The sequence below is a fragment of the Notolepis coatsorum genome, assembly GCF_963971535.1.
Source record: "Notolepis coatsorum genome assembly, chromosome: 18".
In the NCBI taxonomy this organism is placed as follows: domain Eukaryota; kingdom Metazoa; phylum Chordata; class Actinopteri; order Aulopiformes; family Paralepididae; genus Notolepis; species Notolepis coatsorum.
In genome coordinates this window covers 17107018-17179106 of record NC_140182.1, presented here as the reverse complement: position 1 = coordinate 17179106, position 72089 = coordinate 17107018, and the positions used below count along the sequence as shown (strand labels likewise).

The 72089-nt window shown below is 43.2% G+C and overlaps 2 protein-coding genes across 2 annotated transcripts in view; one reads left to right on the top strand and one right to left on the bottom strand.

The window, feature by feature from the left end:
* Positions 1-15406, top strand: part of tph2 (tryptophan hydroxylase 2 (tryptophan 5-monooxygenase)) — a gene marked incomplete at its 3' end in the record, with an annotated part of 19536 nt that extends 4130 nt beyond the window's left edge. The window contains exons 4-11 of the mRNA XM_084334535.1: positions 5604-5704; positions 7526-7593; positions 8071-8267; positions 13319-13454; positions 13882-14008; positions 14125-14220; positions 14898-15031; positions 15232-15406. Of these exons, the coding sequence (XP_084190661.1) occupies positions 5604-5704; positions 7526-7593; positions 8071-8267; positions 13319-13454; positions 13882-14008; positions 14125-14220; positions 14898-15031; positions 15232-15406 (1034 nt within the window). The remainder of the gene's footprint in view (positions 1-5603; positions 5705-7525; positions 7594-8070; positions 8268-13318; positions 13455-13881; positions 14009-14124; positions 14221-14897; positions 15032-15231) is intronic.
* An 11737-nt stretch (positions 15407-27143) lies between these two features.
* Positions 27144-56174, bottom strand: LOC311245194 (uncharacterized protein). Its single transcript, XM_084335004.1, has 6 exons — positions 56074-56174; positions 48633-49231; positions 44661-44762; positions 31197-31255; positions 29525-29821; positions 27144-27547 (listed from the first exon to the last, which is right to left on the bottom strand). Exons 2-6 carry the CDS (start codon positions 49207-49209, stop codon positions 27515-27517), a joined length of 1068 nt encoding a protein of 355 aa, XP_084191130.1. The 5' UTR covers positions 49210-49231; positions 56074-56174; the 3' UTR covers positions 27144-27514.
* Between the last annotated feature and the right edge of the window lie 15915 nt (positions 56175-72089).

Below are 72089 nucleotides of genomic sequence, written 5' to 3'. Positions count from 1 at the left end.
CTTACTTGCTTGCCTGGGTAAATAAAGGTTAAATAAATGTAAAAAAAAAAAAGAAAAAAAAAATATCTTTTCTTTTTTTCTTTTTTTCTTTTTTTAAACCGATACCGATATTTTCCGATATTACATTTTAATGCCAATATCGGCCGATAATATCGGACATCCCTAATATATATATATGTGTGCATGTGTCTGTATCCTGTATGTGTATATACACTATATATATATATATATATATATATATATATATATATATATATATATATATATATATATATATATATATATATATATATATATATATATATATATATATATCCACACACACATATATTGGCCACATCCAATAACATTTTGGAAAAACACGTAAAAACAGGAAGTGAAGCGTTACTCGTGAACCCTTCGTCTGATTTGACACATGTATTTCCACCATGATGGGGAAGAGGTATTCATGAAAAATCAAACGATAGAGACATGTAATGTGTCACAGTGACAGATATTGGTTTGCCGATGCCTCATACCAACTTCCACACCAGTTGGACAAATGGTGGCGCTACAATCAAAGGTAAAAATGTACAACTTTTAAAAGCCATGATTTGTACATCCGACTGACAAAACACTTTGTACATACATCCAGCTACAAGGTATAAATTGGCCTCATGGTATAAATAAATAAATACATAATTAAGTAATGAAATCAATAAAAATAAGAAACTAATTAAAGCCAGCCCAATAGACTAGGGCAGTTGTGTTCCCTCTCCATTTACATTTACATTTAGATTTAATCATTTAGCTGACGCTTTTATCCAAAGCGACTTACAAGTTCTGTACGACAGGTCATCAGGAAGGGCACAACTCTATCAGCTGAGTAACAGTGTTCATCAAAGTGTTGAGTGCTACAGTGTAGGTTAGTTTATTCTCTCTCCAGCAATCGATGTAAAATCGATGAGCATTGTTCTCAGAGAATCTCCCCACTAGCCTACTGTGTGGCCTCCTGCCACTAGTATGAAGCAGGAGAAAGGAAGTTCTCAATGAGGCCAATTAAAAGGGGGTTGACATGTTATTTTGACAGTTGAATAAATCTGTCATTGATTCTGAGGGAATAGATTTTAATCATCCCTTTGTTTTTGTTTATTTATAGATTCAAGGCAGCCAGGCTGTGAAGGCAACAAGAGCATGTGCACTGTCACTGCATCCTAGAGCCACACAGTTCAGTTATGATAAAACACAAAGAGTTCTGCTGCTGCTCAGTTCAGTTATGATAAAACACAAAGAGTTCTGCTGCTGCTCAGTTCAGTTATGATAAAACACAAAGAGTTCTGCTGCTGCTCAGTTCAGTTATGATAAAACACAAAGAGTTCTGCTGCTGCTCAGTTCAGTTATGATAAAACACAAAGAGTTGATTCTGCTGCTCAGTTCAGTTATGATAAAACTAGGGCTGGGACTTTATCGCATTCATTTCGATTAATTAACTACAGAAAGAATTTAAAGTAAAAACAAATTGATGCATTTAATCACATGATGATTTTTCTTTATTGTGTAAGAATGTTACCTTTCAAAGGAGACCAGACTCATGCATGTGCTATAAGTATAAAGTATAATAAATCGCAAATAACTTTTTTTCTTAGTCTGGTTTGTTCATAAAAAAAATTTAATAAGAGACATTTTGATCAATCAAGAGTTTTTTTTCCAATGGTCAACTGTTCTGGAATGTACTTGAAAGTACTGCGTTTTACTTTTACCTCGAAAGTGCTTCAGTTTACAAAAGGTCCTTTTTTGCGCTATATATATATATTATTCCTAAAATTGCTGCACTTTGTTAAAAATTGCATTGATCTGTTGGTCTGTGTAGTAGCTAATACAGGATGTTGCTGCTTAAACGTATGTATAATGTATATTCAATTGATTCACTTGTATACCAAAATTCATTTGAATTGAAAAATGTTGAAAAAAACAGTTCTGCTGCCCAGTTCAGTTTTGATAAAACAGCAGCAGCTATATTAACGACCATCCGATGGATTTCTGTACCTTTCAGGCTATGAATAATACAGTAAATGTTTGCAAAACTACAAATAGGCTACTGTGCCTATGAGGACAACAATGTTTAATGCAGACCAGGTAATTGCATTAATGCAGGTCATTACAGGCTTTTAAGTTTAAGTAAACGACTAATGATGATAATGAGAGCTCTCCGTCCTCTGTCCGTCTTCACTTTCGGCGGGTGTATTGCTGACGACCCAGGGCAGTGCAGTCTCCAATGTGGTGCCATTTGGCCAGATGGTGGCGCTATAACAACAAGCTATGTTTTGGTCTGTAACTTAACTCTTCCACTACCACACTACAGAAAGTTAACCTTTCACTACCACACTAGTGTGGTAGGGTTAACCATTTGTCATGTGGCAGTGAAAACCTTCTGTATTGTCGCAGTGAAAGGGTTAACCATTTGGTAATGTGGTAGTGGAAGGGTTAAGGAAAAAGGGTTGTTTTGCCTAGGCCTGGGGGATGGGAACAGTACAGTACATGTACATGTCAAAATACTTCCCAAAGGTCAGTGAATACCACGATCACAACACCAGAGGGAGCTCCACAAATCATGTAAAACCCAGATTCGGCTCAAACAAGGGACTAAACACATTTCGCAATTATGCCACATCAATGTGGAACGCCCTACCCAAAGCTGTAAAGGAATGTGAATCACTACCCACTTTCAAAACCACTCTCAAGGGACACCTACGGGAGACTGTAATTCGAAACTGGCCCATGTAAATGTCCTAACCCAACCCCCTCCAATGTACAGTAATTGACCTAGTATGGTTTTGTCAATATTCCAATGTACAATTGTGCTTGTTTGTACAGTGTGTGTCCCCCCCCCCCCAATGTACAGTTTTGCTTGTTTATACAGTGTTTCCCCCCCCCCCCCCCCCCCAACCACCTCTAATGTAAATTACCCAGTATGGTTGTCAATATCCCAATGTACCCAACCCCCCCCCACACAACCCCACCCAACCTCCTCCAATGTACAGTTTCTACGTCAAATGTATATACTCCCTTTTTTTTTTACTCTTTTTGTATCACAAACAGTACTGTATTTGCAAATCTGGTATGTCATAAATGTATAGATGTAGCAGTACTGTCTATCTGTATGTCATGTATGTCATATATGTCCTGATGAATTGAAAATGGGGGACCCTGATGTAAACAAGACGAAAGTCTTTCTCTGGTCTGCATCCCCTTAACAATTGTGTGTATTGAGCTGTACTGTATTGTACCCATTCTGCAATCTGTTAATAAAGTTTTCAATCAATCAATCAAATCAAAGAGCTGTGTAAAGGAAGACATCTCCAGGGGGGGGGGGGGGGGGGTGCAGTGTCAAATGTGGTGCTATATAAACAAAAGTTTTGGCATGTAACTTTTAAACTGTAACTCTCATATTATACAAACATTTGAGTACTTAGGCATCTTGTCCTTAGGCACATCTTAATATTTACATATTGAAATGGTACTAGGCATAGTGGGGGGGGTTAGTATACTGTAATGTGTCCGTGTGATCTAGAGATAGACTTCCACAGGATGTGAATTTGTCATGAATCTTACCGTAGAAAGACGAGGGAGGGTTTTACAAGAAACTACTTTTTTATATAGAACTTTAGAACTACATGCGGTGTTGTGTAACATGTTAGATGGAGAGGACACGTAAACAGTAAGAGAAGTGTTAATCGTGACTCGCTTTGTCTGATTTGACACATGTATTTCCACCATGATGGGGAAGAGGTATTCATAACATTCACAAAAATCAAATGATAGAGACATGAAATGTGTCACAGTGACAGATATTGCTTTGCCGATGCCTCATAATAATAACTTTATTTGTATAGCACCTTTCATACAGGGGATTGCAGTTCAAAGTGCTTTACATCAGTAAGAAATAAGACATAAAATTAGTGTAAAACAAGCAGCAAGAGCAACGCATAAAGTGGGATAAAATAATGCAGATATATTAATCAAATCATATCAGAACCTCACGTTCCAATAGCGGCTTCTTGAATTTCTGTAATCTGTTACAAAACATGATAACGGTTATAGTATGCACCCAGCGGATAGTGGGGAGTAGAGATAAAAGTAAAAATAAGTCAAATAATATCAAGGGTAAAATTAGCAAACATATAAAATCACAGTTTTTCACATTAGGATCTAACATCCCAACAGGCCACCTTGTTTATGGTTTGATTGAGTTTTAGTAGAATAGAAAAGACATGAATGATGAAATGAGCACATGAAGTGCAGACAATCAGTTTTTTACAGTGCAATAAAATAGTTCTGGATTACAAAGTCCAGAACTCGTCTTTGCCTTCTGTTTGGTATTCACAGTTTAAAACCTGACAGTCTTCCCTCTTGATACCCACTTTGACCCTTCGAACCTCCCACTCAGGGCAAACCTCCCTCTCAGGGCGCAGTTCCCTCTCTCAGGGCGCAGTTCTATGCCTGGGTCTTACACCGTTTTTAAAGCCTGACAGTTTCGAACCTGTAATAAAAGCAATAGACAGAGTAAAATAGATAAAAATAATAATAAATAATAAAGACACCAAGACTTAGACTTGGTCTGTAAAGCCTTTCACATTTCCTGCTCACGGTCCCAAAACGTCCCGCCTATCTGTGGGAAAACAGTAATTGACTAGTACGGCTGTCCATCCTCGGATAAAATAAAAGTGAATAAAAACATAAAAACATGGGGAATAAAACAGAGAAATAGTGCAATGTCAATCACAGAGAAATTGTGCAGTATAATAGTGTAAAGTCAGTCAAATGCTTTGGTAAAGAGATTTTAGGTTTAAGCTGCCTTTTAAAAATGTCTAACGTATTGGCTTCCCTAATATTGTTGGGTAACGTGTTCCACAGTTTTGGGGCGTAGTTTACAAAGGCTGCATCACCAATCTTCTTATGACTCTTTCTGGTGACCTCTAATCGACCTGCATCTGATGATCGCCGTGTTCTGGCGGGGTTTTTTTTTCTCCTTTTTTTTCTCCTTATTTTCTATTTTTCTCCCATCCCAATTTCGTGTTTCCAATTCTCCCCTCCCCTGTCTTGAACGTTGCTCGCATATGCCCCCCACTGGTCGGTTGTAGGGAGGATAGAAGCCTTGCATCACGTGTCCCCTCCGGTACACGAGGAGGCAGCCTGTCACATCTTTTCACCTGCAGCGCGGTCTGAACGTGTGGGAGGCTCACACTACCCCCGCCATTTTCCTGTCTCTGCTCTGCAGGCGTCCCCCAACCGACCTGTAGGAGTCGCTGTCCACAACGTCCAGATTACCACCCATCGACTTCCACCCTCTAACTCTACCAATGAGTTAGTATGACGGCTGGCCCAAGCCGGAGGCAATGCTGACACCCGGATTCGAGACCGGAGTCTCTTGTGACGAGCGCAATCTCCGCTGCGCCACCCAGCCGCCCGTGTTCTGGCGGGTTTGTATTTTATTAGAGAGTCAGCAATGTAGCTGGGTCCTTGTCCATTTAGAGCTTTGTATGTGTGAGGAGAAGCACCTTAAAATCATACCAACTTTCACACCAGTATAACTTCCTGCGGTGTTGTGTAACATGTTACTGTAGATGGAGAGGATGTGCCTTGGTTCCCCCAGAAGATCGCAGAGCTGGACCAGTGCTCTCACAGAGTTCTGATGTACGGGTCAGAGCTGGACGCTGACCATCCCGTAAGTTACTGGAATCTTACAATTGTATTTCCTTGAAACAAAGTGGAATCTGCTAATGCGGTGAGAAAATGTCGCTTCTGCTTAGTGTAGAACATTTCACGTTAGCTTACAGTTCTGCTTGTTTTAAGGATTTCAAACAGAGGGAGTGGTCTTTCACCACGTTGTCATTTGTTTCAAGATAAGATAAGATATTTCTTTATTGATCCCCTTGGGGAAATTCAGGCATCATAGCAGCATGGGGGAGGGGAGGTACAGGTAGTAGAAGACATGATACAGGTCATAAAATTATAGTACAGTAGAAAAGTAAAAATAGGCAGTGTAAACAATTAACTCTGAATATACGCATATGAGCAAGTAGGCAGTGTGATAGGTGGTAGGTGCAGATGAGGATCTGTATACCCTATCAGTTATATTATACGTTACAATAAATATGGTTACAATAAACACTAGAATCTAAATATATACTATGAGTGAGTAAAGTATACAGTATACACAGGTGCAGTATACATAAGGTACCCTAACCGCCTAACCGACGTGATATACATACTACATACATACATACATACATACATACATACATACATACATACATACATACATACATACATACATACATACATACATACATACATGCATACATACATACGTATACATACATACATACATACGTATACATACATACATATACATCATGGGAATAAGGCACATTGTCTCATCTCATCAGACTTGTTCCATGTGTCATGCTGGCTTACGATTTACTAACAAAGTACTTGATGGAGCAACTGTACACACAGTTTTTATTTTGTTTACATCGCAGTCCGACCGTGAGACGTCTTCCCTCACTTCTGTGGCGTATATCTGACTATATTCAATATTAAAATTGTCAAGGTTATCAATAATATCCAATAATGAAAGGTAGAAGACATCTTTCAAAGGTTTATTCCAAAGTGAATCAAGCTAAAGTTACAGACAGGAGTACGTTGCCAGGTGGTTCATTGCAATGGGCAGACATCCTACATTCTGCCAGGAACATAAAGACTGAGCTTCCTATATGTCGTCACTAAGCCAATGAAAATGCTTCCTCAGAAAATAGCAGCAGAATACAGGGTCTATACTGTACATGGTTATAGTTAAAATAGCAGGGATCTAGGATTACAGTTCTGTCTCCTGACAACAGACTCTCTGGTGCCGTTGTGTGGAATTGCCTGTATGAGCACACATGGAATCTGTCAGCTTTAACACAGTAGAAAACACATTTATATGGTCCATTTGCATGTTCTTGGTATCTGATTCTAGGGACATCTATGGATCTCAGGTAATGTATTCCCAGTGTCAGAAATACTGTGTCTGTTACTAGGCTTGAGTAAATTGTAATGAACCAAATGAGAATATCAATTCAATTTTTTTTAATCTTTGACTGTGAATAACACTATGCTAAAATTGACCAGACCTGAAAAATCTAAGCAAATTAATAGATGGAAGATGATTAAACAGAAGGTTTTGTAGATACAGTACTGAATTCTGCCATCCGGACAGAATGCAATTTGAAATATGATTATAGAATATAGAATATCAGGCATAAAATGGTTATGCGATTAAAATGCGATTCATTAATTACAAATCCTGTAATTAATTAGGTACATTTTTTTAATCGCCTGACAGCACTATTTACAATAGATAGTGATACAATTATAGACGGATAGATATGGTAAGATACAGTAGATATGGTAGATTTATAGATAGGTACTTTATGGATATTCTTGCATTAGCAAAAACCTGCCAGGGTCTGAACACTTCTCCCCCTCCCCCTCCTCCCACCAGGGCTTTAAAGACAACGTGTACCGCCAGAGGAGGAAGTACTTTGTGGAAGTGGCCATGAGTTACAAATTGTAAGCATAGCTCTCTCTCTCTGCCTCTCTCTATTATTTTCCTCATTGAATAAATTGTGTCTGATTTCAGTCTTCATTTAAACGTCATCCCACACATTAATGTCTATGACTTTTTGCAGCTGTATATTGTTATTTTCTAAGTTGGTCTCTCTCCCTCTCTCTCTGCTGTATATTGTTATTTGCTCAGTTGGTCTCTCTCTCTCTCTCCCTGCTGTATATTATTTGCTCAGTTGGTCTCTCTCTCTCTCCCTACTGTATATTATTTGCTCAGTTGGTCTCTCTCTCTCTCTCTCTCTCTCTCTCTCTCTCTCTCTCTCTCTCTCTCTCCCTCCCTGCTGTATATTATTTGCTCAGTTGGTCTCTCTCCCTCTCTCTCTCTGCTGTATATTGTTATTTGTTGGTCTCTCTCTCTCTCTCTCTAAACATCTGAGCCGATGCTGAAACGATAGAGTTCTCCTCTATCTCCTCCCTCCCCAGCGGGCAGCCGATCCCCCACATCTCCTACACCCCGGAGGAGGTCAAGACCTGGGGCGTGGTCTTCAGGGAGCTGACCAAGCTCTACCCGACTCACGCCTGCCGAGAGTACCTCAAGAACCTGCCCCTGCTCACCAAGCACTGCGGCTACCGGGAAGACAACATCCCGCAGCTGGAGGACGTGTCCTTGTTCCTGAGAGGTAGTATTTTGTATTTGTATTTATTGGTTTAAAATACAGAGACAGTGCATATTAACACATTGGCGGCCACTGGGATGCGTCTAATATCACTCTAGACCAGGGGTGGCCAACCAGTCAGAGACTAAGAGCCACAAAAATGACTGTGGTACCACAAAGAGCCACACCATATACCAGCGTTTCTCAACCTTTTTTTTCAGTCACGGCACCCTTCATGTGTTTATAGGTCTCACCCTCTGGCCTCTGAAGTTGCTAATGTCTTTTTTATTTGGGCCTCACAGGGTTAAAAGTACCCTGTGAGACCCACGGTTGCAAAATTACAAAATCACTTTTAGCCATTTAAAAAAAGAAAGTTTATTTTAAAAATGTTAAAGGGGAACTATTTTACTATTTCTTTCACTATTTGGGCACTTTTACACAATTCCTGTGAGTCTATGGAACACCTAGGTTTTTTTCAAAAAAAAATGCATTGTTTTGTATTTCTAATCAAGTACTCAAAAACCGCATTTTTCCTCAAGATCTTAAGCCGTTTTGAGGCTGGGCTCCAACCACTGTGTGGCCTGGTGCCAACTGCCACATCAACTGCCACATTATTATGCAGCTGAGAAATCTCTGACATCACAGATATGCACATTTTCAGATGACTCAGTTCAGTGAGGGTGAATATTGTGAGAGGAGAATTGGAAGAATGCGCCAATATGAGAATTAGAGACATAGATCCTATTAATATAAGTCCACATAGCTAAGAAACAATGGTAAACACTGAAAAAGGCCATTTATAAGATAGTTCCCCTTTAAGCACATGTATCATTGTTCAGCCTCACAATGCTATTTGATAGTAAATGTGTTTATATGTCCCACCCTCTGGCCTCTGAAGTTGCTAATGTCTTTTTAATTTGGGCCTCACAGGGTTAACCTCTTAAGCCCGAGATATACAGTAAAAGTGTATATTTTCAGCATTACGTTTGTTTACCAATTATTTCAACTGTTATTAGTGAAATATAAGATTATAGAAATCTCAGGGCATTGAGTCGGAAACCGGCGCATATTGACAGGAGGAAGTGGCACATCCAAAAGTGAGTGTAGTCTTTTGAAGGAAAAGACTCAGGGCTTTCAAATTTCGAAAAACTACCCTACCCAGCTCACACCAGCCCCTGTCAATCATCTGACTTCTGGATTAACTTTTTTATTTCTCTTATTTTTTGGGATTATCTCCCACAAACCTGAACGTTATTGCCATAAAACAGAACGCTGTTAGTTTCTCTACCTTTCTGTGAACGTCTTGCAAAAAACGGTGTTGCAATATGATGAAAAATGGTGGAGAAATTTACATTATAAAAAAGATGGCAGAATTCAGTACTGTATCTACAAAACCTTCTGTTTAATCATCTTCCCTTTATTCATTTGCTTAGATTTTTCAGGTCTGGCCAATTTTAGCATGGTGTTATTCACAGTCAAAGATAATTTTTTTTTTTAAATAGAATTGATATTCTCCTTTGGTTCATTACAATTTACTCAAGCCTAGTAAAAGACACACTATTTCTGACACTGATCCATATATGTCCCTAGATTCAGATACCAAGAACATGCAAATGGACCATTTAAAAAAAAATTGTAAATGTTTATTCTACGTCCTTATGGAATGAGTGACATAAAAAAAAAAGTAAAAAAATAAAAAATAATTAAAGAAAATTAAATTTTTACTTTTTTATTTAAATTTTTTTATGGATGGAAGAGCCGCACATTGACGGGCAAAGAGCCGCATGCGGCTCACGAGCCGCGGGTTGGCCACCCCTGCTCTAGACGACCAGCATATGTAAACAGACTTGGGGCTGTTTGTTGAGCTAAATCTATACTTTATAGTATTGCTATCTGTCCATTCTCATTGTCAATTGAGACCATAAACCGTCCCTTCAAAATGGCTTAAAGAAAAAAAAAATTCATCAATACATTTTATAGCGCCGTGAATATAAGCGTTATACAGGATTTGGTCTAGTATATTTCCTGGAAGGCGAGATAAAGGGCTAATAGCTACTAACGTTATATCCAATGGCATTTCCGTTATACATAAGCTACAGTTAAAACTCAAACTGCATATGATCGGCACGATCCTCAAGCATGTATGCATGAAAGGGGGGGGGGGGGGGGGGGCGGGGGACGTCGTTTCTTATTATTGATTACCAATAACCGTGTTCGTCTAAGTAGCCACATACGCTGATCGCCTGGTTGAGTATCATAACAAGGCCCGATCGGGCTGTAATTTACGGGAAAAAGATCTTACCATGAGCCACGGATATATAATATATAATATATATATTTATATTTAATATTTATATATATATATATAAAACAACTTGCCACAGATATATCTGTCCTTCGGTCCTTTAAGCATGGAATCGAAACACGGATATATCCGTTCTTGGGCGGGATTGTGTTAAGGAACATTTTACTGTAAATATGCCAGTTTAGCCAGGTTGGCTAATTTTTAACTGTAGTCTCTGGGGCAGGTGGCATGAGCACTACAATAATTAAGACATAGTACAATAATTAAAACAGAGTAGGAATCAGTATAGGTTACAATACACTAAAATACATACAAATAAATACATTCAAATACATTACAATACATCACAACCCCTCAGTTAAAATGGTCGCACACATGACCATCTCTCAACCATGATTTTAAGTTAGTTTTAAATTAAATGTAACTTTGATACTCCCTGAGCCGTATTGGCAGACTGTTCCAGGTGTGGGCTGCTCTCACGGAAAAGGCTGCCTGACTAAAAGCAGACCTCCTGTTTGGGACGACACAGTCCCCTCTGACTACAGACCTGATATATCTGTCAGCAGATGCTTTCTGTTTTATGAAAGTACAGGGGGGGGGGGGGGGGGATTTGCCAAGCCATGTAAGATCTTATAGGTAAGGCAGGCATCTTTGAATTTGACGAGATTGTCCCAGCTCAGTAGGTTCTGGTTTGTTATGCTATGACAATGGTGGTGGCTGTTTGTTTTCCTGTCTAGAACTTTCACAGCCTGATGGTAAACTACCTGTACAGATCGTAGTGTTGTACAGGAGGCTGGTGTCCAGCTAGTCAGACAGTATGTTAAGTGTGACATAATAATGGCATTAAAATACAGTGCTGCTGCTTTTGTTGACAGAGTTTCTGAGGTGACGGAAGTTTGATAAGTGAAACTTTGCGTTGTTTACTACCGATTTGATTTGTTTTTTAAATGTAAGATTGGAGTCCAGTAACAGGGTTCCCCAGACATTGCAAAATTCAAGGACTTCCAAGTACTTTTCCAAGCACTATTTTTCACTTTTAAATGGCATTTAAAAGGATCCAATTAATTTTTTTTTTTTTTTTATAAATCTGATCCAATATTTATGGCTTTCCCACAATTAATTACACTTTAGATAAAAATAAAAAAATTTAAATCTTGATTCAGAACAATTTGATGGATGAACAAAACGTTCAATGCGAATGGTTGATTTAAATTCCAAGGACTTTTTAAGCACCTTGTTAACAAATGGGCTGTTTTCAAGAAATTCTAGGTGTTGACCTTTTTTATTTTATTTTTTAAGCACTTTAAGCACTTCAGGACCTTGTGCGAACCCTGTAGTAAAGCATGGAACCTGGTCCCTTGTATTCTGGATGTCAACGTGTCCTTGTTCCTGAGAGGTAGTAAAGCATGGAACCCGGTCCCTTGTATTCTGGATGTCGACAGACCTCAATAGTCTTAAAGTCTTCAGTGGGACAGGAGTCGTTGTCTAGGAGGCTAACATCCATGTGAAAGATAATCCAAATTGACCTATCTCAAGTTCCGCCCTCCCTTAGTTTGACGTGAGGAAAGCAACGCTTGTGATAGCAGGGTAAAAAAATACGTTCTTTGTCTGAGGAAAGCAACAGTTGTGATTGGCAGTTGGCAAAATGTGCTTTTCTTGGCAGTCACTACTTATCACCAACCAGAGTTGTAAGTCAGTACTTTTACTAAGTACTGTACCAAAAAACAATGCTGATTTTTTTTGCACATCTTTCACACATCCAAAAACTCTAAACAGTTTTGCACATGTAACGGGTGTAAAACTCACTCCCCAGAGGCATACAAACTGAGCGCTTAGAAGGGAATTCCTTTCTTGGCGCAGCGGTTTGTGATGTCGCCCGCAGTGCGGACGCCTGGGGTTCGACTCCCACTCAAGGCATGGTCGAATTCGTGGCAGGGGCGAGTTGCCTCTGTTACACACACATACATTTTTAGACAAGTTATTGAGAGTTAATGAGTTTGAATATGGCCACCAGTGATGTCATCAGGGACGCTGAATCCTTGTGTTAATTACAGCACCATGAAATGATATGGTAGCAGTCCCTATAAGACTACGTATTGCTATGTTTTCATCTATATCATTTCATTGATTGATTTATTGAAAACTGTATTAACAGATTGCAGAATGGGTACAATGTACAGCTCAATACAACAACTGCTAAGAGGAAGACTTTCGTCTTGTTTACATAGGGGTCCTCCATTTTCAATTCATCAAAACATTTAGAGACATACAAATATAAAGTACTATGTAAGAAAGAGAGAACATCATAAAAATGTTAAACAAAAGGGGATACACTTAAATTAGAGGGGGGGGGGGGGGGGGCTGGGTTGGGGAGTGGGAGGATTTGACATTTACCAGGGCCAGTTTCGAATTGCAGCCACCCGTAGGTGCTCTTTGAGAGTGGGTTTGAAGGAGGGTAGGGATTCACATTCCTTTACGGCTGTTGGTAGGGCGTTCCACATTATTGTGGCATATTTCGCTGTATTAAACTACACAACACAAGGATTCGGTGTCCCTGATGACATCACTGGCGGCCATATTCAAACTCATGAATTACTCAAACAAGTGTAAGAAATAATCAGTGGCAGCATAACTGGATCACGACCCACTTTGACATAACCTTAAATAAAGGATAATTCTAGTTATTTTTGGATGTGGGCCTTATTTTTCCTGTTATTTTCCATCGTGCTGATCTGGTAAAGATTTTCCCCAATGTTGATGTTTGTTTCAGAGAGGTCTGGTTTCACTGTGCGACCAGTAGCAGGCTACCTGTCACCTAGGGACTTCCTGGCCGGTCTGGCCTACCGAGTGTTTAACTGCACCCAGTATGTCCGCCACAGCGTAGACCCGCTCTACACGCCAGAACCGTGAGTCTCCTCAGTGGTGGAAAGTAACAAAGTATTTTTTACTCAAGTACTGTATTTAAAGGAACACGGCAACATTCTGGGAAATTAGATTATCGTCTTCTCCAGAGAGAGACAAGAAGATAGATACCAGTTTCCTCTCTGTGCGTTCAGTAGAAAGCTATCTGGCTGCACGTTAGCCTAGCTTAGCACAATGAATGGAAGCGGACAGTGCCGGTTAGCCTTCGGGAGAGGTGTTAGTTGGACAATGCCTAGGCTAACCGGCATTAGTGGATAAATGACTAATAGAAATAATTGATAAAAAAGAAAATAAATATATATATATATTATATAATTTATCATTGGGAAGAAAATTTATAATAAAAAAAAATAAAAATTAATATATATATATATATATATTTGTGATGATGTCTTTTTCTTTTGGCCACAGGGACACATGTCATGAGCTGTTGGGCCACGTGCCTCTTCTAGCCGATCCCAAGTTTGCTCAGTTTTCCCAGGAGATTGGACTGGCATCTCTGGGGGCATCTGACGAGGACGTGCAGAAGCTGGCGACGGTTAGTCAGAAGAAGAAGCATAATTTCCGTGCACGATTTGAAACACGGCTGGAATGGAAATGGAACAGAGATGTGTGGAATCAGCTGGACTGTGTGTCTCTGTTTCTCTCCCACAGTGTTACTTCTTCACTATAGAGTTCGGGCTGTGCAAACAGGACGGTCAGCTCAGAGCCTATGGGGCCGGCTTGCTTTCATCTATTGGAGAGCTGAGGGTAAAGCAGTCAACACACTTAACCCTTTCACTGCCACACTACCAAAGGGTTAACCCTTTTCACGGCGACAATACAGAAGGTTAACCCTTTTCACTGCCACACGACAAATGGTTAACCCTTTCACTACCACACTACAGAAGGGGTTAAGGTTAACCTTCAGTAGTGTGGTAGTGAAAGGGTTAATTGCACATGTGATTACACACACACACACATTTTACAATATTTGTGAGGACATTGTATTGACTCAAATTAATTCATTCTCTAGCCCCTACTACCATGCACTCCTCCTACTATATTAATATGTCTTCTTATGTCTATGCACTCAATACTGCAGCACCCACGTTTCAGCACTGTTTGATGATCATTGTTACTCAGCTGATAAGAGTTGTACCCTTCCTGCTGACTTGTCGTACAGAACTTGTAAGTCGCTTTGGATAAAAGCGTCAGCTAAATGACAAAATGTAAAATGTAAATGTAGCCCCTAATCTTAACCATTTGGTAGAGTGGGAGTGAAAGGGTTAAACCAATAATCATTGTTTTTTTGTGTGAGGTGAGGATCAGCCTAAATGTCCTCACATTAAAGGTGGTTTGTCATGGTTCAGATCTCACAAGTATAGTTAAACACACACACAGGCAAACATACTAACCTCCACTGTATCTCTCTGTTGCCATGGCAGCATGCCTTGTCTGATAAAGCGTGTGTGAAGATGTTTGACCCGAGGACCACCTGCCACCAGGAGTGTCTCATCACCACCTTCCAAGACGTTTACTTTGTCTCTGAAAGCTTCGAAGAGGCCAAGGAGAAGATGCGGTAACGTAAACACGTATTGTGTGACATGATCACACTCTTGTGTATAATCTTCTCCACAGTCCTATTTGTGTTCATCTATTGACCTTGATCAAAATGAGGGGGGGGGGATTATAATAATAAAAAGCTGACCGGACATCTGACATTGACCTGGACATTTCTGCTTGAATCCTTCTTTTATTTGATATTTTCTGCCCTAACAGGGAGTTTGCGAAGTCCATCAAGAGGCCTTTCTCAGTGTACTACAACCCTTACACCCAGAGCGTTGACCTGCTCAAGGACACCAGGGGTATTGAGAACGTGGTCCAGGACCTCCGCAGTGACCTCAACACCGTCTGCGATGCCCTCAGCAAAATGAACACATATCTGGGCATCTGAAGTCACCCGTGTTCAGCAGATCATGGCTTCCAGTCCAAGGATGCTTAGATGTCTTTACCGCACAACGCTTTCGCAGCAGATCTGAGAAAAGTGATTATTGCAGCTGTGTTTATTCGCTTAGCTATCTAATCTAACAGTACATGCAAAGAGAGAAAATGACAACCTGTACAGAACACAGATTGAATGAATAATATAATTGAAAAAGGGTAAATAAAAAATGTACGAAAATATATATTTTTTATTTGAAAAGGCTATATTGCATTGGTATTATATAGATTGGTGTGGGAAAAACTGTGAGAAGTCCAGCTAATTTGTGTTTTTTTTTTATCCATTTAAAGGCCTCACACAATCAAAATAGATCTTTTATCACATGATATGTCTTGCACTGATTGTCACTTGTAAGCCAGTATCTGTCCCAACAATAACCCTGTTTTGTAGATATTCTTAATGGTATTTTAGAGTTTGTCATTTCCTGGAAAACAGTAAAAAGAAATGTTGATGAGTCATCCTGCACACGGGGGCATGTACTAATTTTGCGTGCAATGAAATGCTTTCTAGAATGACCTTTGAACAATTGACCGTTGAAAATGTTCAACGTTAGCTTGCTAGTGTGGGATATTTGTGGATATCCTGATGAAGAATGTCTCAGTCAACCGAGGCTTGGATAATAACAAGGTTTATTAACCAAACAGTTAGAATACATAGAGAGAATGGCTGAGGCTCTCGCCCCAGGTGATCAGCTGAAATTACCCAGGTAAGACGCCGGGATTGTGGTCGGGAAGAGCCCTTTATAGTTCAACAAAGGGGGTGTGTGGTCCCATTTGATAGGTCAGATGGGGGGGAGGGGGTACAGGTTTGGGGACACAGGGGAGGGGGGTGATTATTCCACAGAGAGGGGGGGGGGGGCACAGGTAAAGTGAACACAGGGGAGGGGGATATATTTACATGAGGATATATTATACCACAATACTCACTTTTCTTTCTTATAATGTGGGTGAGATTAATGTATAATATACCAGGATTGTTTGGAACAGGTAAAAGTGGGGATAATAGTTTAAAAATAGAATTATTTACATACATGATTAATAGAATTATTTACATACATGATTCATGACATGATCGACTGGACTGCGGTCTGTGTTATTTTGATATCAGAGATGTGGGACTAGATATCACCCTTTTCTTTTATTAATCGCTCAAAATACCTATATCAATGAGTGGTCCTCATCTCTGATATCAAACAACAATTAACATAATCATTAGAAGCTATCGCTGTGCAAATATCTTGGCATACCTTCAGTCGTTTATGTCGTGACTCTGGGGAGGCTAATGTGATCGTTGTGCATACAGGCATCGTAATAAACCAATTAAATACATGCACTGTCTGTGTGGTCAGATTGCACAGGGTGAAAAAACAAAATTGTGTGCATAATTAGGCTAATGTGTACAAAAACATTTTAACAACCGTTAACCTGGTGGTTAATAAAACTAACATGATTGATTATGGGAAACTGTTCAAAAATATATATATATATTTTTGCACGTTTTATGATGATTCTTGATGAAATTACTTAGGATCCAGTTGTATTTACCCTGAGTTTGAGTGTCACGTTCATCTGTGATTGCCTCAGTTTTGTTGGTCTTTACTTAGAATCAGGCAATTTTCTCCATTTCTTCTCTATAAATGAGGAGATAAAACGTCTTATGCATCGCTTCTGTATGTAATTCTAGTGCATCACCATATAGGTGCAAAACAACGTTACATGTCCTCTTCTATGAGAGAATAAAACAACTGATTCTTTCTTGTCTGACAATACAATTTTGTAACCTAAGTAATTCAAATGTGATGTAATGTGATCATGTGGTCACTTCTTCCTTCAGCAATACATTTTAGCTCATTATTACTAACCATTGTTAATGCTTTCTCATTGATTTCTTTTCATCACATCTCTAGTTCATCGTTTTGCAGATACATACAATTGTGTGAAAAGTTTCCTTCTTGTGAAGGTATTAATCTGAATGATGTTGCGTCGTTGTTGACAAGGTGTTCTCTGTCGGTCGTGTGGCAGGGCCAAACAGTAACACATAAAAATTAAATAAATATATACAATAGACATTACCTTAGTGGCTAATGTGTCAAAATAAAATTGAAAACCGTTAACCTAGTGGTTAATATAAAAGGTGATTATGATAATCGTTATGCATTGTTCTGTGGTGCATACTATCAATGTTGAACACAAACTTGGTGTCTTGGAACAATCCAACTGGTTCTGCCCTGTTTAACAATACCATTTTGTAATGTGACTCTGTGATCATTTCTCATTGTCATTATAAAATTGGTTAATGCAATCTTACTGATTGTATTTCATCATATTCCTAGTCAATAATTTTCCAGATACATATGAACTCTGTGAAACAGTTCTTGTTTGTGAATCTGACAGTTGCTGTGAAGTGTTGATCATCTGTTCTCGGTCTGTCGTGTGGCAGGGCCAATACATACATAACAATGTGGACAATGTGTGTTCAGAAGTATCTTGTTCTACAGGTCTCTGATGATGTCTCTTCTTGACGATGCAGTCGGGAACATTCACTGGTCGTCGTTCATTCAGAGGGGGCCTACAGGAGGTCGCCGTCCGCTCCCTGTGTACTTTGTCAAGGGTCACCGGTAGCAGTCAACTATAGTGGTCTTTTCCTGCAGCCTATGTTGTTCTCCACCACCATCACATGTCTGCCACTGTGCTCACGCTTGGCTCCCATCAGGCCCAGAGACATGGTGTTCAGGGCGTTTTTGAATGTGTTGTGCTGGTTTCGCTGTCCTCTCCTCGTCATTGCGGTACCACTTGATGGAGGGCGAGGGCCCGCCGGTGTAGTGGCTAGTCAGTAGGACGCTCTTTTTCACACGGATGACAATCTTGTCATGGGAATCCACCTTGATGGTCGGGGACTTGGTTCTCATCTGCAGGTGATGGGTTTGGTCTGCAGTGCCGGGGTGGAGGCTGTCAAAAGGTTGATCTCCTCTTCGTCAGTGTCTCCTTGGTCAGTCTCCTTCGTGGTCCCCTGCTCCACTTTCTTGGGGATGTCTGTGGGCTGGGTTGGATGGTTCTCCCACGGTTGTTGTCGTCGCCTCTGGTTGTCAATTTTCTTTATGTGTCCCGCTGTGATTAGCTTGTTAATCTCAGCGCGGTACACAGTCTCTTGAGCGGGGTCTCTGGCTAGGCGCCGCTCTGTGTTCAATAGATACCGCTCCGTCGCTTCTTTTGGGGCGTGGAAGGTGGGCATACCCTCTCGCCTCAAGAGTGGAGTTGCGTATCTCATCACTCCATTGACTTTGACTCTCTTTGTCCCTTGCTCGAGGAGTGCTATGGCGTAAATGTCTTCCTTGGAACGAATGTCTTTCTTTTCGTTCTTAAAGGGCATTGTCTCTAGTGTCCATAGCCTCTCGACATGCTGTAGGAGGGTGGTGTCTTCTTCTGTCACTCTGGAGTGGAGGCAGCTAGTGGCTGCTGTTCGGTTAAGAGACTTAGCGAGGGGGCCTTGTAATGTCCATCCTAGGCGGGTCTCGACTGCTGTAGGACAGCCTCTGGGCCCTGTGTGGACCCGGTCTATCGGGACTATGAGGTCTGCATGGTCGGAGCCTATCAGCAGGGTCGGGGTGGCACCGTCTATGAGCGGGATAGGTAGTTGACGCAGGTGCACATATTTATCCATCAGCTTGGCGATGGGGTAGGTGTACTGCGACAGGCCTATTTCTTGGCTGGTGAAAGCATTAGTAATCCTATACAGTCTCTCTGGCTGCCCGCTTGCTGCGATAGTGAAGGAGACATTCTCGCCCTTTATCGTCTTTAGATCTCTTCTTATTGTCCGAATCGTCATTGGTTGTGTCCGCAGCTTCGTGGTTCAGGTCGCGCGTCGTCTCACTCGTCCTGTCCTCTCACCAATTCGTGATCTGAGGGTGATAAACACTGCCTTAGAAAACTCCTCACATAAATGATTCAACGCCTTTCTGCTAAAGTGGAAAATCATTTTGGGATTAATTCAATTCATAGTAAATAAAATCACTTAATTGACAATAGGAAATGCAAACCAATTGCATTAGCAGTGATAACTTACGTCAAGAAGGTCACATTCACTACAATTTTATCAGATCTTGTGTCTAACTAGATCTTACAGCATTAGGCTTTAAATAAAATTTGTAAATGAATGGCCAAAGTCTTGAATCAGATAAAATAGTCTGTGGTGTTAAATTGAAGTTGATCTTACCTCAGGATGCGTTGGGTGTGCCTCAGGATACTTACCTCGCCACGACTTCTCTGGCGTTTTTCACATCTCAGTATGGCTCATCATAGCATAGCATGGGGAAAAAACATAAAATCTAGGTAGCCAGTTAATTTTTGCATGAAAAACAATCATTTGTTTTGTCATCTACGTTTTAACTAACCTTACTGTCATGCATTTGTCCTAATAAACTAATCTACACTGTAGCACTCAACACTTTGATGACCATTGTTACTCAGCTGATAGAGGTGTGCCTTGCCTGATGTCCTGTCGTACAGAACCTGTGAGTCGCTTTGGATAAAAGTGTCAGCTAAATGATCAATGTTGTTGATATCTTGTACATTTAGATAATTGTGCTGCAATTTTGGTGGTTGATAATTTTGCAATCATGGAGAGTATTAGTTGTTAAAAGAATAGTCTAAGGAAAGTCATGCATGTTATTGGTTATGAACAGAGAATAGAAGGAGGGGATTGTAAGTAGTTGTTTTCATCATTAATCTTTCATCTCGGGCACTTCTCTAATTCATGTGTCTTTTGAAAAGAGATGATGAAAACGACTGGTTAGTTATTGTTAGTATGGGAGTTAGGTAGATTTTCATAACTGCAAATTCATCACCGGTGTCTAATTCATGTTAATTAAGTGGTTCTCTGTTGCCATCTACCGCTAGGTGAGTTCATCAAGTCTGTGGTCACGAGTGCAGGCATTTGCATTGCTTTGTCTCCCAAGTGCCCACTCTGAAGAAATTTACATGTGGGTGTTTTGGATGTAGATTTGTTCCAAATGGTCAATCGATTGTCTCTCAGCTCTGCACTGTCTCTCGGTTGACATGCAAATTGTTGGATTTTCTGTCTTTTGTGATACAATTTGGGTGTAGTCATTCACTGTTTTGCATCTCGCCTCAGAGCCAGATCTGTAAATACAAACACATGTTAATTTTTCCACTCTTTTCTAAAACCTGGGTGAATCCTCTTTGACTGTCTGTGTGCTCAACAAACATTAGCTAGATCTCATCCATCCCGTTCTTGGATGTAATGATAGTGTTATCATTTATCAATCATATCGCATATGTACACAAGCATATGAATGTGGACCCACACATTTTGAATCATGTTTAAAATGTCTTACAATGGAAAGGGCTAGTTATCTTTCATTGGTTCTTTAGATAAACACATTAACTCAAGTGAATATAACCTAAACATCTTACTTTTAAACATGATCTATGTTGTTTGTGTTCCAAGTTTTCAACATTGAAAGCTTATAAAGTCTAATCTAACGCTGTTTATGTGGACTACAATTCCTGTACTGCCATATATTGGGAACCGGAAGTGTTTGTTTAGCTCCCATGGTCAGTATGACCGGTACGCCCACAGATGTATTATAATTCTGAAACAGACATTGTAATTAGCTTTATGTGACTTATAATGTGTAAATTAAAGCACATAAACACTCAAGTGATCTGAGATAGTTGTAATTTGCTTTAACTGATAGTTGTGTATATGTACAGTTTCTACGTCAAATGACTCCCTTTTCTTGACTCCTTTTGTATCACAAAAAGTACTGAATTTGCAAATCTGGTATGTCATAAATGTACAGATGTAGCAGTACTGACTATCTGTCTGTCATGTATGTCATAATATGTTCTGATAAATTGAAAATGGGGGACCCTGATGTAAACAAATCTGGTATTGAAAATGGGGGACCCTGATGTAAACAAGACTAAAGTCTCTCTCTGGTCTGCATCCCCTTAACAATTGTGTATTGAGCTGTGCTGTATTGTACCCATTCTGCAATCTGTTAATAAAGTTTTCAATCAATCAATGCATCTATATTTATGATTTTTATACTCACCGGGGACAGCTGTTGTGTTGGGTTGGATCCGTTACGTGTCGTCAGCAACCCGCATCTCGCCACCTCAACTCAACATTTTCCAATAGCAGCGCGCACATACATATACAAATAAAACATATACTACACGTGGATTTCACGCACCCTTGGCCTTGGGTACATTACACTTTACGTTCGCTTATGGATAGTTTAATATAAAATAATAACTTCACGGCGCGCATAGCGTGACGTCATCGCTCCAAGCGACGTTCGTGCGTTCCCATTCGCCTCGGAAATAACGCTTTGTAATTCAAACAGTATTTTTCCACGAGCTCTCAATAGCCTGGAATTCCTATACCAGCGTTTTGTTACCGAATGAACGCGCCTGTGCATATGTGAAACGTAAACAAACTGAAACGATAAAACTATACTTCCCCAAATGGCCGTTCCCGTGGGCCGGTGTTCTGCGGAATCCGGAAATTACTATCCTAGTTTGTTGCGTGAACTGCATTTCAATGTTATTCTCTATATAACGGTACTAGTCTCTCAATGCTCGGCGCGATATCAGTCGGCATATTGTGCAAATACAAACGAGACTTTAAACAGACAAACAAACATTGCAAACAAACATTAATACATATAAGTTAACGTGTGTGTATATCTGACTGTATTCGATCGCTGTACGTTTAGTCGGCCAGCCTCTGCTGCGACAAGGCATTTATCCCTTGATTTAACTACACATCGTTATTAAAGTCATAACGACCGAACCTGACTTCGAAATTTACCAGCGATATATTAGATTATATATACCTTTTAATCACACTCACGGTCCCTTCGACCTGCGACTCGTTAAATGTACATTCACGTACTCCCGAGACAGGTCATCTTCCCGCTATCTGTATAATCAATTGGAATTCAATCCAAATACATCGTTTTCAGGAATGGAAGATATTGTGGGTTTAGTTTGAGGTTGAAACAATGAATATTATGACGCTACTCTGGTAATTAATAGGTTCCAATAGAGTAGCGTTTTCCATGGATATCACATCATAATAAGCCCACGCTTCTTGCCTTGTTGCCTATATTTTAGCCTGCATCAGCTAGACTTGGGTTAGCAAACCAACAACCGATTATTTTGTGCCCTAACTTTCGGTTTGGCAACAGCCAAATCCGGGAATAGCACAGACAACCCATCCTTTCAGAACATCTGTCCAGATAAGGACCCAGGTACACGCGTTTCCCCGGTACGATTCTCAATACAGATCAGATATATTAATGCACATTATTCTTACTCAGCCATGATCTCAATATTGGACAACATTCTGTAATATTCACCTGGCACAGAGAAAAGCGGGACGTTTTTTAATTCCTTTCCATAAATTTTTGGTCGACCAGTCTGTATACTCACTTTTCTCTGTATAGATGAAACGATACAGCATGCCGGGAGGACGCAAAAAGTCCGTCACAAGTTCGTAGACGCCAATTGTGGGATATTTGTGGATATCCTGATGAAGAATGTCTCAGTCAACCGAGGCTTGGATAATAACAAGGTTTATTAACCAAACAGTTAGAATACATAGAGAGAATGGCTGAGGCTCTCGCCCCAGGTGATCAGCTGAAATTACCCAGGTAAGACGCCGGGATTGTGGTCGGGAAGAGCCCTTTATAGTTCAACAAAGGGGGTGTGTGGTCCCATTTGATAGGTCAGATGGGGGGGAGGGGGTACAGGTTTGGGGACACAGGGGAGGGGGGTGATTATTCCACAGAGAGGGGGGGGGGGGCACAGGTAAAGTGAACACAGGGGAGGGGGATATATTTACATGAGGATATATTATACCACACTAGCTAACGTTCCAAATGTTGCGTAGCGTCGCTAACGTACGTTGCTAACATTTAGGTCGCTAGCTAATGGGTCAACCGCAATGCACATTCAGCGCTATTGGCTACTGTAAACGCCAATCGATATCCACGACAAGTACCTCCCTAGCTTCCTGTTTTTCAGGAAACGCATAAATATGTGGAATCAAATAGCATTCTGCTAGTCATTTCAATGGGGCCTTCAAGAATAACAATACTGGAAATGGAGCCGTGGAGGAGGAGAGCAAAGTAGCAGCTGCTGAGAGCCTACTGGTCCAAGCAGACGGGACAGACAGATTGGGTTCAGTGGATCAATCAACGGGACCTGTGAACCCAAACACGACCCACTGACTGATAATATGATAATGATACAAATAATAATAATTTGATCGTTCCTTAAATTCTAATAAGCATATAGTGTAACAATACAAAAAACATTAGGCCTAGGCTGACTATTTTTTCATTAAATAACCAAGACATCGTCAAAACGCAGTGGCCCTATTGAAAATGTATGTGAATCCATATTAGTAATAGTTATGTACATGTAAAGGTAATGCTAATTTAGACCAGATTTTTCCCCCAGGTCATGAGCAAGCCTAAAGCAGCCCATATCCATCACCTTCCTGTACTGTAACCACGCTTCAAGTCTTTACGTAATATAAGATTAACAAATAAGGGTTCACTTACTTTTTCATTTGGGATATATCTAATATCATTTGTAATTTAGTTTTTTAATCTTCTTTTCCCCAATCATTTTGCAAAGCATGCCTTATGTAATTTTTTTTATTTTTATTTTTTTTACATCTACCCATTGTTTGTAATTTCAAAATACAACCTTTATGGAGTCAAACCAAGTTTGAAATGAACCGTTAACAAAGTCCCGGCTAACAAAGACACCTCGAATAAGAACACATGGATGTGACAATAAAGTTCGTAAGGCGACATGTTTTGGGATTATTTCCTGGCATAGACCAGCGTTCTATGCTCTGCTTGGTGACAGTTCTATTGAAGCCTGTATTCAAATTGTATACAGTATATATACCAAAAATACCATAATTATATATATATTAATATACCAGCTATCTGAGGAAATATACAGTACATGAACCAATGTATCGAACGTTAGCTAGTTAACAACGCAACAAATTGTAGATGATTCTGAACATCTGAGGTACTGTAATAACCTGTTAAAATGTCATAGAGATGGCTGAACCCATTCAACTCAATGTCAGTCGAACTCAAATGTTTTCACACTTGGAACCAATATGCGTTCACACGCTACACTGTGACGTGATGACCCTTCCTTCTTTTATAGTTTCCTTGGCGTAGACTTCCGCTTATTTCTGCGGTGGCAGGGACGTGCACAGGACTTTAGAGGGGCAGGTGCTCAAAGGCTGAAAAGGGCACTATACCTGTCTTTGTTTTAACCGATTTCTAAGGGCCCTTTTCGGGCGGGGGGGCCCCCTTTTTATGCTTTTTGGGGGGTTTTGGTGATCAAATATTGAATATTGAACTATAATAATCAGTGCAGGAGCTCACTTATCCTTGAAAGACACTTTTATCACTGACTTAAAAGGCCCATACATCTCCATAAATGTTCAGGGGGGAGGGAATAAGTGCTTACCCTACAGACCCCAAGACGTGCTGTATATTCTGTATTGTTTAATATAAATGCATTTTTTATTCCAATCCCGATTTGTATTTGAGATTCCCAAATCCCATCGGATTTGACTTCTTCGTGTCCCTCAATGAGTGTAATACCAGCATTCAACTGTATGCGCCACAGCGGTTTCTATCATCATCATCATCACCACCACCCACGCTATACATAAAATATAGGTCCGCGGAGAGGCACGCTGAGGAGGCCGTGCAAACTGCAATGGAATATGGGGCATATCTCTCTCTTTACCTAATATTTTGATTCTATCCTGACATTTTTCAGTTGGAAGGGCAGTCTATATGCGTAACGACAAAAAAAAAAAAAAAAAAAAGAAATCTTCAAAAAGGGCACGTTTTTTTATGATGCTCAAAAAGGCAGGTGCTCAAGCACCCCTTGGGCTCTATGTGTGCACGTGCACGCCGGTGGGTGTCAGGTGATTGACATTTAGCAGAGTGTAATGTAATCATAAAAGGACGTCAGTGATGGTGGGAAGCTGTGTCTAGGGTGAGCCTTCAAAGAAAAACAGTCTCTCGTCTAATGAGAGGTCTCGGGTGGGAAGCTGTGTCTAGGGTGAGCCTTCAAAGAAAAACAGTCTCTCGTCTAATGAGAGGTCTCTGGACACATGCAGTGATGTGAAAAGGCTCACCTTGGGAGCATTCTGGCAATAATGAAATAATGATAAAATAAGAGAAGCTGATGAACAAAAACGAAGGCGTTGTGTTTACTGTGATGGATTATCCAGCAAAGGCAATTTTCACATCTATGGAAGTTGTTTTTCATATCGTAAGAGGGTGACTGGCAGGAACTACTTCCTCTGAAGGTCAGGAAAAACAAACCTTGATATCTCCAAGTACGCTGCTGTGTGCGCAGACGACCGGCAGGAATAATGTAGAGGACGGGGGCAACCTACACGATTACCGCAGACTTCAAAAGAAGAATTGAAAACGCCTGTATTGTTAGTTTTTTTTTATCATGAGAAGGTACTAGGTAGCAACTGTTTTCAGTTGCATCGTGCTTTATCTGTATTAGACTGTATGGGATTATTATTATCATCATCATCATCATCATCATCATATTATGTACCCTTCCTGTATAAGGTTTGACAGAAACTATGTTTAGTTTAGTCCAGAGACTAATGAACGAAATGCATAAATGTAGCCTACATTATTATTTATTAAAGATCATTTGGTGTGTCAGTGCATTGTTTTCCTTCTGGCCACACGTCGTCGATACAAATTCATCAAGAAGAAAATCGACCTTGAATCCCATTCAATTTAGGCTTTTCCATTTTGTAACAGAACATGATTGGGCGACAGTGACTCAGGAGGTAAAAGCGGTCGTCTGATAATCGTAAGGTTCCCGATTCTATCCCGGCTCCTCCCGGCAGCATGTCGAAGTGTCCTTGAGCAAGACCCTTAACCCCGTAACTGCTCTCGATGAGCAGGTCAGCACCTTGCATGGTCGTCTCCGCCGTCGGTGTGTGAATGTGAGTGAATGGGTGAATGTGAGGCATAAATTGTAAAGCGCTTTGTAAAAAAGCGCTATATAAATGCAGACCATTAAGATTGTCATAGTCTGTGCATGTGTGAGTGAGTGAGTGAGTGAGTGAGTGAGTGAGTGAGTGAGTGAGTGAGTGAGTGAGTGAGTGAGTGAGTGAGTGAGTGAGTGAGTGAGTGAGTGAGTGAGTGAGTGAGTGAGTGAGTGAGTGAGTGAGTGAGTGAGTGAGTGAGAGAGAGTAACCTTAGGTGTAAAACTTGCAGTGACCAAGCAGCTACTATAAATTGATCTGTACGTCCTGGAAAGAAAAGGAAACGACATAGTAGGCTAGGCTACACGATAAGACATGAAATTGACCGCAATGACAGATATTGTTGTGCCAATGCATCACAACAAATATCAGACCAATCAGCCAAATGGCGGCACTATAATCGACAGGTAAGCAGGGTTTGAGATCAATTCCGGGAAGGTTGTGATGGAGAGATTTGACATTTTACAACCTTTGGCTGCGACATTGGATAATGTTCAAACTCACTTTAGAATTGTGAAATTTGATCAGACCAAATAGTTAATCAATCACGTGAGACTCTATTTGCTATGTCATTATTTATTCAACAAATGCATTTCCATCGATAATTATTACAGACTCTTTATTGACAAAAATATTTTCCACCTCAAGCAACCGTAAAATCCATCTAGCTTTCATAATGAAATACTTCATAATGCGTATAAAAATACTTCATAATGCATATAAAAATACTTCATAATGCGTATAAAAATACTTGGATGGAAACACAGTTTATGAGCCATTTCAACATTCGTTCAAAAAAGATGTATCCATTAAAACTATGAAACGGTTACATTTAAACAACATTGCATTTAGACTGAAATGGCTCACAAGTCAAAACATTTGAAATAATAACATCACTACAACTACAGTCCCTGAAATGTAAATGTACTTATCTTTACATAAGATATGCTGCCCAGCAGCAAGTCAATCAATATCTTCATCGTCAAACACGTTTTCCTAGATGGAAAAAATAAAAACATCCTCAGAAACATCTTCAGAATCATTTCACCGTATCATCTCATTGGTATATAGTGACCGTTTCCCGATCTACCATGCCACTCACCCACCATGCCACCCACCCACCCACCATGCCACTCATCCACCACGCCACTCACCCACCATGACACTCTCACCCACCATGACACTTACCCACCATGCCACTCACCCACTAATCTCTCCACACACAAGCACACATGAACACACATTCTGCACTCGCTCACACGCAAATGCACCATAGGTCACTTTAAACACACAAGAAAAGGACACTTTAAGAAAGGAACTTCTTGTGATCATTGCATAGTATAGTTAGAAATAGCAAGTATAGCATAGGGACATAGAAGTAAAACTGTATGTTGTATAGTAGTGTACATAGGACGCAGTGCCTTTAAGTCGTAGCTCAACATTGTATTGCAATTATCTCAGGATTTATTAACATGTCTATTTTATCATGTCTATTCTACTTATTTTATTTACTATTACTATTATTTACTATTGTATTCTTGCACAATCGTAGCGGGCATGGCCAACCGCATTTCCCTGTATGCCCTGGTATTAGGGGTGTAACGGTACACAAAAACTACGGTACGGTACGTACCTCGGTTTTGAAGTCAAGGTTCGGTACAGGTTTTCGGTACAGTGGGGGAAAGTTTGGCTTTCCATGTTCCACTCAGGGGTGATGTAGTGTGCACTGCAGTAACTAATTGTACTTGTAGGGCTGTCAACGAATATTCTATATTGAAATTAACACTATGATCGCCGATGACGTGTTTAGACGTCATTCCTAGCCATGCTCATTCTGCCGAAGACGCCGTAACTCGTCTTTGATATCAATATTTCAAAAATCTGTGATCGAAATCATATTTCCCCTCTGCGGCCCTGAGACACACTGAAAAGCTCCACTCAACTCTCTAGCGGTTCAAGAGCGCCATCTGGTGGCCGATCGGCAGATCGCCAACCGGAAATCACCCTTTGAACCGGAAGGGCTCACTCCATATGTGGTCCGGGCACTCGTTCCGTCTTCACACAGTGAACATCGATCGGTGGAAATAACTCGAAAAAACAACATGATTTGGACGTATATACCATTATACAACCTGGAAATAGATCGGGCATTTCTACATCCCATAATAGAAAAAATCCTGTTCCACGCTCATCTGCCAGCGGCGCGAGGAAGCCACGGTGAGTTTCAACTTTATTTTCTAATGTCTTCTATACTAACTGATCTGATGAACATATGACCCACATTAGATGAATGGTATAACGTTGCCCACGGAATTATAAACGCCCCCTCGCCCATCCGGTCAACATCAGATGATATGTAGTAACTTCTAGAACCACGTCCAGTTGAAATTTTTCATCTCGCACAGATTCCTACCAAACTGTATTTGATCATCAATATAATGCATTTAGGGCTATAAATCACGTTCTGGAGAAAGCTGCAGAAAAAGATTAAAAATACTTATACTTTAGACCATATTTTAGTATGAATATGTGAATGAAAAAGTTTAACGTTGCTACACCATGAACAATACATATAGGACATTGAATGGGCCATAATAATGGCAATTTAGCAATAGAATTTAAAAAGTTATAGCCCTGCAAAGAAGGGGAACTTCTCCATAGACAAATAGAGCTGGCAAGGGATTGTAAATTATGAATTTTAACGATGGCGATCAAAGTGTTAATAAGCGACTTAAATAAAATTATTAAAAAAATTATTATTATTATATTAGATTGTGAAAAAAACAGCCTCCGGTGGGCGGTCAACATACCGTTGTATTTGTTCGGTACACTACACAGCCGTTCGGTACAGTACGGTACACACTGAAACGGTTCGGTTCGGTACAAATACGTGTACCTTTACACCCCTACCTGGTATGTATGTGATAAATAAACCTCTTGAATCTTGAATCACCCAGCCACCACGCCACTCACCCAGCCACCGTGCTGCTCCACCCAGGCGGAGTGGTGCATACGGACGTAGCGCTCCCCGAAGCTCAGCGCTCGTCTCCTGGGGATGATGTCCATGGATGACAGTCTACTGGTCACCTCGAAGGCCCAGGCGATCTGCTCCCTGTGGAGACGCTCCTCCTCGGAGGCGGTTGCGCTCCTCCTCCTCGTGGCGTGGACCAGTCCCGCCATGTTCTGGATGGCGCTGGAGGTCACCTCCTCGAACAGGGCGTAGCTGAAGGCGCTTTGGAGCTGCTGTTTAAGGATTTTGTTTTTCTTGATCTGAAATGAAAGAAAGGCGAGATGCTGTTGGGTTGAATTATAATGTGAACATGCTATGGATGAGAAGGACATGTAGTGAAATAATAATAATAATAATAATAATAATAATCGACTGAAAACACACTTCTTCAATCGATATCTGAAATTTATATTGTCTTCCTATGCACTCTTCCTAATATGCTAATATGTCTCTACTACTATGCACTCAACACTGCAGCACTCAAGCTAGGCTAACAGTGCAGGTGTTCCCCAAGCCTGCTGCATGCACAGAGAAGAAAAGGGTATGCATCTACTTGTCTAACTCCAGGGTAGATGGCAAATAATGTAAATAAGATAATTTCCGAAAAAGTTGTCATGTTTCTTTAAGTACAATTTCGAGCTACTTGTACTTTACGCAAGTATTTTCATTTTAGGGACGTCTTTACTTTTATATTTATCTGAATCCATCAGTTACTAGTTACTTTGAAGAAAACGATTTTGCATAGAAAACTAGAAAACATGGAAACATGTATGAAGATGTCTACTTCAAGAGTAATCAGAGCAACATGACTGGACCACATACCACATTAACACAACCTTTAATCAGAGCAGCATAACTGGACCACATAGCACTTTAACACAACCTTTAATCAGAGCAGCATAACTGGACCACATACCACTTTAACATAACATATAGAGGTCACTGGATCGAGGATTGACTACTTTTACTTAAGTAAAGGAACTGTGTACTTCTTCCACTACTGACTTTAATGCACCAGAGTGACATTTCAAGCAGACTGGCTCCTCATCAGACTAGTCTGTGTTCAAGCAACAGTACTATAGGAGCCCTGCAGTGTGCAAACTGTTTAATTGTTTATTATTACATGGCGTTTTAACATTCGCCGAAATGCTTGATTGTGATTGGTCAATAGCGCTCGTCAGAGGTCCGTTATTACTCGATAACGGACCTCTGCCGAGCAATAATGACCGCTGTGCGCAGCTGTTCGCAATCAAGCCCACTGACATCAGTGCAATCAGACACTGCCGGCTGCCGGGGAAGCCGCCAGCGATGACAGGGCGGAGCGACAGAACAGAACTGCGTCTGCATTTTATCTCGTCTTGTCGATGGTGTAAAATGAAGTATATTGTTAGTAAGTTAGCCATGTAATAAGCGGGATAATGTATAGCTATACTCGGTCATTGTCACAAAATAATTGACCTTCACTACGTTTAAAGAACACCTCGGCGAGGCGCCTCTGTGTTCTAAACTCTGTGTCGGTCAATTATTTTGCGACAATGACCTCGTAGCTATACATTATCCCTTACTTATTTGATGGCAAGGTTGTAGTGATGCATCTAATCTCTCCCTGTGAATAGCAGACACAGCGTCACAGACCTGCTCGTTCAGATCGTCTCCAGACTTTTTCAGCAACTCCACTAGTTTCTGAACCACATCTGCAGAGGATAGAGATATAAACAGAGATATACAGTATGTTTATATTAGGGATGCAGCGATACCGATACAGGTATAGGATATCAACCAGATACCAGGCTAAAATAGGGCATCAACATCTGATACAAAGAGCCAGGTGTAGAGTAACCAGTGTCTTTTTAACAAAGAAATTATGTTATCTCTCGAATGGTGAACATTTGATATCGAAATCTTTTGTCTAGTAACCCCAAACTGGTCTAAATCTATACTGTTAAAGGAACACGCCAACTTTTTGGGAAATTAGCTTTGCTTATAAAACTAAAATGTTTTTGCGGCCGGGTAGTGCAGCGGACTAAGCGTCTGTCTACCAGAGACAGTGGGATCGAATCCAGCTGTAGTGCTTCCGGGTTGGCCGACCGTCCATACTAACACAATTGTGTGTTAGAGGGTGGGAAACCTGGCGAGGGTGGGTCCTGGTCGTTGTAAACAGCGGCTACAGTTCGGTCGGGCGCCTGCACAGCAAGGGAAGGATCTAGGAGAGGTAGTGTGACCTTCCACACGTTACACTCTCCCGGTGAGAGTCCGCGCTGCCAGGTGAAAAGAAGTGGTGGGCTGGGTACACATGTGTCGGAGGAAGCATGTGATAGTCTCCGCCCTCCCGGACCGACGGTAGGGGGTAGAGTGCGCAACGACCAGGAGGGGGATTGGGAATAGGCATAACGACTAACATTGGGATTGGAGAAAAACGGAAAAAAGGAGGAAAAAGATAATAAAAAAAAAATAAAATAAAAAGTTTAATTATAAAAAGAATTCTCACCACGTGGTAAATACACAGATCACAACATGTTCACAGGAAAGTTTTGGAGATGTATTTGGAGTGTATTTCGTGACTGTCGGGAACTAGGCTACACTGGCACACCTACTTCCAGTGAATGACTCTAAGCTAGGCTAACGGTGCAGCTGTTCCCTAAGCCTAATGCATGCACAGAGAAGAAAAGGGTATGTATCTGCTTGTCTAACTCTAGGGTAGATGGCAAATAAGCTAATTTCACAAAAAGGTTGGCGTGTTCCTTTAAGCACTGTTTCAGCGGATACTTAAAACTTTAAGACTCAGAATTGGTATCACCAGTGAAATGGTGGCATTGGTGCATCCCTAATACATCCCTAATACATACATTGAGTACTAAGAGCGGGCAATGAGAAGAGTTGTTACTTACTTAATACCTACGACAAAAATTAAGAGTCGTTTTAAAGGCTTAAAACCCATGGTAAAAAGAAGTCCTACCCCAGGCCGATAACAATGGGGAATGCATATGGAAATGTATTGAACATACTATTTGTTTATTTGTTTATTCGGATCCCTATACAGACCCTGGAGGTGGGTGGGACCTTTTAACACAGAAAACGATCACAATCCTTTTCATAGATTTTAACGACAGAAATCTATTACAATCCTTTCTTAATTTAATTGAATAAAAAAAAAAATCATAGATTTTAACTACAGAAATCTATTAGTGTGGTTAACATTTCACTAACCGTCTGTAGTGTGGTAGTGAAAGGGTTAACTAGTGTCTCATTTACCCAGAATGCACCGCTGGCACAGCGTCTTCCTCAACCACCACATTTCCCTTTGTTCTTTTCATTAGTTACTTTAATAAATGTGTAATATGTGGGGACGACAGTGGCTCGGGAGGTAGAGCAGTCGTCTGGTAATTCGGAGGTTCCCGGTTCGATTCCTGCTCTTACCGGGCAGTGCGTTGAAGTGTCCTTGAGCAAGACACTTACTAATGGACACTATAATATGGACACTATAATACAGAGCAATACTCGGCCGTCGATTTTGGGCAGAAATTCAGGATGTTTCAAAAGCCACGCCCCCCTAGGATTGGATGTTGTTGTTTTAGCTCCTGCCCCTTACCGGAATGACAGATTTTTTAAATGTCAATGTCTTGTTTTCTTTTTAGTACTATCGATTACTGCCGAGATATAATACAAAATCTAAAATGTTGCAAAACATTTGCGGCTGCCTATTCATCCCTCCCACCCGAGTGCGAACAAGAGGGAACTAGAACCTCTTGAACGCACAGCACAGGCGGAACCACGTGTGACACAACACATTGTGGCCCACACCCACACACTCCTGCTACCCCACCAAAGGACGGGAAGCAGGAGAGGCCACAGACCTCAGAACCGCCTGGGAGACAGAACCCCCGGTCATGTCCATGAGGTAAAACCTTACGAAGGGACCCGGGGAGGACCATGAAGCCGCAGCACAGATGTCCTCCACCGAGGCCCCACCCAGCAGAGCGGCAGAGGCCGCCACCCCACGAGTGGAGTGCGCCCTGACGCCCCCAGGGGGAGCCAGCCCGGCCAATTTGTAGCAAAGGGCAATGCCCTCGCACAACCAATGGGACAGGCGCTGTTTCGACAGTAAGTAAGTAAGTAAGTAAGTAAGTAAGTAAGTAAGTAAGTAAGTAAGTAAGTAAGTAAGTAAGTAAGTAAGTATTTATAAAGCACCTTTCATACATGTCATGTAGCTCAAAGTGCTGTACACAAACATAGGCATATATAACGATAAAAGCAATAAAGTCACAGTGATCAGTTAAGATCAATGTTTAAAAAAAAATAATAATAATAATAATAACGTAAAAATGAAAATAACGTAAAAATGAAAACATGAAAACAGTCATTTGCTTACCAGTTTGGGAGAACAGGTCCGCACAAACATGTCCGCTCAGTAGCAACCGGAAGTAGGAAATGCACTAAACCAATGCACTTGTACGGTAGGTAGCAATGTTAGCTCTTATAACGCTAGTGTAGTTACGTTACGTTATCCAAGCCCCATGGATCCATCAGTGGCCGCGTATTGTGTGCGTATGTACCCGTTCCCTCATGTGGTCAGTGGTCAGAGTTGGGTCCATAGGACTTATCCAAGCCCCATGGATCCATCAGTAGCCGCGTATTGTGTGCGTATGTACCCGTTCCCTCATCTAAAGAGTTGGCTTACCAGCACGAGAGCCACCGTAACAGACAAAGAGCTGATCGGTAGCCCTGAGGCCCTGAGTACGGCTGAGGTAAACCCCCAAAGCCCGGACCGGACATGACAGGTGAAGGCCCGCCTCCAACTCACTAGCGTGAGGAGGCGGATGAAACGCCTGAACCATAATATCCCTGGAGCGGAAAGAACTCCGGATATTTTTAGGCACGAAGGCAGGATTAGGCCGCAGAGTGGCACCGCAATCGGAACGAAAAAACAGGCACTCTGGCCGTACCGAGAGAGCACAAAGCTCACCCACGCGTTTAGCGGAGGTGACGGCCAGCAAGAACGCGGTCTTGAACGACAGCTGTTCCAACGGCGCTTGCTCAAGAGGCTCAAACGGGGCCAAGGACAACCGACCGAGGACCAATTGAAGATCCCAGCTCGGAGCCAAAGAGCGTTTTACCGGATTAACGCGTCGAGCGCCAAGCAGGAAACACCTCACAAGAGGGTGGCTGAACAAAACAGCACCCTCAAATCACTCATGATAAGAGGATATAGCTGCTGCATATACCCTCACCGTCGAAGCCAACAGTCTATCAAGGAGAGACTGAAGGTAAATAAGGACAGCATCCAGGGGGCAGGACACCGGGTCCCTGCCCCCCGCCTTACACCACTCTTGGAACATACGCCACCTGCCCACGTAAAGCACGACAGTGGAGGGAGCATGCGCATTCCGGATGGTGTCAACCACAGAAGGGTCCATCCTCTCCAGACTTACCCTCTCACCAGCCAAACCATCAGGGGTTGGCATATCACCGGGGGCTGAAACAGTGACCTGTGTGCTTGAGAGAGGGCCCCCGCCAACCAAGGAACAGGCCATGACGGGATACCAAGAGCTGGATCAGGACCGGGAACCACACAGCTGCGCCCCGGTCCGGCGCAATCAGGATCAAGGACCTGCGCTCCTCAACGTACCCGCCCCAACAACTGACCTAACAGATGTATGGGGGAAAGAATCCCAGGCGGCACGGCATCGGTCCCAGACCTGCCTGACTATGTCCGGACGTAATCCCCACCCGTCAGGGTGAGGACCGCCCCGCGACATTACACCTGTACCCACATTCACCATGCCGGGGATGTGGAGAGCCCTCAGGCCGCGCAGATGGAGAACGCCCATAGCCAGCCGCCCGGTGCAGACGGGGGGAGCGTACTCCTCCCTGTCTGTCGATATACGACACTGACGTCGTATTGTCCGTCCTGATCAACACCGTTTGAGGACCGGAAGGACCGCTTTCAATACCAACACATTGAACGTAGCGCAGACCGGGCAGCATGGCTTGCCAGCTGCCCCCTACTGCGTTGGCCCGACGCGTCTCCAGCGAGGGAGGCGTCGGTGAAAAACGTGACGTGTGACAGCCTACTGCCCATGGGGACCCCCCTGGTGAGGACCCCAGGCCCTCCCCAGGGGCGAGGTCCCCCAGTACTGACACGGGAACCTTAGCCGCTTCCACTTGCCTCTCACCGGGTCTATTTCCATACTGGAAAACCCACCTCCGTAACCCCCTCCTGGGGTGAAGAGGAGGCCAAGAGGGACCACGGAATGAGCAGATGCCATCATACCGAGCAGGCGTATCACGGACAGCGCCGTAACCGTCCTAGGACGGAACCTCCCGAGCGTGTCGACAACACGCTCTGAGAGGGATGCCCATAGCACTCCACCCGTTGACTGGGAAGAGGAGTACTCTACTTCCAGTCTACAGCAAACCCCAGGCTGGTAGGAACCTGCCTGGTACGAGACCTGACGATCCACCTTGACCGCCAAGGACCAGAACGTCGTCAGGGCAGAATACACTTCGTAACCCCTGACGACGCAGAGGCCCCAGTGCGGCCTCCACGCACTTGGTGAAGATGCGGGGAGCCAGAGAAAAGCCGAACGGCAGCCTCTGGTACTCATACGCTAACCCTGCAAAGGAAGCGTAGGTAAGCCCTAGGATGAAAGATCGGGGATGCGAAGACGCATCCTACAGGTCTATGGAGGAGAACCAGACCCCCACCTGACAGTGTTCAACAGGTAGGAGACGATCCAAAAAATGCTGAACCTTCCCATGGGACAGGTCCAGCATGGGTCTGACACCCCCCCTCCCGATTTCTCAGGCACCAGAGAACACCGGGAGGAAAACGCCACGACGATGGCTTGCTTCGTCCACAGAGATTGGATCTCGTTGACCAGAGCTGTCACTGCTGGTGACCCTGACAATAGGGTCTGTACCAAACCCGAAAACGGGTGGGATTGTGTAACAAGTCCCCGCTTCAGCGTTCTCTCCATCCACCTCGACATATGGTACTGCTGTAGCCATATGTGATGACACTCCCAACGCACCCGCCGCTATGTGGCGCAGGTCCGCTAGGAACTGTAGATAGGCGGCCCGGTCCCACCCGCTGTGCGTAGCCAACCCTGGACCCGTGCGAGCAGAGCGTTACGTGTCGGGACATCTGACCCTGACACTACCCACGAGGCAATCGCACCCAAGGGGGGACCCCGACAGAAAGGGCCGGTTTGATACGGGGGAAGCTGACATCAGTCTAGGTGTCAAAAGCACCCCCACTGAACACCCCTCCAGAACATGCTGAGGAGTTGTTCTGCAGCCGGACATGCAAGGTGTGAGGCCCTCATGAGTTCCTACACACCGTAGCCCTGCAGTGATATTACTACCACCCAAATCACGCGCGCCTGCGAGACCACTGCCAATCTTTCAGGAGTGGGAGGCACCAACATGATACCTGGCCTGGCGAAGGCGAGGTCGGGGAAGCCCGCACTGTGTGCCTCAAAAAGGTTTCGAGCCCCCCTGCTGACAACACTTATAGTTGACAGACGTAACACCAGGCTCAACCAAACACAGCTTATGGTGTGGGAGCCGCTTGACAGCACAACATTCTCACGGACAGACCCAGGCTCAGCCATCAACTGGGTGTCAGCCCCTGTCCCCATGAGAAGCGAAAAGTGGGGCCGCACGCGCTTCAGTGAAGGCACGCGGCCCGCAGCCAAAGGAAACAATCAGAGCCCCTTTTCCGCTGGTGTTGGGGGAGGGAGTGATCGGAGAGCGGGCTGCTCGCTGCAGGACGGCGATGGCTTGTATATTCCAAGCCGAGCTCATCCAACATGGCCGATCCCTCGGCCGCCAAGGCTGTCAGCCTTGTGGACACCTGTCGATTCAACGCCCAGGATACCTCTGGCGGGGGAAAACATGGCCGCCTGTCGAGGGCCTCGTCATCGCCGCTGACGAGGCCGTGCTCTCTCTTCTTCTGGCTGCGCGGTGTGAGGCGGTGTGGGGCCTAGGACAAATACCGCCCGCGCTCCAGCGGAAGACCAAGATCCTCTGCGGAGAGGGGAGCCCTGAGCGGTTATAGCTTGCGGCTAGGTCAAAGCTAATAACGTCAACAACCTTGCGCGATGTGTCGACGTCGGCTGGCCCTCAAGGCCCCGTCACCAGACACCATTTTTTGATAGAAAAAACAGCAATTCGAACACAGTTACTAATCGCTGCCAATTCCATACCGTGGCGGTACAGGCTTTAGCAGCCCACCAGCCACTCGCCGGGCCGACCCACCTCATGGCGTCGGCCGGGCGGGGCACTGTTTCAACATGTCAAAAGCAAAGGACTGATGCTAACACGGAGCACCAGTGGTGGTTGCAACCAGCAACCTCCACTGTGGTGTGCACCATGAAGGGGTTAATGAATAAATTAACTAACACCACGAATATACTGTAGCCCATGCACACAACGTTAAGGGGATGCGGACCAGAGAGAACCAGTCCCGCATTCATTCATAATATTCACAACAGCACACCAGCCCTAGACCTCAGCCCATTTACACATGAAAGGTAAACGAAGCCCCCCCGCAATACTCCCCCAGTAGACACCGATTGACCGTCAGCATAAATGGTTGAGAGGAGGGAAGACTGTAGTATAGACAGACATTCCCGTAGCAGGGAGACAGAACAGAAACAGTAGCCCAATATAGCATAGCGTTAGCCGCGCGCTCCAGGATAACGGGGAAAACAACAACGTTTACCCAGATATCCCGCCGCTTGCGCCAATACACAACTCGGTTGTCTCTCGGGACAACTCGAGCACATCACAAACGCCAGCATTGTCATGCCTAGTGACATCCCACAGCGGGGAACAGTAGAACAGTGACCCAGCATTTATAGCATTTAGTATTAGCAGCGCGCTCCAGGACAGCCTGGGAAACGTCCACCTCAGAGGGACGTTTACCCAAACATCCTGCCCCTGGCGCAAATATACAACTCACAACAAGCAGCATTTACTAACACCAGCGATAATGCCTAGTGGCGCAAGTCCTACCTTGTGCGAGGTAGCTCGATAGCTACACCTCACACGCTGTCCCTCTGTCTGCTGTCAACAAGACAAGGAGACTACAGAACTCGACGCTGAGATGCATCGAAATGCATCCCGCTGCAGAGTCGCAGAACCCATACGAGCGCCGCCAGAACATGCCGCGAAGATTTCAAGGGTAGGCAAATCTTCGGTAAGCACTCAACCTAATTTCTCAAAACTTTTCATATCAACTAGTTGCATAGGGTGTCTCATGCATCCGCTATGATGGAAACGAAAATAGAGGAAGAGTGAGTGGTGCATCCGCTATGATGGAAACGAAAATAGAGGAAGAGTGAGTGGTGACCACGCCTAGTACTATATAGTACGCCACTAGGGCGGGGCCTGGCAGGTGCTGGGTGTATTGGTTTTTATTCGTTGATGGAGTACACTAGGTACATGAGATGAGGTATATCTCGGTATGGAGTATATAACTTTCTCTGTACTACATTCTGTTGTGGAAGGACAGCTCATTCACTGAGAGACTTACACTGCATCAGGGTAAGACATTTTAAGTCATTTAGTAATATCTTTAAACTGAGACTTGATTGCTGACTTGACCAGCTGACTTGATTAAGACATTTTAAGTAATTTAGTAATATCTTTAAACTGAGACTTGATTGCTGACTTGACCAGCTGACTTGATTAAGGGGCGTGTTTAAAGCGGCCATTTTGTTTCCTTAAGTGACCCATTAAAAGCTGCTTCCTGCTTAAAGACAGCACTTGTGTACTGAGTGTGATCTCAGAGCCCTGTCACTGCTTAAAAGCAGAACCTCAGCCTCTCCTGGAATCACTCTGTACTACATTCTGTTGTGGAAGGACAGCTCATTCACTGAGAGACTTACACTGCATCAGGGTAAGACATTTTAAGTAATTTAGTAATATCTTTAAACTGAGACTTGATTGCTGACTTGACCAGCTGACTTGATTAAGGGGCGTGTTTAAAGCGGCCATTTTGTTTCCTTAAGTGACCCATTAAAAGCTGCTTCCTGCTTAAAGACAGCACTTGTGTACTGAGTGTGATCTCAGAGCCCTGTCACTGCTTAAAAGCAGAACCTCAGCCTCTCCTGGAATCACTCTGTACTACATTCTGTTGTGGAAGGACAGCTCATTCACTGAGAGACTTACACTGCATCAGGGTAAGACATTTTAAGTAATTTAGTAATATCTTTAAACTGAGACTTGATTGCTGACTTGACCAGCTGACTTGATTAAGGGGCGTGTTTAAAGCGGCCATTTTGTTTCCTTAAGTGACCCATTAAAAGCTGCTTCCTGCTTAAAGACAGCACTTGTGTACTGAGTGTGATCTCAGAGCCCTGTCACTGCTTAAAAGCAGAACCTCAGCCTCTCCTGGAATCACTCTGTACTACATTCTGTTGTGGAAGGACAGCTCATTCACTGAGAGACTTACACTGCATCAGGGTAAGACATTTTAAGTCATTTAGTAATATCTTTAAACTGAGACTTGATTGCTGACTTGACCAGCTGACTTGATTAAGGGGCGTGTTTAAAGCGGCCATTTTGTTTCCTTAAGTGACCCATTAAGGGCCAGGTGTTAGAAAGCACTAATTAGTGATAGGGATTTAAAGGCCTGCTGGCTTAGCGTCAGCGAAGCGTCGAGAAACGAAGAGGGACAAAGAGGAGTTTTCCTGGAGTTATCCGCTGTGGAATCCAGGGATCCACCTAGTGCTAAGTACACCCTAGTCCTATCTTACACTCCACTCTGAAAAATCTCCCTTTCCCTCCCACTCTGCTATTTCTCTACTTCCTCCCTGCCATTCTTGACACCACAATGTGTCTCATATCCACAATCTGCTCCCCCAGAACAGACTCAACCCACCCACGGCAGTTTGCTAGCAACCCGGCTAATCTATCCTACCCTCCTACAGCCACTAATACACCTGTCACAGTACAGGGAGGCCTATGGAATTGTCAATCAGCAGTCAAGAAAGCTGACTTCATTACTGCCTACGCCCATAGTCAAAATCTGCAGCTCCTGGCTCTAACTGAGACCTGGATAACCCCCAATAACTCATCAACACCTGCAGCATTATCTACAAACTATAACTTCACTCACACACCTCGACCTTCCAGGCGGGGTGGAGGCACTGGCCTCATGACATCTCCTTCATGGACTACAAACGTAACACCCCTCCCAGCACTGTCACTCTCCTCTTTTGAATATCATGCAGTATCTGTCTCTAATCCTTTCAATCTCACCATTGTTACACTCTACCGCCCTCCAGGTCCGCTCGATCACTTCACAGATGAGCTGGACATGCTTCTAAGCTCCTTACCGGAAGATGGTACCCCTCTCCTTCTATTGGGCGACTTCAACCTGCCTGACTCATCTCAGTCAGTCATAGTAGTCTCCCTCCTACAATCATTTGACCTGACTCCCACTGCCATGCCTCCCACCCACAAAGCAGGCAACTCCTTGGATCTCATATTTTCCCGTAACTCCAGCATCATTAACACCACGGTAACTCCCCTACATGTATCTGACCATTCCTTCATATCCTTCTCACTAACTCTCATGCTTAACCGAAAGGTCTTCACCCCAACTCAAACCGTCTCACTCAGACGCAACCTGCCCTCCCTATCCCCCTCCACCCTCTCCTCTGACATACTATCCACTCTACCTTTGAGTGACACCTTCTCTGCTCTCTCCACAGAGATGGCAACCTCCACCCTCCTCTCAGCCCTTGCAACCTCCTTCGACAAGCTCTGTCCCCTCGTTGAGAAACCTGCCCGCCGTTCCCCACCCAGTCCATGGCTGACAGATCCAGTGAGAGAACAAAGACAGGTCCTGAGAGCAGCTGAAAGGAAGTATAGAAAGTCACGCCTCACTGCTGACATCGACACATATCACAACCTCTTGTTAACATTCTCCAAAACCATTACTAATGCCAAAGCTTCTTTCTTTCACCATAGGATCGAGGCCTCTGCCAAGAATCTTCGCAAACTGCATGCTACCATGTCCTCCCTCCTCACTCCCCCCCCACCCCCCCCTCCCTCATCTTTCTCTGCCGAAGACTTTGCGATCTTCTTTGAGGAAAAAGTGGAGAACATCCGCAGCTCCTTCTCCCAACCCCCACCCATTCCAAATGCTGAATCGAGAACCTCATCCTTCACTCTGTCATCTTTCTCTCCCATTACAGAAGCCGAGACCCTGACACTGGTAACGTCGAACCGTCCGACTACATGCCAGCTGGACCGGCTACCTTCCCCACTCCTCCAGTCCATAGCACCAGACATCCTCCCATTCCTAACTGCAACCATCAACTCCTCACTCAACTCCGGGGTGGTCCCCACCTCCCTAAAACAAGCCAGAGTCACGCCCCTCATAAAAAAACCATCCCTGAACCCTACCGTCATAGGCAACTACCGTCCTGTCTCTCTTCTCTCCTTCCTTTCTAAAACACTTGAACGTGCTGTATCCAACCAACTTACTGCTTATCTCTTACAGAATGACCTCCTAGACCCTAATCAGTCAGGCTTCAGGACTGGTCACTCCACAGAGACAGCCCTCATTGCGGTCACAGAGGCACTTCACTTAGCAAAAGCGAAAGGCCTCTCCTCTGTCCTGATTCTCCTAGATCTATCTGCAGCCTTCGACACAGTCAACCACCAGATCCTCCTCGCGGCCCTCGCAGGAATGGGAGTGGCTGGCTCTGCGCTGACATGGTTGTCATCATACCTCAATGACCGCTCCTACCAAGTGTCATGGAGAGGGACCCTGTCGGCCACCCGCCCCCTGCGGACGGGTGTCCCCCAGGGCTCGGTTTTAGGACCCCTTCTCTTCTCCCTCTACACTAAATCACTGGGTAACATTATCACGTCTCATGGCTTCTCCTACCACTGTTATGCCGACGATACTCAACTCTTCCTCTCCTTCCCTCCCTCAGATATCCACGTCTCTGAGCGGATCTCGGCCTGTCTGTCCGACATCTCCGCCTGGATGACGACCAACCACCTCAAACTGAACCTAAGCAAAACAGAATTGCTCCACCTGCCGGCCAAATCCTCCCCCCTGACCGACCTTTCCATCACAGTCGAGAATGCAGCTGTGACCGCGTCCCCGACCGCCAAGAACCTTGGTGTTGTCCTCGACGACCAGTTGAACTTCTCTGCTCACATCGCAGCGACAACCAGAACCTGCCGATTCCTCCTGAGCAACGTCAGAAGGATACGCCCCTTCCTGACAAAAGAAGCCACCCAACTCCTCGTCCAATCAACAGTCATCTCCCGCCTCGACTACTGCAACGCACTGCTCGCTGGCCTCCCGGCCACTGCCACTAAGCCTCTTCAACTCATTCAGAACGCAGCGGCCCGCCTGATCTCAAACCTACCGAAGTCGGCCCATGTCACCCCACTTCTTAGGGACCTGCACTGGCTCCCCATTGCTGCACGAATCCGCTTCAAGGCCCTTGACCTAGCATACCGTGCGGCAAAGGGAACTGCTCCCGCCTACCTCCGGTCAATGGTCTCTAACTACACACCCTCAAGACCCCTACGCTCTGCATCTTCTGGCCGCCTCAGACCTACTCCTATCCAAGCTCCGGGAGGGTCATCAAAGAGAAGTCGCCTATTCTCAGTCCTTGCCCCACAATGGTGGAATGAACTACCCACCCCAGTTAGGACAGCCGAAACACGTCCAATCTTTCGCCGTCGACTAAAGACTCACTTCTTCAACCATTATCTGAATTAAAAAAAAAAAAAAAAAAAAAAAAAGGAAATCTAACCCTAACTAACCATACTGTCATGCACTTGTCCTAATAAACTAACCTACACTGTAGCACTCAACACTTTGATGAACATTGTTACTCAGCTGATAGAGTTGTGCTCTTCCTGATGGCTTGTCGTACAGAACTTGTAAGTCGCTTTGGATAAAAGCGTCAGCTAAATGACTAAATGTAAATGTAAATGTACACAGTTTACCAAAATCATTCTAAATCACCCATTTCTGAACGGATTTGGACCTGTACTACATAAGACTTCAGGCTATGTTTGTGTTTTTTAGATATAATTTTTTTGGCTATTGCAACTACTACAGAAAAACGTGAGTACACAATTACAAGTACAACTCAAGTTCAGCCCTATGTTACTCTATTTCATTAGCACTAAAAGTGATTTTTCTTTATTGTGTAAGAAACTTCAGAATGTTATCTTTCAAAAGAGACCAGGCTTATGCATGTGTTATAAGTATAAAGTATAAAGATACGCTTTTCAAATAAAGTATGCAGTCCTCAAGTTCAAGTTTAAAAATGGCCACTTTTCTGGGTGCCTGTTAAGAGGTTAAAGCACCTTTTGTTAGATGCATTATTACCTTATTTTCCCAGTGTGAAAAGATATGAGATGTTGTATATACATATATATATTATATATATTCTCACCACATATATACCTGCACATAGTCCTTTTACATATCTTCCTTTTACATATCTGTAGATAGATACTATATCTATCTGTATGTTATCCAACTCTTACTAGTTACGCTGCTGGCCAGTATGACTACTACTACCATACTGTCTTTACACCTGTATCACTCTACATATTATACTACAACTCTGTACATACATCTGATTAGCACTACACACAGTAGTATTCATTTGTATATTTTGTACCCAGTTTAATCACCTGTACATTGTATATTGCTGTTGCACTTTACTAACCTAAGGTTGCACAAAACAAATCTTCTTACTGTCTTCTACTATCATGCACTCTTCCACTAATTAATCTTCCTTGTCTATATTACTAGCTACTATACTAATATGTCTTTACTACTATGCACTCAACACTGCAGCACCCAAGTTTCAACACTGTTTGATGAAATTGTTACTCAGCTGAAAGAGTTGTACTCCTTCCTGCTGACTTGTCGTACAGAACTTGTAAGTCGTTTTGGACAAAAGCGTCAGCTAAATGACTAAATGTAAACGTTACTGCTACATTTGCACTCTGGTTGGATGCCAAACGTATCTTCGTTGTACTGTACTTGCGCTGTATAGTGACAATGAATTTAAATCTAATCTAATGAGATGATGTACACACCTTCTTGGCTCTCAGCCCCGTCCGTTTCAATGCCATCGTCAAAAGTCTGTACCGAGTCAGCGATGTCGGCCAACCTGGTCACAACGCCATTCACAATGCTGCCTGCAGACAGACCAACAGGAGAATCAGAGTGTCACAGTGCGTTCATAAATATAAAGACATCAGACAATCAGAATAATTAAGAACACATTTTAAAATACATTAAAAAATATATATATTTAAGAATAAAATAGCTAAAAATGTAAACAGACTCAGACAAACAATTACATATTGTGGTGACCTGATTGGTCATTAAGGTTCTAAACCAACCCATAGACACTAGAGTGTCTAGTTTCAGTGTTCCCTGCAGGGTATTCCATGATGTAGGGGCAGAAAAGCTAAACGCAGATCTACCAAGTTCAGTACAAACTCTAGGCATTATATAATTAGACATTAGAATCCTCAGGCTATGTGTGCTCAAATCTTTCATGAAGTGAATATATTTTGAACAACCATATATTCATTTAAATTTTCTTCTACTGTGATACCAGTCACAGCTCATGTCTTTTCCACTTCACTGCATCTTCCTCATCTAAAGCCGGCTGCTGCTATAGACCTCCCGGGTCTGGTGTGCAATACCTGAATGACTTATGTGTGTTAATTGACAGAGTTACAGATGTGAATGGTGATATTTTTCTACTTGGGGATATGAACATAAGACTGGTTTGCGAATCAATGTCCAATGAAACAAAAGATTGTATCATTAATCGATGCTTGTAATCTGTCTCAGATGATCTCTCAACCAACCAGAGTCTTCACTAACAGTGCTGGCCATACTTCTGCCACTTGCATAGACCCTATTTACACAAATATTCCTGAATGCTGCATTAAACCAGTTTCTCGATCTGTGGGCTTTAGTGACCATAATATTATAGCAATTACCAGGAAAACTAAAATTCCTAAATGCATATGACGCTGAGCAGAGCTACACGTAATATAACGTACGGTTATGTATATAACCATAGTTATATGAGTGTAGTGACGCTCAGCGTCAGGACTCCACTGCAGCCCTTGATCTTGCCTTGTGGTGAAAGATTGAGAAGGAGGTGAGTGCATGGCCACACCCCTGCTTATGTAGGTAGCGGATAGGGGTGTGGCCAGACAGATGTTGGTATGTAAAGGTACATTGTGAGTTTTTATTCAGTGCACAAGTACTGAGGTGAAGTATGTGCATATGACGCTGAGCGTCACTACACTCATATAACTATGGTTATATACATAACCGTACGTTTTCAACATGCTTACAAACCTAACCATTCCACTTGTTCTGCCCTTACAGTAATGACAGATGACTGGCTCAAGGAAATTGATAACTCAAAGATGACTGGTGCAGTATTACTTGATGTTAGTGCTGCATTCGATGTCATAGACCACAATCTGCTCATCGGTAAACTAGAATGCTATGGGTTTTATCCAACAGCCATCATATTTATGAAGAGTTATCTCACAAGTAGGACACAAAGGGTTTATTACACTGGCAGCTGGTCTCACTCTAAGGTCTTAGACTGCCGGGTCCTGCAAGGGAGCTGCCTAGGGCAACTCCTATACGCCATCTTCACAAACGACTTACCATCAGTTCTGTGTAAAGCAACTGTACAAATGTATGCCGATGATTCCACATTGTACTATGCTGCAAAAACTGTCAGTGAACTGGACAATGTTTTATCAGCTGAGTTAAATATGGTGTTTGATTGAATAAAACGGAATAAGTTGGTACTAAACATCTCAAAAACCAAATCAATTATCTTGGGTTCGAGTCATAAACTCGATAAACTCGTCATAAAATCGATACCAAAAATGAGTTTGAACAGGTAAATAAAGTAAAATTACTGGGCATAATAATTGATAGCCAGCTGTCATGGGCAGAACACATTGATACCATAGTGAAGAAGATGGGGAGTGGTATCTCCATGGTGAGGAAATGTCTTTCTTATGTCCCTACATACATTGTGGGACAGGTGGCGAAATATGTCACCTGGATTATTGTGCACCAGTATGGTCCTCTGCATCCAAAGGTCAACTAAAGAAATTGCGAACTGCCCAGAACAGAGCTGCAAGGTTAGTCTTACATTGTTCCATGAGAACAAACACTATCACTATGCACCATCAACTCTCATGGTTAACGGTAGAGAATAGGCTGGTTTTCAACACAGTTAAATTTTTCAGGAACACTGTCTTTTCGTCTCAACCTGTTTTCTTATACAAACAAATTGTCAGATGCAGTCAGGTTCATTCTTATTTTACTAGGTCAGCCGATGATGGAAAGATTATGTTACCACGTCCAAAATCAAATGCTTTAAAGAGGACTGTTGTTTATCGTGCCATCAATCATTGGAATAACTGCCCACTGCACTGAACATAAGTAAATTGAATAGCAAAGTGTCTTTCAAATACCACCTGAGAATGCACTACTTAAATATGTGAGCAAAATATTCTGATGTTGATAATGATGTCTACAATGTTTTACTGTTTTTAGATTATCATTGTTAATTGTGATTGTGATATCGCTGCTGGCGGGACAAAACCTCCTAACTCCATATATGGGAGCCATCAGAGCATGACACATATTGACCAGATGTAGTATTTGGTTCTGTAATCTTGTCAAGGATGTGTGTTTTTAAACAACTCTTGAATCATTGAAAGGATGGGAACATACATGCTGGTATGTCCTGGTTGCTCCAACTGATACTCTACTGGCATTACACATGGATAGTTGCGCTCCATAAAGCTTTTTCTGCGCTTGGTTGAACACATATATAAATATATATATTTTTTTTTATCAACTCAGTAGATCATCCTCCATGTGTGTGTTGTTTTACAAAGTCTACACAATGGGAAAGCATTAAACCAATCATCTGTCTAAACCTCGTAACTCTATTCGCCCTCAAATCTGTGTTCGTTTTCATCTGCTGAAAAGTTGGGTTTTTGGAGTTATGAGGTTTTGTCCCGCCAGCAGCGATATGTATCTCATGGTGTTATGTTTTGTGTTTTCTGTTGTCTTTCTGTGTGGACCCCAGGAAGACTAGCTTGCCACTTAGGTGGCAGCTAATGGGGATCATTTTAAACAATAAACAATTCACTGCACACTTTTTAGAACTGTATATAGTAATCTTTATTTTAGTCATATTTGATCTTATTAGATTTTTATTCTATGCTAATTCTATTTTATTTATATTATAAAATATTGGATGATTTTTGGATATACTACTTCTGATATAGCAACTACTACAGAAATACGTGAGTAACAAGTCTTTCTACAACTGAAGTTCAGACCTATGTTACTCTATTTCATTGGCACTAAAAGTGAATTCTGTTTATTGTGTCATAAACTTCAGAATGTCATAGTTCAAAAGAGACCAGGCTCATGCATGTGCTATAAGTATAAATTATAGTCTTTTGGTTTTCAAAGAAAGTATGTAGTCCTCAAAAACGAAAACTAAAATGGCCACTTTTGGGGGCGCAGGTTAAGAGAGGGAATTCCGAAGACAGCAGAAAGCAGACAGCAAAAAGCAGACAGCAGAAAGTAGACAGACAGCAGACAGACAGCAGAAAGCAGACAGACAGTACACAGACAGCAGAAAGTAGACACAGACAGCAGAAAGCAGACACAGACAGCAGAAAGTAGACAGACAGCAGAAAGCAGACAGACAGCAGAAAGTAGACAGACAGCAGAAAGTAGACAGACAGCAGAAAGCAGACAGACACCAGAAAGTAGACAGACAGCAGAAAGTAGACACAGACAGCAGAAAGCAGACAGACAGCAGAAAGTAGACAGACAGCAGAAAGTAGACACAGACAGCAGAAAGCAGACAGACAGCAGAAAGTAGACAGACAGCAGAAAGTAGACACAGACAGCAGAGAGCTGAAAGTAGACACAGACAGCAGAAAAGGTGAAGAATTAGCATTCTGATTTTTGTTTCTCTTAACAAGTACCTTCTGATGGATCTGCATCAGGCAATGCTGGTCTCATCCTCTTGGTTGCGACTGGCTGGGGAGAGGGCAGCGGGCCGGCCTGGAGAGAGGGCAGCGGGCCCTGGTTAGAGGGCAGCGGGCCCTGGGGAGAGGGCAGCGGGCCCTGGAGAGAGGGCAGCGGGCCCTGGAGAGAGGGCAGCGGGCCGCCCTGGAGAGAGGGCAGCAGGCCCTGGTTAGAGGGCAGCGGGCCCTGGAGAGAGGGCAGCGGGCCCTGGGGAGAGGGCAGCGGGCCATGTTTAGAGGGCAGCAGGACATGTTTAGAGGGCAGCGGGCCATGTTTAGAGGGCAGCGGGCCATGTTTAGAGGGCAGCGGGCCATGTTTAGAGGGCAGCGGGCCATGTTTAGAGTACAGCGGGCCCCGATGCACTAGTCCCTCGTGTCTCACCCGCCCATACCCGACCTGCCCATGTGCCGCGCCGCGGTACCCAAGAGCCCTCTGTCCCGTCCGCTTGGCACAGTAGGCCCTGAGCAGCTGGTACTCCACGCTCTCCACCTCCCTCTCAGCCGCATCAGCCCCGTCGCCTCCATGGTTATCCATTTCACCAGCTCCGGCGTAAAAACTAGGAGGGGTGGAACACAACATTTTCAACACCCCTTACAGAAAAGCCACATGAACGTCAAGGGGTATAACTATCTCAATAGACTAGGCAGAATTTCAGAAAATGTGCTTGTATAAAGTGCTGAAGGCATTTCGTGTTTATTTTTGGTACACAACATTTCTAGGGGTATTAAGGGGTGCTGAATCCAAATATGCTGTATACCAAGCTCAAAAATGTCAAATAAGGCCTCAAGATTGAGAAATCCAACATGGCCGCCAGCACCAGGCCCTCTCTCCACAAAAACAGGTGCTAAACCCACAGTTTCTATTCTACTGACATGAAACTTTGCACAGAACATCTGCACCTATGGAGGAAGGACGTAGGAATATAGCTGGGGTGCAACCATGAGTAACAGGGTGTTTTTGACTGTCTAACTGTAATCTTTGTATAGGCGAGGATAAAAGAAATTTCTTCAGTGTTTGCAGGAATACTACAGCAATTTGGTAATAACTGTACAGTGTTGGACACCAACATTAGAATCCCCCAAGTCTTAGCTTTCTTCAGGTACCAAGTTTATGTAAGTAGCTCTTATAAATCTGGATATATAAGCATTTTAATGTAAGCATGCTGTTTTAGGCGAATTTTCTAAAAATAAACAGTGGGGCTTAATGAGTTAAGTGTGACTACACAAGGTACAAACCTGAATTAAATGTGCTTTTGTAAGTTTTCTTACATACATCAACAAGGACGTAGTCAGCAAAACAAAGGAGATGATTGTGGACTTTAGGAGGTCGGGGTCAGGGACTACAGCCCCCTCAGCATCGACGGGGCACCGGTTGAGAGAGTGAACAGTTTTAAGTACCTCGGAGCCCACATATCCGAGGACTTGACATGGACCACAGTGACAGTGTTATCAAGAAGCCACACCAACGCCTCTACTTCCTTAGGTGCTTAAGGAAGTTCAACGTGAGTCAGAAGATCCTCAAGAACTTCTACTCATGCACAATAGAGAGCATCCTGACTGGCAATATCACCTCCTGGTTTGGGAATAGCACTGCACAAGACCGCAGCAGACTACAGAGTGGCCCGTTCAGCCAAACGCACAATTGAAGGTGGGCTTCCCACTCTCAAAGACATTTACAACAAGCGGTGCATGGGCAAGGCTAAGAGAATAATCAAAGACTCCAGCCACTCAAACAACTGCCTCTTTGAACTGCTGCGGTCAGGCAAGTGATACCGGAGTCTCATGGCAAGCACAGAGAGACTCAGAAAGAGCTTCTATCCCCAGGCCATCAGGATGCTCAATGAATGAACAATGAACAATAAGCAAACCATCAACACACCCACAGCGCACATACACTCACTTAAATAAACAACACACTAGCACCCACTTTACCACTTTAGACACACTTTACACTTTATATTTATATTATTGGTAAGGAAATTGCACATCATTCTAATAATAATAATAATTAATTTAATTTATATAGCGCTTCTCAGTAACCCGAAGTCGCTGACAGTAGTCGGGAGTAAGAGTACAAACAAAGAAACCAAAGCAAAGAAACAAAAACAAAGAAACAACAAAGAAACAAAAACAAAAGGAACATGAGACCATGGGGGGAACAGGGGAGACAGCATGAAAGCACAAAAAAGACTGGAGACAGACATCAATCAGGTAGGAGGGGAGGGGGGGGGTTTAAGGGTGGGGGGGGTTGAAGGCAAGGGAGAACAGGTGGGTTTTGAGGCGAGCTTTGAAGGTGGAGAGTGTAGGGGAGTCTCTGATGGACTGGGGGAGGGAGTTCCAGAGTCGGGGTGCAGTACGAGAGAAGGCCCGATCTCCGAAGTTTTTAAGCTTGGATGTCGGGACAGTGAGTGAATGAATGAATGAATGAAAACTTTATTTAACAGATTGCAGAATGGGTACAATACAGTACGGCTCAATACATACAATTGTTAAGGGGATGCAGACCTGAGAAAGACGTTTGTCTTGTTTCCATCAGGGTCCCCCATTTTCAATTCATATAGACATATATGACATACATGACATACAGATAGTCAGTACTGCTACATCTATACATTTATGACATACCAGATTTGCAAATACAGTACTGTTTGTGATACAGAAGGAGTCAAGAAAAGGGAGTATATACATTTGACGTAGAAACTGTACATTGGAGGAGGTTGGGTGGGGGGGGTTGGGTACATTGGGATATTGACAACCATACTGGGTAATTTACATTGGAGGTGGTTGGGGGGGGGGGGGGGGGGGGGGGCCGGGGGGCACACTGTATAAACAAGTAACACTGTACATTGAGGGGGGGGGGGGGGGGGAGACACTGTACAAACAAACACAATTGTACATTGAACTATTGACAAAACCATACTAGGTAAATGACTGTACATTGGAGGGGGTTGGGTTAGGATATTTACAGGGGCCAGTGTTGAATTGCAGTCTCCCGTAGGTGTCCCTTGAGAGAGGTTTTGAAAGTGGGTAGTGAATGATCCACATTCCTTTACAGCTTTGGGTAGGGCGTTCCACATTGATGTGGCATAATTGCGAAACGTGTTTAGTCCCTTATTTGAGCCGAATCTGGGTTTAACATGATTTGTGGAGCTCCCTCTGGTGTTGTGATCGTGGTATTCACTGACCTTTGGGAAGTATTTTGACATGTACATGGGTACCTTGGTCGTGTAGTGTATCTTGTAGACCAGGCCCATTGCAAGTTGTTGTACTCTGTCGTCTACTCTAAGCCATCCTAGGTTGCCTTGAGGGAGGCAGTGGAGGAGGACCGGAGGGAACGGGTGGGGCGGTAGGGAAGAAGGAGATCAGTCAGGTAGGGGGGGGGCAGGCTGTGGAGGGCTTTGAAGGTGAGGAGTAGTGTTTTAAAGTTTATGCTGTGTTTGATCGGGAGCCAGTGGAGGGAGTGGAGGACAGGAGTGATGTGTTCGCGGGACCGGGTGTTAGTGAGGAGGCGGGCGGCTGAATTTTGGACCATTTGCAGTTTATGGAGGGAGCGGGAGGTGATACCAGTGAGGAGGGAGTTGCAGTAGTCCAGGCGGGAGGAGATGAAGGCGTGAATGAGGGATTCAGCAGCGGGGGGGGGAGAGGCAGTGACAGATTTGTGCGATGTTGCGGAGGTGAAAGTAGGATATTTTTACCATGGAGCAGACGTGGGGGTCAAAAGAGAGGGTGGGGTCAAGGAGGACACCAAGGTTTCGGACTAGGGGGGAGGGGGTGATGGTGGAGTCGTTGATGGTGAGTGTGATGGGTCCGGATCTGGTGAGGGTGGTTTTGGTGCCAATGATGAGAAGTTCAGTCTTGTCACTGTTCAGTTTGAGGAAGTTGTGAGTCATCCAAGTTTGGAGTTCGGTGATGCAGGATTCAATGTGACTGAGGGGTGGGCTGTGGGGGGATTGTGTACTGATGTAGATTTGGGTGTCGTCAGCGTAGCAGTGGAAGTTGAGGTGGTATTTACGGATGATGTGACCAAGGGGGAGAATGTAGCAGATGAAGAGCAGGGGGCCAAGGACTGAGCCTTGGGGGACCCCCTGTGTGACTGGGGAGGGGGAGGAGGTGTGGCCGGAGAGGGAGATGAATTGGTGTCCGTCTGTGAGGTAGGAGGAGAACCAGCCAAGTGCTGTGCCCTCAACACCCAGTTGGTGCAGCCTTTGGAGGAGGATGGAGTGACACACTGTGTCAAAGGCTGCACTGAGATCGAGTAGGATCAGGATGTTGAGGGCACCGGAGTCAGCGGAGATGAGGAGGTCGTTGATGACCTTAACCAGTGCAGTTTCGGTGCTGTGAGCGGGACGGAATTCTCATTCCTTATTGCACCTCACCACTACAAGGTGGCACCAGAAGCTAAGCTATACCTCACCATTTTTGTACCAGCTGTACATACTGTATATATAGATACACTGAACAATTTTGTTGTTTACACTTGTTTACGTACTTGACTTCTTGACTTTCTATTTTATACTTATACTTATTTTATACTATCTTGTTATTATCTAGCACACTCTCAGGAGCAACACAGAAAGAAACATTTCATGCAAAGTATTCTGTATGACAACTAATAAAGAAACTTGAACATTCACTTACCGGTATATTGATATGGTAAAATAATCTTTTTATTTTATTATATTATAATCTATTTTATTCTATTCAGGAAAAGTGGCATTGGATGAATCATGCAACTGCAAGACACCTGCGACACCTGCCTGAATACGATTGATGACTGACAATAAATTACTGTACCTAAGCTACTGTACGCATATTAAGGCATGTTGATAAAAAAAAATCAAGAGAAAAGAGTTTGATGAATAAATCCATGGCCTGGGATCATCCTGCTTTCTTATTTGGTTGATGAGTTATGGATCAATAACGACCACCGTTTCTGCTATAAATATGAGTTTCAAGCAACATTTTCACAACTGATCTAAAATCAGGATATGATTTTAAATTCCTCATGTATGCAAACATATAAAAACACATTTCATTCATGTTTCTACCTTGTTTAGTCAAAAAGATATGCACTTAAATAGATTTCAGCCTGGCGCTGGCGGCCATGTTTTGAGGCCTTATTTGACATTTTTGAGCTTGGTATACAGCAGATTTGGATTCAGCACCCCTTAATACCCCTAGAAATGTTGTGTACCAAAAATAAACACGAAATGCCTTCAGGGTTATGATTTTCTGAAAATGTACCCTGTCTTATTACAGAATCGAAAATGTTAAGGGAAAAAAACAACAAAAGGACATTCACAATGTATCGACATTCAAAACTGTATTTTTGTAGTAGAGGACCCGGGGTTTAAAGTTGTATTATATTAAAACATAGTATTATAAATAATGTAATATTTATAATTATTATAAATATGGGTATTATTTTATGATAGCTCTACATTCTGACAGCCATCACTGATATAGTGTCTCAGTCGTCAGTAACATGGGTCCGGTCTCCCAGTCCCTCCTGCTCTGTAGTTCCCACGTTATCCAATCAGGAGTAAGAACTCCACACTGAAAAAATTGTCTGACAAAAATAATAAATAAAACATTTATTTAAGCAAATATGTGCTTGTGCAAGTCAAATAATCTGCCAGTGCAGTAAGCAAATTTGGCTTAGCAGGATTTCTTGAAATAAGTAAAAGAATATCTAGGGTTCTCTCTCCTGATTGGATAAAGTGGGAACGGGATAACAGAACATGTATTTTGGGACTGGGGGACCCATGTTACTGACCAGACACAGATATCAGTGATGGATGTTGGAACTGTGTAGATTTGCATGGCATCACTTGTGAAACGTTGCTTACATGTTAATTTATCACATGATCATCATACCCTAAATGTGTGAATACACGTAGGAGATGGCCGTAAGTGTTCCAAAAACATTTTGGAAAGGCATGTGATAATGTGGCCTTTCTCTATAAAAGGTATACAAATGGAACTGTGATAATTCCACTGAACAAATTTGATCAGGTAATCATAGAGAATCAACTCAGACCCCTATAGTGTTTTGGATTCGGAAGAAAAAATGTAATCCTTACTTGGGCCACGAGGCTATCTGTTCTTTCTCATCCAGTTTCAGCAAGCTAGTCCCTACCTGTAAGTCCCACTGAAAAGGAACATATTATTGCCCCTCCCTCTATTTCCTTTCCGCATGACAAACATTTGCATTTAGCCAAAGATAATAATCATATCTGAAAATTATTCAAATAAAGACTGTGATCTCTATAACTGTAGGCTAACCTAATCTGTATACTAGTACCCCCAAGTAGACTAAAACTAGTACCTCCATGTTTTAAAGGAGGTATGATTATTTACAGGTATACACAATGAGAGAGGCAGGCGGTCAAAACAACTGTCATCTATTAGCTATAACATAATAATAACTATAACTTATAATCTAACCAGGGCCTAACCCAACCCCCTCCAATGTACACAGTAAATTACCAAGTATGGTTTTGTCAATATTCCAATGTACAGTTTTGCTTGTACAGTGTGCCCCCCCCCCCCCCCCCCCCAACCCATGTATACTCTCTTTTCTGGACTCTTTTTGTATCACAAACAGTACTGTATTTGCAAATCTGGTATGTCATAAATGTATAGATGTAGCAGTACTGTCTATCTGTATGTTGTGTGTGTCATATATATATTTATGATGAATTGAAAATGGGGTTGATTGATTTATTGATTGATTGAACACTTTATCAACAGATTGCAGAATGGGTACAATAGAGTACAGCTCAATACACACAATTGTTAAGGGGATGCAGACCAGACCAGAGAAAGACTTTCGTCTTGTTTACATCAGGGTCCCCCATTTTCAATTAATCATTGGGGGACCCTGATGTAAACAAGACGAAAGTCTTTCTCTGGTCTGCATCCACTTAACAATTGTGTGTATTGAGCTGTACTGTACTGTACCCATTCTGCAATCTGTTAATAACGTTTTCAATCAATCATGGTGCATTATAGTCTACTCAAACTGGTTTACACAATGAATGAAGCCGGTATAAGAGCTTTACAACACTTACTATTGGCATTGGACTGTAATGGACTATTGAACTTAACTTGTCACTTTACTAGTCTCTGGGAACATTTCCCAGGGGTTGCAGTTGCCAGTAAAACTGGCACATTTACAGAAATGTTAATGTGCATTAATTTGAGCTTGCAAACTTAACTCAACTGAAACTGAACAGAATACGCTACTATAATGAGTAGCCTATTGTTGTTTTGGGTGCTTGTAGAAGTCAAGGCATAGCTCAGCCTCATAATAAACCCCGGCGTAGGCCGTTTATAAAAACAAAATACTAGTCTATTATTAGACGCACGCTGTTCAGCAATAAGTTGAGATACTTACTGTGCCGCTTACAAATGCAACGTTTTACGCACAATTTATTGCATAGAGTCCATGAGTATCGGTATCGTGAAGAGGAGGGGGAAACTTAATGTACTTCCGTGTCTCTCTGACACGCATTGCCCTATTGCACGGCTATATCTATGCAACTCAATAGTATAGCTGCAGGCAGGGTGCGCGCTGTGCCTGCGCGTGCGCGCGCCTCGAAGGAGCAAGACGCAGAGGGGGGACGCAGTGGAAGGAGGCACGCCGCACTACTACACTACAGGCACATTTTGAACCAAACAGGAATGTGATATATGATGAACGATTTAAACAAAGCCAATGCGAAACGTCAGAACAATATGTAGCCAAATTGAGGAAGCTAGCATACACATGAGTTTAATATACTGAAAGAAGAGCTTATTCGAGACTGACTCTTTTTGTATCACAAACAGTACTGTATTTGTAAATCTGATATGTCATAAATGTCTAGATGTAGCAGTACTGTCTATCTGTATGTCATGTATGTCATGTTATGATGAATTGAAAATGGGGGACCCTGTTGTAAACAAGACGAAAGTCTTTCTCTGGTCTGCATCCCCTTAACAATTGTGTGTATTGAGCTGTACTGTACTGTACCCATTCTGCAATCTGTTAATAAAATGTTCAAACAATCAATCAATCAATCGAGACACAAGCACGAATGCTGAGAGAACCAAAACTCATGCTAATGAAAACAATAGACTCAAATCCAAAGTAAGAAAATAGGCGGAGAACAGGAAGCTTTACATTACACTTCCCGTGGACGTGGCTTTGAATCTAGCTATACCTCACGAGGACGTCAGTCAGAACCACAGTCAGAACCACGTACCCAGAGGATGCATAATAAACAGTCCAATATTTACAGTGACACCAAACAGGCCACATAGAGACCCTCTCTGTCACTACTGTGGATCAATGCCCTTTTTCTTTAGCCCGCCCCCTGCATATAAAGTGAGATTGTTGTCATCAAATAAGAAATATGTATTTGAGCTCTAGCACTAATATTATTCTAGAGTAGCCTAAATGGTGCATTTATATAGCAGCTTTTATCCAAAGCCCTTTACAATTTTGTTCCTCACATTCAACCATTCTCTCACATTCACACACACCGAGGGCGGAGGCAAACCATGCATGCAAGGTGCCGACCTGCTCATCAGGAGCAGTTAGGGGTTAAAGTTAAGTGTCTTGCTCAAGGACACAACGACACACACTGCCCGAGAGGAGCGGGTGTAACGGTTTAAGCCAGAACACTGATGCAGAGACGATGTGGAATCAGAGAAAAACCCAAATGATGGGCGTATTTTATTAGAAAAGAAGAGTAATATGGATTCCAGTCACTAGGCTGCAGTCCAGGGAGTGAGCGGGTACAGGGTAGTCAGACTGTCCAGGGAGTGAGGAGCGGGTACAGGGTAGTCAGACTGTCCAGGGAGTGAGCGGGTACAGGGTAGTCAGACTGTCCAGGGAGTGAGGAGCGGGTACAGGGTAGTCAGACTGTCCAGGGAGTGAGGAGCGGGTACAGGGTAGTCAGACTGTCCAGGGAGTGAGCGGGTACAGGGTAGTCAGACTGTCCAGGGAGTGAGCGGGTACAGGGTAGTCAGACTGTCCAGGGAGTGAGGAGCGGGTACAGGGTAGTCAGACTGTCCAGGGAGTGAGCGGGTACAGGGTAGTCAGACTGTCCAGGGAGTGAGGAGCGGGTACAGGGTAGTCAGACTGTCCAGGGAGTGAGGAGCGGGTACAGGGTAGTCAGACTGTCCAGGGAGTGAGGAGCGGGTACAGGGTAGTCAGACTGTCCAGGGAGTGAGCGGGTACAGGGTAGTCAGACTGTCCAGGGAGTGAGGAGCGGGTACAGGGTAGTCAGACTGTCCAGGGAGTGAGCGGGTACAGGGTAGTCAGACTGTCCAGGGAGTGAGGAGCGGGTACAGGGTAGTCAGACTGTCCAGGGAGTGAGGAGCGGGTACAGGGTAGTCAGACTGTCCAGGGAGTGAGCGGGTACAGGGTAGTCAGACTGTCCAGGGAGTGAGGAGCGGGTACAGGGTAGTCAGACTGTCCAGGGAGTGAGGAGCGGGTACAGGGTAGTCAGACTGTCCAGGGAGTGAGGAGCGGGTACCGGATAGTCAGACGAGCACACGCGCGCGGGGGGGGGGGGGTCGTAGCCAGGAGCGGGTTCTCATACGGTCCAGGGATGTACACGGAGAGAATGGTCAGGCAGGCGGAGGTCATGCGCAGGGATCCAAGACGGGGGAACAGGGTGTGTGGAGCCAGGGACGAATTGCGAGCAGAGGAGGACAACAAATGTTAGATAAAGCAGAGTAGAACATGGACTGATAAAGAGAACAAGGCACGAGAATAGGGAACTACGATCTGGCAGCCTCATGACATCTGGGCCAGGACTAAATAGGGATGGTGATCAGCAGGTAGATGTCACTCAGCTGCTCCTCCGGATGTCACACACACCTGCACCCCATCCTGTAATCAAAGAGAGAGGAAGAGAGGGAGAGTAGCTAGGTCGGGATAGAGTGGGAGAACCAAGGGTTATAGAGGGTGGGAAGCCTGGAAGAGCATGACAGTGGAAATCGAACCGGGAACCTTCCAATGACCAGATGACTGCTCTACCTCCTGAGCCACTGTCATATTGTTCATATTACCTTCATTCACACACAGATAGCACCGACATTTTTAATCACACACTTTAAAAGACTATTAAGAACCCAGAATCCATAGAAGATTCCCCTGCACACCTCCCATCTCTTTCCACCTGCTGTTTCAACCCCAAGCATTTTGCAATGGTTTACCATAGCCCCCCCCCCCAGTATAATAGCTACTATCAGTCTTTCTTCTGTATATACTTTAAAATGTATTGTGTCACCAATGCCTTCATATTTCTTATGCTGTGGGAGTGGGCGAGGAGTAAGCATTCTATTGTACCTACTTGTTTCATGTGGAAAATAAAAACCTTGAATCTGTTGAAATGTCCAATTAGGCTACAGATTTTTATTTCAGAAGATCTAATCCGTGATTTATTTGACCATATAAATGTTGGGTATATTTACATGTGTTTTTGAAGAGTTGGTGTGTGGAAACAATTCAATAATTGGCATATCCTTCTCATGTCTCTATCTTGTAGGCCTATCATATGCCATACCATCCTATATCATACCATGTCTCAGGGTGAAGAGCTATAGGATCATAGTCACACATAGTCACTAAGCAGAAAAAGGAAATTGATAGAGTGTCAACCTACCTACCTGGGTTTTTTACTAGATGATCGTCTCTCATCTCGTCTCTCTCGTTCTCTACCATGAAACTCTGGTATTGCAGATTAAGTTTTGATTTTCCTATGTTGGCTTATGTTCTTTTCGGGATAGTTTTTTGTTGTTTTTTGTTTTTTGATTGTTGATTTTTTTTGTTTGTTTGTTTGTTTGTTTGTTATATTTTGAAAACTAATTTTTTTGAATTTGTTTTTGAATTAGGGGTAGGTTGCTCTATAAGCCTTCGGCTTCAAACCTATCCTTTTCGTTTGTTTATTTGTAAAAAAAAAAAATCTAAAAATTATTTGTTTGTTTATTTATTTGTATTTGTAAACATTCGAAATAAAATAATTCATTCATTCTCATTTACATCTCGTGTAGACAATCTTGCAAAGAAGCTGAGACTCAAGTTAGGTTTTTACTTTAGAAATAAATCATGTTTTTCTTTCTAGGTACCTTCCTGCCAGTATTAGACTATGGAGACATCTTATACAGGACATGCATGCTCCAGGGGCAGCACTGAGTAAACTCCACACTGCCTACCACAGGGCTTTAAGGTTTATTACCAATCTCAAACCTCTGACACATCGCTGTATTCGCAGGTTGAGTCATTGGTACCTTTTCATATATAAGGCCATACTGAGACAGCTCCCATCTTACCTGTGTTCTTTCATCACTCTGCAGGAAAACAGCACTTACCAGTTACGCTCACAAGACAAGGTACTGCTGACCAGACCCTCCTCTAGGACTCTGTACGGAGAAAAGGCCTTCCAGTTTTCTGCCCCTAAGGCCTGGAATGAGCTTTAAAAAAAAAAACATGGATCTGGAGGAGCTTATCTCACTACCATGTTTTAAAGCTAGGATAAAAATCATGGAGGAAGATAACCGGTAGTCTGTAAATGCTATGTTACGTAACAGGTCACACTAAATTAATCTTGCCTGCCTTGCCTTCAATGTACAACTCTGATGTGGTCCCCCCCTTTCTTTCTTTTTTCTTTAAATGTTATACTGTGAATTTTATGAAATTGTGATTTGTAATTGTCTTACCGTAATTGCTGTCTTCTTGGCCAGATCTCTCTTGTAAAAGAGGTTTATTTTTTTTTATCCACTTTTTCTCCCCATTTTTCTATTTTTTTCCCATCCCAATTTCGTATTATCCAATTCTTCCCTCCCCTGTCTTGAACGTTGCTAGACTATGCCTCCCACTGGTCGGTTGTAGTGAGGACAGAAGCCTTGCATCACGTGTCCCCTCCGCCTGAATACTTTTATCCCCACCCACCGGCTTTCCCACCCTCTAACACTTGCCAATTGTGTTAGTATGAACGACCGGCCAAGCCGATAGCAACGCCGAGAGCTGGGCTCGAACCCAGCGTCTCCTGCGTTGGTGGCGAGCGCCTTGCCCACTGCGCCAATCAGCCGCCCCTGTAAAAGAGGTTTCTAACTTTAATAAGACTAACCTGGTTAAATAAAGTACAAATAATAAATAAATAAATAAATAAAATCAGTCTCGGACTAAAACACTCATTGTTTCCTTCTTTTTAAATCTCTTTATTCAAGACGCCTTGGCATTGAATTAGAGAGAGAGAGAGAGATGCCTGCATCTGTTTCTCTCTGCATGGCTGGCTTTGGTGTATAGAACATCTTGAGAGGAGTCAGAGAAGCAGTCTTTTTTTGTGGTCCTGTCAGGAAACTGTCAGAGTGTGTGTGTGTGTGTGTGTGTGTGTGTGTGTGTGTGTGTGTGTGTGTGTGTGTGTGTGTGTGTGTGAGAGAGAGAGAGAGAGTATTTGAAACTTTAGAAAATTTACATAAAAGAGCCACCAAGCTTCATAAGGGTAAGATTTTCCTTAATTAAATCTAGACTGCACTGGAAGTCATTTTAAATCAGATACTCTACGTTTACATTTACATTTAGTAATTTAGCTGACGCTTTTATCCAAAGCGACTCTCTACAGTATTACTATGGTCACTGTCCCCAATTATATGATAACAGTGATCACTATTCACTATATGATAACTATATGAGAATATTCCAATTGTCCCTGTTAGGGAATTGAATGCAGCTGCCCATATAAGGGTGTGGAAGCAGGGGGGGGGGGGGATAAAGGCTCTGTAACAACCCCCCCTCACATGTTCATTTGTCAGTCCAGATTGATGTTATTGTATTGTCTTTATTGTGGCTGTGTATATGTGTAAAGAAAAGAAAAGAAGAAATGCAATAAAAATATAATTGTACCCCCAAAAGAAAGTCGGTGCTAATCAGAAGTATATACAGAGTTGTAGTATAATATGTACAGTGACACAGTATAAAGACACTAAGACAGTATGGTAGTAGTCAGTGTGAGATCATACTGTTTTTTTTTTTGTATTTTATTTTTTTATTATTTTTTAAACAAACACATAAACAAACATGACAACACACGATAAGATATACAAGCATTAATTGTCAGAGCACATCCAATGAGATCACATTTTAGTTAATTGTCTTATATAAGATATACCCCTAATACCTGTTATCTAAAAAACCTACACACATATGCTCCAGCTCGAACCCCCCCCTCCCGGACCCCACCTTGAGAAGTACCTCCACTATCCCTCGCACCTAACCAGACACTACCATTATAAGCTAGCTTTTATTCTCTCCACCACTTCTAACCACATTGACATTTTGGATTCATTGAGACCCAGAATTCTTGCTGTAGATATTTCTTGATAAATCACATCGAGATATGTAAGAAACCAAACTTTACGGCAAATGTTTTCCGGTTGAAACCAGCGTGATGCGATCAGCTTTTTAGCTACTGTGATACCCGATAAAACCAATCTCTTTAGCTGTGGATTCACTGCAAACTCAAAAACATCATTCAATAGTAATACCGAGGGGTGTACAGGTATATTCCAAGATACGAGTTTTGATAATTGTTGGGTCACATCTTTCCAGAATGCCTTAACTGGTGGGCAGTCCCAATACATGTGCATAAATGTCCCTTCGTCCCCATTTGTACATTGGGAGCATTTGGAGTCTTGTTTAAGCCCCATTCGGCACAGTCTTATAGGAGTCAAGTATGTCCTGTGAATATAGTTAAGATTTATTATATAGATAGATAATTTTAAATCAGATACTCTACGTTTACATTTACATTTAGTAATTTAGCTGACGCTTTTATCCAAAGCGACTCTAGTCTACAGTATTACTATGGTCACTGTCCCCAATTATATGATAACAGTGATCACTATTCACTATATGATAACTATATGAGAATATTCCAATTGTCCCTGTTGGGGAATTGAATGCAGCTGCCCATATAAGGGTGTGGAAGCAGGGGGGGAGAGAAAGGCTCTGTAACAATGTTCATTTGTCAGTCCAGATTGATGTTATTGTATTGTCTTTATTGTGGCTGTGTATATGTGTAAAGAAAAGAAAAGAAGAAATGCAATAAAAATATAATTGTACCCCCAAAAGAAAGTCGGTGCTAATCAGAAGTATATACAGAGTTGTAGTATAATATGTACAGTGACACAGTATAAAGACACTAAGACAGTATGGTAGTAGTCAGTGTGAGATCATACTGTATGGTAAATGCCTCCTGTGATGGTCCCAAGATTCATTGATTAGTACAAGACGGGGTTGTGCCTATATGTACTATATATTTTCTAACATGAGCTACTGAGCATACAAACAAAAAAGCATTTAAATAAGCACAGAGTAAAGGTATTGTGACAAGCTCACCTCTCATCCTGAAGTTGCCCACACATTTTACTTTTCTGGGTAGATTTGCATGGTTTTCACAAACAAGAAGGCAAAAAAAGCCCATAGTTTGCATTTTATTATTTTTGTACCTCATTGTTTGCATTTTGTACTTCATTCTGTACTTTAGGTTGTACTTTAGTTTGCATATTGTATATTTTGTATAGTGTAGACTTTATTCTTTTAATTTTTTTTTTTTTTTACTGTATGAAGCACATTCTCAGGGGGCTCAAACAGAACCAAGCATTTCACCGTAATGTACTTTATATGTGACAAATAAAACAAAACTTGAACTATGTTCCCCAGTTTCATAACCAATATTCCTCAACTCTGGTGGACCATCCCAGGTGTATGCAAACTGCACCCGAGCCTGTTTTCCTGTCTGTCTCAAATGAGATGAGGGGAGAAGGAGTTCCGGGCGAACATCACTTCACATCACGTTGCAATCATCAGCTGTCAATCTTCCTCTCTCAACTCCAAAGGTCAGTTCATACGCAGCTTTCGTTTACAGTATTACAGCTATTACAGTAGTAAAGAAGGTAGGCCAAATCAACAAGGCAGGCTGCTTTTCAGAGCCTGTATGTATTCTTGGTTTGTTTCGAATTATGTTGTCAAATGATGACGCATGTCAAAACTGAGAGTTGTATAACATGGGAAGAACTATGACTGATTCTCATGTGATCCCATTTTATGGAATTGATTAGTAAATGATATACATTGAGATACATTAATTAATTAGTGACATACACTAGTTCATAATTCTTGAAAACTATTTCCTTAATCTGAGTAGACATTTGAATTTTATAGCATATTCCTCTATTCTGCAGTTTCAAAATGGCATGTTTCAGATAGTTGAATTTGATAGATAGATAGATAGATAGATAGATAGATAGATAGATAGATAGATAGATAGATAGATAGATAGATAGATAGATAGATAGATAGATAGATAGATAGATAGATAGATAGATAGATAGATAGATAGATAGATAGATAGATAGATAGATAGATAGATAGATAGATAGATAGATAGATAGATAGATAGATAGATAGATAGATAGATAGATAGATAGATAGATAGATAGATAGATAGATAGATAGATAGATAGATAGATAGATATAGAGATAGATTGATTGATTGATTGATTTGAAACAATAAAATAAAAAAAATAAACCAGTAGTAGCCTACATCATTCACAATAACGGAGAGGTAGAGATTGGAGGGTCAAGATCAGGGAAATAGCTTGGTTTTATAGCGGGATTATTTGTGGGTTTCTGTTCTTTGTTGATGCACTGATCTCTCTAACTATTTGTACTATAGTTCAATGGTTCTCAAAGCAAGGACCCCTAAACTGACAGAAAATAGATCATTTAATATGGGTTTGTCCCAGTGACCCCCAGCTGTTAAGATTTTTACTTTAAGATATGTTTTATTAGTATTCTATGTCAATCGGGGAGATAACAGAGAGAGAAACCCATAACCAGAATAGTCATACATTCTGTCATTGTGGAGGACATTACAGTGAAATAAAACTATTTTCCATTTTGCTGAGGACCCCCTGGAGCCCCTTCAGGGACCCTTGGGGGTCCCAAGCCCCCACTTTGAGCACCATTGCTAAAGTTCCATTGAATCCATTTCACTGCAGGGTACCAGTGAGGAAGCAGAATGGGGCTCAACAGTTCCTCTCCAGCCAGCAACGGCACCGCCAACAGTACCAACTGTTCTTACACCGAGGGGGACTTCACCTGCATTGCAATGTATCTCGAGTACCTAATTGGGTTCTATGTGATGGACATGGATGTGGTGATGGAGCAGTGCCACGTGCATACCGATTCAGCGGTGAGCATGGGCATTAAGATCTTCTCCTTGGTGACCGGCCTCCCAGCCAACGTGGGCTTGATGTGGCTGCTGCTCAGGAGCAAGAGAGCCCTGTCGGCCTCTGAAGTGCTGGGGCTCAACCTCTCCGTCCTGGACCTCCTCTACTGCCTCTGCCTGCCCCTGGACATCAGCGGCGCCCTGCGTCGCCTCTCCAAGGAGGCTCTCTCCGCCGCCTCTGCCCTCTCCGCCCTCAACATCTTCGGGTGTCCGCTGTTGCTGACGTTCATGTGTTTCGAGCGCTACCTGGCGGCGGCGCGGCCCGTGGCCTACATGAGGCTGGGTAAACGGGAGTACCGCGTGGCCCTGTGCGCCTGCGCTTGGCTTCTCACCCTGGTCGTGGCGCTGCTGGCTTATTTTCTGGGGCTTTTCTCCATGGCTCTGTACTTGGCCCTCTCTACTTCGGCACTGTTCCTGCTCATGCTGCTCTGTCTCGGGGGCATCGTGTGGGTGCTGTGTCAGAGCGGACCGGGTGAGAGCTCTGGGACCAATCTGAAGAGAAGGGCTTTGAAGAATATTCTGGTAGTGATGATACCATCGGCGGTGGCCTACGCCCCTCTGGTAGGACTGGTTCCATTCATGGCTGTGATAACAGAAGAGCCCAGTGCCGGACAATGCACAATCCTGCAGGTGCTCCTGTCTTTCCCAAACTTTGGCCTGCTCATTGGTCCCCTGTTCTACCTGTCCCGTGCCAGACAGTTAGCCTGCATGCAAAAGAAGGATAAAAGGCTTGAGCAAACCGCAATCACCCAAACACAGGCAGAGTAGTAATAATAACAAGTAATAAATAATAATAATAATAATAATCATAATCATAATTATAATAATAATACACCTTAATTTGTACCTTTCATACACAAATTGCAGCCCAAAGTGTTTCACGGGCGGCTGGGTAGCGCAGTGGAGAATGCACTCGCCTACCACCGCAGAGACTCTGGGATCTAATCCAGCTGTCAGCGGTACCTCCGGCTTGGTCAGTCATCCCTACTAACACAATTGGCAGTGTTAGCGGGTGGGAAGCCGGCGGGGTATGTGTCCTGGTCGTTGTAAACTGCGGTTCCTACTGGTCGGTCGGGGCGCCTGTTCAGCAGGGAGGGGATCGGGAGGATATAGCGTGAACCTCTGCACGCGTTACATTCCCCCAGTGAGAGTCCTCGCTGTCAGGTGAAAAGAAGCGGCTGGCGACTCCACATGTATCGGAGGAGGCATGTGGTAGTTCTACACCCTCCCTAGGCCGACAGTGGGACAATGCGCGCAACGACCAGGAAGGGAATTGGCATAACGACTAAATTGGGATGGGAGCAAAATACAGAAAAAGTGAGAACAAAAGAAATAATAAAAAAATAATTAAGAATTAAAAAAATAAAAATAAAGTGCTTCACAAGCAGTGATGTAGACGCAAAATAGGCATAAAATGTGCATAGCATTGGCATAATTATAGACAGGCATAAAATTAGCAGAGAATTGATATTAAAACCTCCCAGATTTTTTTTTTTATATATTTCTGTCATTCAAATCTATGAGAAATAAGATAATACAAATATTATTTTAAAGATTGTAATAGTTTTGTCTTTAAAATCAATTTTAAAAGATCGTCATAGATTTCTTATTTCTTATTACATATTGTTACATTAAATTAAACTATTAGATGGCGGCTGGGTGGCGCAGCGGACATTGCGCTCATCACCAACGCAAGAGACACCGGGTTCGAATCCGGCTCTCGGCGTTGCCTCCGGCTTGGGCCGGCCGTCATACTAACTCAATTGGCAGAGTTAGCGGGTGGGAAGTCGAAGGGTGGTAGTCTGGTCGTTGTGAACAGCGACTTCTACAGGTCGGTTGGGGCGCCTGCACAGCAAAGTCAGGAAAATGGCGGGGGCAGTGTGAGCCTCCTACACGTTACTCCTCGCCAAATTAGAGTCCGCGCTGGCAGGTGAAAAGATGTGACAGGCTGCCTCCACATGTATCGGAGGGGACATGTGATGCAAGGCTTTTATCCTCCCTACAACCGGCCAGTGGGGGGCATATGCGAGCAACGATCAAGGCAGGGGAAGGAGAATTGGCACAAGAGGTAAATTGGGATGGGGAGAAAAAACACAGAAAAGGGAGGAGAAAAAGTAGATACAATTTTTTTTTCAACTATTAGTAGGTTTCTGACTAAATAAAAGAAATGCATATAGTGCAGAAAAAGAATGAGTATAAAAAATAGACAGAATAAGAGCAATAAAATAGACAGTAAAGTGCAATAGTGCAGTGCAATAAAATAGTTCTCATCTACAGTTCAACAATCACAATCACAGTACAAGATGCATTACTGTATAGTAGTATAGGCCTACAGTATATCGTACATATATAGGTCATGTTTCTAAATGCAGTATGTATACTGTTACTGTATTCAAATTGCTTACAAAAAACTGTGACATATTGATAAGGATAGTGGAGTTATGTAATTACTGTAAAAAAAAACATCACATTGTGTTTTACATTTTTACATGTATTGTTGTGTGTAATGGATCCTCCGTATAGTGTTTACACATTTTTGCATTAGTTGTGCTTACTGTATAAGCACGATTTTGAAAACAGGGCCTGATGTTTGAAAACACTACACACAATTAGTACAACCACACACACAATGAGCAGAACACCTCAGATCCGTTGCTAAATGAAACACTCTTGTGACTATAAGTGATGATTTGATTTGATTTATACACTCATTTATAAAAAACACATTTTACAATTTTCACAATTGCTAAAACACATTTTCACAAAACTGCCCTCCCTTTTCACAAAACTCTAAACACAAAACACACATGTTTCATATGACTCACTGTAATTCAGTTTGAACCATTAGGTGGAGTGGGGAGGGAAACTGTACATTGGAGGTGGTTGGGTGGGTGGGGTGGGGTGGGGTAGGCGGGGTGGGGGGGAAACTGTACATTGGAGGGGGTTGGGTTTGGACATTTACAGGGGCCAGTTTCGAATTGCAGTCTACCGTAGGTGCTCTTTGAGAGTGGTCAGTAAGCTCAGAAAATATCAGACAAACATACTGTATCCAGTACAGGTTACAATTACAGTGGTTACAATCACAAAAACATTATCTGTTCGCCTAGCTGGGTCTGGCCAGATAATCTATGGGAAACTGGGACATGTTTTGTTAATAATAATAATAATAATAACAATAATAACAATCACAACAAAAAATAGGGCTAGGGAAGTAGGGAAAAAAAGAGGGGATGAGGGCAGGTAAGGGATAATGAACCTAATCTAATCTAAACTAACTAATGGGGAAAAGCCTTGGTGAAGAGGTGTGTTTTGAGAGCAGTTTTGAAGGTGTCCAGGGTTGGGGCGTTGCGGATTTCAGGGGGGAGAGAGTTCCAGAGGGTTGTGATTCTCCATGTTGACATGTTGACTGATTTGGGTATATGGAGAAAAAATATATATATATTCATCAGTCTGCATCATTGGTCTTGTGTCCAGTGTATTGTATATTTGCACATTCTCTGTATACTTCACTCTCCTTCCATTTTGTTTGAAGACACCTGCTGCATTTTTACTGTGCTCACTGTAACTGTATTTTCTTAATTTTCTCAATTTACATACTATTCCTATGAAACACACAAATCTATAAATGCCCAATACATATATTTTGAGAACAGATACACATTCTAGAAATGTGTCCTGGCAGTTGTGAAACTGTAAAAACAACATTCTCACACTCTGAACATTGTGTTTTCAATTATTTGTTGTTGTGTGCATGTAATGATGCTTAGTAGGCCTACTGTTTAAATGTTTGCAGGCCTTGAGAGTTTGCTTTTGAGCATATGGGCAACTGTTTTGGTGTTTTATTTTGAAAAGAGAATGTGAGGTTATAGATCGTATAGCTTTACGCTCTGCTCTATTGGAACTATCCCTTTATCCACTCTAATAATGAATAACTTTCTCCACATGCACACACCTATTTACCTCCGCCTGGCCACACCCACATCCGCTCCTATAAGCGGGGTCGTGGCCACACAATCAGCTCCTTCCCTACTTTCACCACCGAAAGTGTCTGTATACACCACTTTAAGTTTAGTGCCAAAGTAGTTTGTTGGAGAGGAGCTACGTTGACATTGTATCTTTGTTTTTTCTCTCTCGCTATTTCTATCGCGGCGTCCTCCGTGCATCGCGGGCGTCTCTGGTTCCATGGTCGTGGCAAACAGGTGCGCCTGGCCGGCGCCCGGAGGAGAGTGTGCTTCGCAGAGGGGCCGTTGAGCTCCCATCTCCTGTGAGGTGGCTGAGTTCCGGCCCTGGTTCCCCCGCCAGAGGACAGTTGGCCGAAAGGCTGACAGTTCCTCTGGTGGCCGGGGATTTGCGTCGCAGACTCTTCGCCTCGGTCACAGGATTTCCCCGGCCATGGAATACGTCACTTGGCGCGTTTTCTATTGGCCATGAGACATCCGTGAGTTTTTTCAGGCTCTGTGCTGCGGACCACTGTCATTGTCAAAGTTGGATGATGCAATGCATTTGAAAACTGTTTGTTTTCTGCTCTGCTCTCTATTAAAATGTGTATTGGGCCTTTGGTGTTAGGGTTTGTAACCGACCCCAAGCGCAACGGCACAGAGAGAGTTGTTTCAGAGTTAGCCAAAGCAAGGGCATATTTATTCTCAGAGTCACAAGATAGAATTAGGTTGAGCAACAGAACAAACGGGGAATCTGGCATGTGAAGAATGTTGCGGCTCTGCAGATTCTCCCAGTAGGTGGTGGTGAGGAATTAGCTTGTGACGTCTGAGCCGCTCTGCAGATCCTCCCAGCATACACTCCAGGTGGAAACGGAGGGAGAGAGAGAAATCCCAGTTAGCCCAGCGCACAACAGAAACAGAGAGGTGACTGATCCAAATAAATATCCAAGTGACTTGATCTTCGGTGTGATACACACAGTTAGCAGAGTCCAGAGAAAAAACAATACGGTAATCCAAAGTGTAAATCCAACAACAAAAATGAGGTGAGAACAGTATAACAAAAACGGGATCTCTTCGGTGTTTCACAAACATACAAAAAACGGGTGATCCAAAAAGAACTGTTTCCAAAAACTCACCAGAGCACAACGCGTAAAGCGGGCAGATAAACGAGGCGCAGCTTCGTACGGGGAATCAGGTTCTCCACAGGGATACTTCACGAAAGTCCTGGGGAGCAACAGACAGGGAACAGCGACGGGAAAGACAGGCAGATGCAGGGAATATTCAAAACGATCCAACATCGATACTAGGGGAATCAGGGTATATAAAGCCACAGGGCGCTGATGACAAGCTGTGACAGCTGCGGGATGAAATTGATCATTGCTCCAGAAGCGTGTGGTGGGAAGAGCACCAATCAACACGGCATCTTACAGGAAAGAAGCGTGTGGCGGGGAATGCAATTAATTAACAAAATACCTTAAAGGAACGGAGCGAGTGGGTGGGGATTACATATAACTTTTTCAATTGTTACTCACGTAACGTGTCTGGGGGATTTTCTGTCTTCCCCTCTTGTGTAAAGAGCAGAATTGACAGGGTTTACCCTCAGGCCCTGTTTAGACGGAAACGCTAGCAGGTGAATCCGCAAAAATATTTTTTCGGATGTGCTTTTCGTTTATACGGAAACAGCGTTTTTACGGGGTGAAACCGTAAAAAAGTGAGACCACCTTTCAGGGTGGAATTCCTAGAAACGATAAACCTTTGCGCTATCATCTAAACTGTCAAACCGCATAAAACGATGACGAAAGGGTTGTCAAGGCTCTCGTCGCGCGTACTGCTTACATCACAGGCATGTGCCAGTAGCCTAGAAGCGTAAACAAAGCATGTCTGATTCTATCCATGGCGATCACCTGAAGGCTACATTGGCAGTACTTTTAAATACACAGGAATCTGTCCCGCGGCTATCACAACTATTAGTACTGGACCCACTGTCTGTGAGTGACTCTGCTTTGGTCCAATCACATTCCCCACCCACAGTCTGCGAATCAGAGGCAGAGTAGGGCGGGTCTTCACAGCACGTCATGTGACATATGCGCCAATCGTGTGACAGTGGGGCTCTGTCGTCTCGAGTCGTTACAGCGTCGTCTGCACGCAGAATTCCATCCCAAAACGCTAGTCTAAACGCAAAATTAAAAGTGAGACCGCAAGACGACTTTTGCGGTTTCTGTTCAGACTCTCTCCGTCTAAACGTAGCCTCAGACGCGTCATATGAGACCCATATCTGTGTCTTATTGACCGGCTTCCTGCTGCTCGTCCCAGACAGCATGGAGGGAACGTTGTCTGGTGTTTCTTATTAGAATTCACCATTGATGTGTTTTGGGTTCTCGACGTGCATATAGCGCTGGCCCTGGGTGCTTTCTATGTGAAACCACGTTATGGGCCGGCGCGCCTTGGTTGCCCAATTCATAGAAACAGTGTTTTTTATGCGGGCGGCTGGGAAGGAGATTTTTTATCTCTACCGAGCGCTAGTGCACTAGGTTAGACTCGACGGCTCACGTACATCTCCGGGGGGAGATGACGGAGTAGATCAATACATTGGCGGAGGGGTCTCACGCCCATGAGGTGGGCCACCAGGAGCAGTGCATTCGCGTACTGACCGTCTTGGTGGCGCCCTCTGTGATGTTTTGGATCGACACGCGTACCTACCCCCCTCTTAGGACTGGGGATGGCGGCATGACTAGGACACGGGACTGGTTCTGGTCGCACCGGACCAGGTCAGTTAACCCGTTGTCCGCCGGGGCGCAGATTTGCTGTTCTGGTACCCCGAAGGACTTTGTGCTTTTCCGGGGGGAAAATGCCGGGTCGGCCCGGGCGTCGCAGGGATTGATGTTGTGGATGTGTGTGTCATGTGTATGCCACTACGAGTTGCCCTTGACAGTGACGTGCTTGGTCCATACTGTGTTGTACCTTGCGCTGTGTTAGGGGGCTGGTCCTTCTCCATTTATTTCACCCCTCCCTCCCCCTGCTGGGCGGGGATGGGAGGGGGCTGTCGAGGAGGTTCCTGTCAACCCCTCTAGGCATCCCTGTGTAGGTCCCGGTCCGCCAGGCCCAGGTCCGAACTCGTTCTCGTCGACCTGTTGGCCTGGGTTAACCCTTTGAAAACTGAAACACTGCTTGTATAGCCTGTGTATACG

What these genes read in the sequence shown, in the direction of transcription:
- LOC311245194 (XM_084335004.1), bottom strand. Translation starts at nt 49,209, where the DNA reads ATGGATAACCATGGAGGCGACGGGGCTGATGCGGCTGAGAGGGAGGTG. An exon ending in CGGGGCTGAGAGCCAAGAAG is followed by an intron (nt 31,256 to 44,660) that starts GTGTGTACATCA and finishes TATCCTCTGCAG; the next exon opens with ATGTGGTTCAGAAACTAGTG. An exon ending in TGGAGCAGCACGGTGGCTGG is followed by an intron (nt 27,548 to 29,524) that starts GTGAGTGGCGTG and finishes TTTTCCATCTAG; the next exon opens with GAAAACGTGTTTGACGATGA.